A 60,948-nucleotide genomic window follows, 5' to 3' on the forward strand; every position below is an offset into this window, starting at 1 on the left:
AGAGAAAGTACCTGTATATAATATGTAAACTGCTAGGTTGTACCAGAGAAAGGTGGCATATCAAATCCATGACCTCTGTACTCTTACCCTTGCCCCCCTCCACCCCCCAAAGAAATCAAACTTTCTTTAGTTTATCAAACTAAAAACAGCCTGTTTTGGTCTCTCTCTCCCCTTTCACTTCATCCTTCTCCCCACCCCCTCCCCTTCCTGATCTGAGCTTCCAGACTTAACCTGTTCTAGCTGTTACCACCCACCTACACTGGTGCAGACAGGTAACAGGTGCAACACGTGTGTCCTCAGGGCAAGAACACGTCTGTGCTCGGGGCGAGTTCAGGATTTATTTTGGTCAAAACAGCATTTGAGATAAGGCTTATTTTGAGCTGTTCCTTATTCTGATCTATTTATTTATAGCCAGATGAGGACAAATGCTTGCTATAATTCGGAACTAACAAATCTGTAACCTTGGGGTTTCTTTGCCTTTCATATTTTATTACAGTTTGCAGTGTTTTGAATGTATTTGCAGGTAATACCTTGGATGTGTTTTATAGAGGTTAATCAGTCACTTCACCTTAGAAGTCATTAACGTAGTCATGGCAGCTCCATTTAATGACAGCACAAGAGTAGTAATCTCTTGCCCCAAATTCTGTCTAGGGTTAATAGCAGTCTCTCTGCTGGCCAGGTTCCTGCCCTCTGGAAAACTGTGCTGGTTCCTCCAATCTTGAAAAAGTCTTCATTACATCCCCGCCAATTACCGACCAGTATCTAATTTACGCTTTCTTTCAGTAGAGAGGTGTGGTAGCCATGTCAGTCCACTTTTAAAGGTAAGCAATAGAAATAAAACAAAATAAAACGTGGAAAAGAAAATAAGATGATACTTTTTTTATTGGACATAACTTAATACATTTCTTGATTAGCTTTCGAAGGTTGCCCTTCTTCATCAGATCGGAAATAAGCAAATGTTGGTAGATGACAGTATATATAAGTGAAACATCAAAGCATTTCAGTGGCAGTCTGACAGGATGGGGGTGGATAGGTGAGAGACAGGGAGATATGCATGGAGACAGGAGGGTGACAAACAAAGTAGTACATTTCTATAGTTTATAATGGGCTAGAAAACCCAGATCTTTAAGTCCTGTCTGGTGGGTGTCAAAATATTTAATCATTCTGACTTCAAAGGTCTTACGTTCCTGTATTGTTTTAAAGTTACCTTTCAGGATTCTTACTATGAAATCACTGGTACAGTGTTCTGGTTTCTTTCAAAAATCTTGGAAAAAACTGTCTTCCCCCAAATATCTTCTCTTGCTGAAAAATCTCTGGCCCTTCATCCTAAGCAGTCTGGCTTCAGGTCCCACTTTAGCACCGAGACAGTTCTGACAGCTCTTCTGAGTAAGGTGCATTTCATGCCTGGGTAAACATAATGTTGTCTTAGCTGCATCACTCCATCTTTCCCTGCCTTTGACCTGGTGGATCACCCCCTTCTGCTCTTCTGCCTTTCTTCACTTGGTATAAAGCCAAGTGTCCTATCTTGGTTAGATTCTTTTCTTTCAACCTACTCATACAAGGTTGCTACTTTGAAATCCACATCAGCACCTTGCCTCCTAGTCTGTGGTCTACCCCAGGGCTCAGTTCTCTTCCCTCTTCTTTGTAATTTATTTCATAACCCTCTAGCAACAGTCATACAATCAACGGGTATCTCCTGTTATATCTACACCGATGACATCCTATTTCTACATCCCACCAATCCGTTTTCTCCTATTATTAGTCTGCTGCAAGACGGTGTTGACTTGGTTTCTAAATGGCTCTTTGATCACAAACTCATTCTACATAAACAAAAGATGATGGCATGCCCAAATATCCCACTGACCCTTTTTGGAACTATAGTGCAACCTACAGATTCCTTTTGGTACCTTGGTCTCATTCTTGATTCTCAGCTTTCATTTGCACCCCAGATATCTAACGCCCCCACACTCTGGAATGCATTGCCTGAAAGGCTCCGCTTAACACAAGACTATCTCTACTTCAGGAAGCTGGTAAAAGCTTGGCTCTTCAACCAAGCCTTTAACGGAAGAAGTAACTAACTTGTTAGTCTCACTCACACACACACAAGGATTGACTTGGGCTGCACATACTGCAGCAGGACATGTTTATCCACTCCTACCCTAGCTGAGATATTTAACCATCTCTCTGATCTCATGTGCAACTTTCTTCAAATCAGTCACCTTACTTTCAAATTCTTCCTACTTTCTTACTCATCTATATGTTACAACTTTGCCTTACCCCTCACTACCAATTATAATGTTCTATTATGTATTGTGTAGTCATTGCAAGTAGTATACCATGCCATACTTTGTACTGTTGTTCAAATATTTTTACTGCTCTAATTGCCTATTGCTCATGTTTGAACTATTTTTACTGTGCACCGCCTTGAGTGAATTCCTTGAAAAAGGTGGTAAATAAATCCTAATAAATAAATAAAACGTGTGTAAGGCTGGCTTGTCTGTTCTCCGCCAGCTACGATCAATCAGGAGATATTTTGATCAAGATACCTTTCACTCACTTATCCTCTCCTTACTGACCACTAGGCTGGATTATTGTATCATAGTCTATTTAGGTTGTGTCCGCTCGCGTCTAAAGAAACTGCAATCCCTTCAAAATACAGCCATTAGACTTCTCTGCCATGCGACGCTATGATCATGTTTCTCCTCTGCTCCGTAAATATCACTGGCTGCCAGTCAAACAAAGAATCCTATTTAGAACCCTGTCCCGAATAGGCTTACCCCCTATCTGTCTTCACTGACGATTCCTTACTCACCAGCTCCTTCCCTTTGTTCTATCAAGGACCACTGGTTAATGCTACAGGCCCAAAACAAGCCCAGCTGGAAGCTATAGGCCATTTTGCCTTTCACTTTGCTGCCTCCAGCTTATGGAACTGTTTGTCATTATCTATTCGAGCTGAACCAGCTTTGAAAAATTTCAGAATCGCTGGCTTTTCCTTTCAGCGTTTGACTCTGCTTAGGTTAGTGCTACTCTGCTCATTTCTTGGGTCCTTCTATATTTTTCCCCTGTCCTACCCCTTGTTCTATGCCGTTGGCTTTTTCTTTTGTCGGAATCGGCCTATGTTTGATTATTCTTTCCTGTCAGCATTTGTAGTTCCCTTTCCCCCTTTATGAACTTCTACTGTTAATTTTATACATCGTAACCCACTTTGATCTGCAAGTCTTGGTATACCTTACAAAGGTCTTTCTAAAGACCACAACTTTTTAATTCTGAAGATATCATTTATAAGGATTGTTTGACACATTATCAAGACTCCTGAAGAAGGCACTTTTTAGTGCCGAAACATGGTACCATGTTGAGTCATCCCTCTTCTTCCTGAATATCACATGTAACCAGCTATGCATTACCAGCTTCACAAACCCAGAAATTCAATGCCAGTGCCTGGACATGGTCTGCATTGAATTTCCACATTTAACGCCAGCAGCGGCCAGCAAAACACCGATTGCCACCAGCTGAATATTGACACCTTAGATTGCGAGCCCTCCAGGTGACGGCAGATAAGAGCCATCCAGTCTGCCCATCCACAGCAACCACTATCTCCTCCTCTCCCTAATGCCCAGATGATCGAAAACCCCGTGCTGTTCCAAACAGTGCTCTAAAAATAGCACTGGAACAGTGCAGGGCTTTACCAGAGATAATAGCATGCAAATTTATGTGCTCTATTATTTCTGATTATAGAGTTTCTCCCTTATATGGTATGAAACCCCACCCAGCGCATCCCAGGATGCACTGGGCGGTGCTGAGCGCCGCCATTTTCAAAGCGGCACTGCTGGAAGAGGTACGGGGGTACTCCTCCAACAAAGGTACGGGGGGGGGGGGCACTAGACCACCAGGTTGGGGGGTTTGATTTGCGGCCCATTGGGCCACCAGGGCTTTACTTGGGGGATGATAGGGGGGTTAGGGGGGCTGGAAACCCACCAGATCTCCAGCCCCCCCTCCAAACTTGTGTCAGAGGGTCGGGGGGACTGCAGGTCCGCCTGGACCTCAAGACCCTATGTTACTGGGGGTGGGGTTGGGGTTCCTGTTCCTGCAGGGGGGGCTGTATTGGGGGGGAATGGGGGGGGGCTGCTAGCATGCAAATAAATGCTGGACAGGGCTCACCATTCATCTCCAATGGTCTGCAAACCCAGCATAGGCTTTGCCGTACACGCCAATGTTTGACACGCTGTTCGCTGATCATTGGGGAGGAATAGGTTTAGCATGCATTTGCATGCTAGTTGTGTTCAGAGCCCAGAAGTGCATTGTTTCACACGCTCAGGGGCTCTGATCATGGGGCAGTAGCAAATGCAGGCACTAGTATGGCTCTATTAGCCTCCAGCGCCCAGGTTTGCTTCTGATCAGCTGCCCATAAGTGATCCCACGTGCCTGTCCCACGCTTTCTTAAATTCAGACACAGTCCTGGACTCCACCACTTCCACCGGGAGGCCATTCCACGTGTCCACCACTCTTTCCTTGGAAAAGTATTTGCTTAGATTACTCCTGAGCCTCTTAATTTCACCCTATGCCCCCTCATTCCGGAGTTTTCCTTCATTTGAAAGAGGCTCACCTCCTGCACATTAATGCCACAGAGAGATTTAAACGTCACACCTTGAGCTGCCACTGAAAAAGGTGCGAGTTAAATCCAAATAACTAATAAGTATGAGTGGCAGCAGAAGTCCATTTGGGAAAAGTTACAAACCCTGATACAATTAGCTCAGAGCCACCTCCTCAGTTCTGAAAAGGGACACCAGGTGGGGTCAGGACCTGGGAAGGTAGTTGGGGCTTGGTTGGTCTACAAAGAGCCAGTCTGCTTTGGTTAAGTATTGCCACACTGGGACAGACCAAAGGTCCAACAAGCCCAGCATCTACTACTACTTATCATTTCTATAGCGCTACCGGACGTACGCAGCGCTTTACACTTGAACATGGAGAGACAGTCCTTGCTCAATAGAGCTTACAATCTAATTATGACAGACAGACAGGACAAGTAAGGGATAAGGGTTAGGACAGACAGGACATATCAGGGATAGGGGACAGTTGAAGGTTTAGGTTTAGGAGTTAAAAGCATCCTGTTTCCAACAGTGGCCAATTCAGGTCACAAGTATCTGGCAGAAACCCAAAGAGTAGCAACATTCTGTGTAGGACCTTAAAGAGTAGCAAGATTCTAGAATTCTAAAGAATAACAAGATTCCATGCAGAATTTCAAAGTGTAGCAACATTCCATGTAGAACCCCAAAGAATAGTAAGATTCTGGAATCCTAAAGAGTGACAAGATTCCATGCAGAATCTCAAAGAGTAGCAACATTCTGTGTAGAACCCCAAAGAATAGCAAGATTCTAGAATTCTAAAGAATAACAAGATTCCATGCAGAATTTCAAAGTGTAGCAACATTCCATGTAGAACCCAAAGAGTAGCAAGATTCCATTCAGAATCCCAAGTACATAAGTGTTGCCATACTGGGACAAACCGAAGGTCCATCAAGTCCAGCATCCTGTTTCCAACAGTGGCCAATCAAGGTCACAATTACCTGGCAAGATCCCAAAAAAGTACAAAACATTTTATGCTGCTTATCCCAGAAATAGTGGATTTTCCCCAAGTCCAATTTAATAATGGTCTGCCGTCCAAACTTTTTTTATAAGTACATAAGTATTGCCACACTGGGACAGACAGTTTCTGGTCTGATCTAATCAGTAGCCACCAAGTCAGCCCCAGTAATATTAAACTACTATTTGCACCTGAATCTGATTAATTCCAGTAAAAAAAAAAGGCAGCACCTGTGTCTCTGAACACCTAATATCAGCTTAGCAAAGACCAGACGTACGACTTGAAATGCTTCAGTTAGATAATATGTCAAACCGTATCCAGAAGTTATAATTCTAGTTGCTCAACACAGTCGGAGCTGGTGAAATAAGCAGTTGCTCTCTCGTGATCATGTGGGGGATGTCCTTCTGGGAAGGTTAAAAGTTCTGGGTTTTACTTGCCGGGTTTTCGGACAGTACTAGCTGGTACTAGAGGCTGGAGGATTCTGCTGGCTCTGCTGCCTCATATGGAGATTAACAAAGGGTGACACAGCAGCTAGACTTCCTCAGCACAAGGTCATTAGAGCAGCTCCTGAGGTCTCCTTAACACAAGTGTCCTGGGGTCCCTGCCCCTCCCCCATAGAGCCACTTAGCCAGCTCCCATCTCCATGCTTTTACTCAGCTATCTCCCTTTGCAAATAATAAAAATAATAAAAAAAGGTGTGAGCAAATATAAAATACAAAAATGCACATGATTAAAATGGTGGATTTAACAAAGGTTGCAGCTTTCTTTATGGTAAAAAAAAAAACAAAAAACAAACATCCCGAGCCAGGTTGAATAATTGGCATCTCTTGAGATCCAACAAACCCCACAACTTCCATTACCCAGTCCCCATTTCAGAGCCCAGAACACAACCAGCCACAAGCCAAGCAAGCAACTATTGCCTCTGTTTCTTTGAGACCACCAATGGATGGCTAACCTCACCCCCTCCCCCACCCCACACACCCCATTCTCCAGACCCTGCACTTATTTAGATCTGGAGACCATCTGGCTTCCACCAGCAACAGCTATCTCCTTAAGATCTCACTCCCCCCCCCCCCCCCCCACCCAATCCTGATGTCTTTCCTATGACTGACTTGTCATCACCCTTACCAATGCCTCAGGTACAAACTTAGATTGTGAGCCCTCCTGGGACAGAGAAATATCCAGTGTACCTGAATGTAACTCACCTTGAGCTACTACTGAAAAAGGTGTGAGCAAAATCTATCTATCTAAATAAATAAATAAATAAATTTTTTTTTAAAATGTTGCTACTCTTTGAGGTTCTACATGGAGTGGAGTGGAGGAGTGGCCTAATGGTTAGAGCACCGGTCTTGCAATCCAGAGGTGGCCGGTTCAAATCCCACTGCTGATCCTTGTGATCTTGGGCAAGTCACTTAACCCTCCATTGCCTCAGGTACAAACTTAGATTGTGAGCCCTCCTGGGACAGAGAAATATCCAGAGGACCTGAATGTAACTCACCTTGAGCTACTACTGGAAAAGGTGTGAGCAAAATCCAAATAAATACCATTGTGATGCTGTGACAAATACAACTTGTGAAATCCTGACAATACAACAAACTATTAACTCTAATAAACCCCGGAACCCTGACCATGATAATAAGGGGGAGAGGACGACAGGTGTGTGACATAACAGACTACTCTCACTTCCAGGCCAGGAAAGATTATCATTCTGTCTGGCTGGGCAATCTCAGGCCATTTATCTCCTCCCCCATCCACCGCATCCTCTCCAGCCCTGGCCGAATCCAGCTTGCACATTTAAACTGCCCTGTCGGAATGGCCCGAGACCCTCCCTTCTCCAGCCTTCTTTGCTTTCTCTCCCTTGCCTCCCCCGTCTCCCATAGGAAGGGGTAGGGGGAGGTCGTCCAAGGTCCCCAGCTGTTGTAGTAATGGCTGGCTTCTTGAACTGGCCTATCAGTCCTTCCTACTTCCATTATAGCCATCCCTACTACTACTACTTAACATTTCTAGAGCGCTACTAGGGTTACGCAGCGCTGTACAATTTAACAAAGAGAGACAGTCCCTGCTCAAAGAGCTTACAATCTAATAGACGTGAACGGTCGGTCCGATAGGGGCAGTCAAATTGGGGCAGTCTGGATTCACTGAACGGTAAGGGTTAGGTGCCGAACGCAGCATTGAAGAGGTGGGCTTTAAGCAAAGACAAATCCCTCTAACATGTCTCCATTAAACTCAGTTCAACTTTGATAAGTCAACGTCTTGCCAAATCACTGTTTCTGACAATGAGCTTAAGAGTTTGCATGTCATGCGAGGAAGCCTCTCCTTTCTGTAACCAGGAAGGTGTGTCAGGAAAACATTTCAGCTGCCCAACTGCAGCCAGCCACACCTTGTGTGCGCTGTGTGGCATGAGGCAATGGATCGTGTGTGTTCCCTTTTTAGCAACTCCAGCTCATTCATCTCCTCTTTACCACATCACCATCCATGGTTTTGGGAGGGACTGAAAAGATTTAATGAAACTGGACTGTGAAATCACTTAAACTGGAAGGAGGTGCAAGTGGTGTATAACTGAGTTTCTCTCTTACACAAAGTGCATGAATCATTTCCAGCAGAGGATAGGTAAAGAAACAGCCCTTGTATCATGCCTGACATATTAAATATTAGCTGATAAACTATGTTAGCTGATAAACTAGGAATGAATGAGGGTAAGGGTAATACATTTGATATACTGTCTTTCTGTGGCACAGCCAAATGGTTTACATATTACATGCAAGTATTTTCTCTGTCCCTAGTGGGTGTACCCAGGGTCAGGGGCGTAGCCAGACAACAATGTTCTGGGTCTGGGCAAGAAATGGGTGGACACCAAGTGTTCCCCCCTTCACCCATCACCAAAAAAAAAATCTCAGTTGGCGGGAAAACGCTTCTTTCCACCTTAGCAGTCTGCAGCAGGCACGCGCTGAAAACTGAGGTGCTGGTGTCGTGGAGAATAGCGTTTTCATTACCATCAGGGGGAAGTCTTCAGCTGGCGGAGCTTGGGATCCCCACCTGCTACCGCTAATACGTTTGCTGCTGTTGGGTGGGCCTGAGCCCTAATTGCGTGGGCCCCGGCCCACCCAGGCCCACCTGTGGCTACGCCACCGCCCAGGGTAATGGAGAGTTACGTGACTTTCCCAGTGTCACAAGGACTCGGAGTTTGCAAAATTAGGAGTTACAACCAAAGCCAGTCACTTGTTGGTGTGTATTAAAGAAAGGGGAGGCTGCAAGAGACAAGAGTAGCTACTACATACCCTCAAGCCAAATTTAGAGAAGGAGGTGCAGCCCTGGCACTGGGGAAGGGGAAACGAACATTAGAAAAAACAGAAAAATGCTTTACTCAGGGAATGAAAGGACTCATAGCTACTGAGACTGTCCAAAGGGTAGATTGAATTAGATTGTGTGTATCAATAAAGCAAAGGGCCGGAGGCAGGCCAGATGTTAAAGACAAGAATCAATTCACACAGACATGACCCCTGTACAGGAAAAGCCCTGGGATCATGACCCTAAGAGAACTGTGGAGAACGGAGAGGTTATGATAACCTGAGACATCCCCATCCCAACCGTTAAAAAGCTGGATATAGGCGTAAAAAAGAAAAACACCAGGAGTGACCCGGATCATAAAGGAGTCAGTTCCGAGTAATTATTCCATGAATCATGTGACGATCTTCAAGTATCAAGACCGAGAAAATGTGGCAGAAAGATGCAGAATTATTTCCCATGGTTTCAGGTGCCACGGGCTTGATTAAAAGGAATTTTAAGCACACCTGGCTAAGTTGCCTATACATGTAACATCTTGTGAACTCCAGGAAGTATTGATTGATCAAAATCGGAGGCATGGATGCTTAAAAAAGGTGAAGTGTGGTCAAAACTGTTCTTTATTATTGATCTCCCAGCCGGTAGCAGCTACAGTGCTCTAAAAGAAAAGCTGGGAGAATTGTATCTGCACACAATACTCAAAGTGCGGTCTCACCATGGAGTGATACATAGTAACATAGTAACATAGTAGATGACGGCAGAAAAAGACCTGCATGGTCCATCCAGTCTGCCCAAGAAGATAAATTCATATGTGCTACTTTTTTATTTGTACTGTCCTCTTCAGTGCACAGACCCTATAAGTCTGCCCAGCACTATCCCCACCTCCCAACTACCAGTCCCGCCTCCCACCACCGGCTGTGGCACAGACCGTATAAGTCTGCCCAGCACTATCCCCGCCTCCCAACCACCAGCTCTGGCACAGACCGTATAAGTCTGCCCAACACTATCCCTGCCACCCACCACCGGCTCTGGCACAGACCGTATAAGTCTGCCCAGCACTATCCCCGCCGCCCAACCACCAGCCCCGGCACAGACCGTATAAGTCTGCCCAGCACTAGTCCCGCCTCCCAACCACCAGCCCCAGCACAGAGACATTAAATACAGAGGCATTTAATATTCTTTTGTTTTCCTTTCCTAATCCTCACATTCTGTTTGCTTTTTGGCCGTCACCATACACTGAGCAGAAGATTTCAATGACACCTAGATCTGTTTTATGGGTGGCAACTTCTGAGGAACCGAGCATCACGCAGCTATAATTTGGGTTATTCTCCCCAATGACGTCTCTGTGGGGGAATACGTCTCGAGGCCAAAGCACTGTATCAACGGCCTCATGGTCAGAGTACTAAGATGAATCTTTTGAAACAATCCAGGAGCATAAGATGTTTGGAATTAAAATAAGATACTTTGAAATTAACAAGAATGAACTACAAAATACCGGGGTTTCCTATCACATTAAAAAACCCATAAAATTCTATTGATCTATCCAAGTGATCATTGAAATCTATGATACAGTCCTGGTCCGAGGAAAAGCTAATCAAAAAAATGTATTGAATTAGTGCAATAACAAGGTATCGGGTGGGGAGTTAGATAAGGGAGGGGTTAATGGAGTTTGGGGTTCAGGGTTTAGTGTAACTGGGGTAGAGGCAGGGTTGTTGGGGGAGGAGTTTAGAGGTTCTCTCTGGGCTTTATGATGTATAGTTATGATTATGCACAGAGCTGTTTTATCGTATTCCAAAATTCAATAAAAACGTATTGTTAAAAAAAATAAATAACAAACCAGCTTATAATTGAAAAAGAAAAACGTCTATATTGCGACCCAAATCGGGAGATAGACGTTTATCTCACAAAAACGAATAAAGCGGTATAATCGAAAGCCGAATTTGGACGTTTTCAACTGCACTCCGTCGCGGATGCGGACAAAGTTGATGGGGGCGTGTCGAAGGCGGAACTGGGGCGTGGTTATCGGGCGATCAGAGATGGGCGCCTTTCGCCGATAATGGAAGAAAAGTATGCGTTTTTAGCGAGAATTTAGGGCACTTTTCCTGGACCCTGTTTTTCCACGAATAAGGCCCCAAAAAGTGCCCTAAATGACCAGATGACCACTGGAGGGAATCGGGGATGACCTCCCCTGACTCCCCCAGTGGTCACTAACCCCCTCCCACCACAAAAAATGATGTTTCACAACTTTTTATTTTCACCCTCAAATGTCATACCCACCTCCCTGGCAGCAGTATGCAGGTCACTGGAGCAGTTATTATGGGGTGCAGTGGACTTCAGGCAGGTGGACCCAGGCCCATCCCCCCCCCACATGTTACACTTGTGCTGGTAAATGGGAGCCCTCCAAACCGCCCCCCAAACCCACTGTACCCACATGTAGGTGCCCCCCTTCACCCCTTAGGGCTATAGTAATGGTGTAGACTTGTGGGCAGTGGGTTTTGAGGGGGATTTGGGGGGCTCAACACACAAGGGAAGGGTGCTATGCACCTGGGAGCTCTTTTACCTTTTTTTTTGTTTTTGTAAAAGTGCCCCCTAGGGTGCCCGGTTGGTGTCCTGGCATGTGAGGAGGACCAGTGCACTACGACTCCTGGCCCCTCCCACGAACAAATGCCTTGGATTTATTCGTTTTTGACCTGGGCGCTTTCATTTTCCATTATCACTGAAAAACAAAAACGCCCAGCTCACAAATTGTCGAATAAAACATGGACGTCTATTTTTTTTCGAAAATACGGTTCGGTCCGCCCCTTCACGGACCCGTTCTTGGAGATAAACGCCCATGGAGATAGACATTTTCGTTCAATTATGCCCCTCCACGTATCGTCTTATATTCTTTTTTGTTTTATTGTTATTCACTAAGGATCTCATTGGTAACCTTCTAAGATTCCGTGATAAAATTCCCTCCACCCCTCACTCCCAACTACAGGTCCCTCACCCTCACCAACAGCGGAAGTGATTCTTGGCAGAAGGTGGTATAGGAGGCAGTGATTTGTCACCAGGGAAAGTCATGATCACAGCACTAACCAACTTTAAAAGCCAATTGGGAGCAGGAGGAGAGAGATGAGGGGTACAATACTGCAGTTCAACTATAATGAAATGGTCTGAAGCCGAGATCTAGGGTCGGAACCAGTATTTGGGTCAGGAAGAAATTTTTTTTTAGTCTGTACTCACAGTAATGAATTTATTATCTTTCTCCAGATTATGGAATGAGATTCCTCACCAGGCGCCTAGAATAATGCTGAACTCAAGTGCCCTAACAACCTAAACAGAACCTGAGATTCAACTGCACTGAAATTTTGGAGATTAGTACTACTACTACTATCTAACATTTCTAAAGCGCTACTAGGGTTACGCAGCGCTGTACAAGTTAACATAGAAGGACAGTCCCTGCTCAAAGAGCTTACAATCTAATGGACAAATGTACAGTCAGTCAAGTAGGGGCAGTCTAGATTTCCTGAAAGGTATAAAGGTTAGGTGCCGAAAGCAACATTGAAGAGGTGGGCTTTGAGCAAGGATTTGAAGATGGGTAGGGAGGGGGCTTGGCGTAAGGGCTCAGGAAGGTTGTTCCAAGCATAGGGTGAGGCGAGGCAGAATGGGCGGAGTCTGGAGTTGGCGGTGGTGGAGAAGGGTACTGAGAGGAGGGATTTGTCCTGAGAGCCCCCCCCCCTCAAAAAAGTTGCATATCAGACCTCACGGTTTTCCAAGGCAACAAAATGTTTATAACCTGAATTGTAAAGAAATAAAAACCCGAAAGAGATTGAATTAGCACAGGTTGGAAACCTGTGCACTTGTAGCAGGACTGTCAAGGATTCAACCCTGACTATTGTTCATGAAAGCAGAACACAATTTTGGGAAGTCTGTGGCTGCCACTTCCTTAGCAATTTTGATGCTTGAGGTCCTTAAAGATGTCAAAGATGAGATAAACAAAGCAGAATTGTATTGAATTCTCAATCCCTGCGTGCCCTCACCAACACTGTAATGCTGTCTCCAATTAAAACATTGTTAAAATTCAATAAATTTCATCATTCTTACAGGCTGTTTAATTAGAAAACAAATATTCACTACTGCTATTTTCATTCACACATGCAAACATATTGACAAGTGTGAAAACTCCAGCACATATTTTGCAAAACTGTAGCATTGTATTTGCATAGAAATTTGCATGAACTTTCCCCTTCCCCTCGGCCAGGAGTGCATGTAAAACCAGCAAAACCTCTTTAGTGCTGGTTTCTTGCCAGGCAGTGTCTTCAAATGCGTTAGTTTTACATATATCATGACAGTAATGAACCAAAAATCTTAACTACAAATGCCAAAAATGACCCACTAGTAAGGCAAACACATATATGTGAAGATAGAGCACGCAGTGTTTGAAGGAAGGAAAAAGCCTCAAGGAGCTCCAGACCAACCGGTCTATAGAGCTAAAAGCGATCAATGAGATCTGTTTCTCATCATTGGCTGAAAAAAACCTTCCCTCCTTTACTGTTTACTATTCAGCTTCAAGAGGTGTACAAAAACGTGCATTCAAACCCTCAGGGTAAGGTATTTAACTTAAATACAGCCCTCTGTCCTGAGGTCGCATACTCTACTCCACACAATCCCCAAGACCGATGTTGGCCAGCGTTCTGCTCCAACTCAGCAATACTGCTTCAGGGTCCAAACAATTGTGGAAAAACGACAGCGTCTCAGCTAAACTGGCCAACATCGGTCCGGGGAATTGTTTGGGACAATGAAGCTACTAAGGTAGTAAATTAAAAACAAATCGGAGAAAGGTCTGTTTTACTCTTTGGGATCTTGCCAGGTACTTGTGACCTGGGCAGGCCACTGTTGGAAACAGGATACTGGGCTTGATGGACCTTCGATCTGTCCCAGTGTGGCAACACTTATGTACTTGGGATTCTGAATGGAATCTTGCTACTCTTTGGGGTTCTACGTGGAATGTTGCTACACTTTGAAACTCTGCATGGAATCTTGTTATTCTTTAGAATTCTAGAACCTTGCTACTCTCTGTGGTCCTACATGGACTGTTGCTACTCTTTGGGTTTCTGTCAGGTAATTGTGACCTGGATTGGCCACTGTTGGAAACAGGATACTGGGCTTGATGGACCTTCAGTCTGTCCCAGTGTGGCAACACTTATGTACTTGGGATTCTGAATGGAATCTTGCTACTCTTTGGGGTTCTACGTGGAATGTTGCTACACTATGAAATTCTGCACGGAATCTTGTTATTCTTTAGAATTCTAGAATCTTGCTACTCTTTGGGGTTCTACATGGAATGTTGCTACTCTTTGGGTTTCTGTCAGGTAATTGTGACCTGGATTGGCCACTGTTGGAAACAGGATACTGGGCTTGATGGACCTTCGGTCTGTCCAAGTGTGGCAACGCTTATGTTCTTACGTTATGCTCTTATGTGCATTTGAGTCTGTTGATGCTGTTGTAAGTGTGGGGGGGGGGAGAGGGGGTTCTGTGGTAGTAGCTCTATATGTATAATCTATTTCTTTGAGGCCCATTCCTCCTTCGGCTCTAAAAATGTACAATCTCAACATACAATGATTCTTAAAAACTACTTTGTGGGCATATAGAAGTTTTCCTGTTCGTACATCCAGCATCAAACATATAAACGGCAAGTGACCGACTCAACTGCAAATGCGCAGTAGAGACTTCCCTCTCTGTTCCGCCCTCGTGTCAAGACGTGATGACGTCAGAGGGCATAACAGAAAGGGAAACGGAGTCGAAGTCACTGTCGGACGCTGCCGCCTGGAAACGAACATCGCGCGCACCAACCTCCACCCTCCCCCCCATCCCCCCGCCCTCCTCCGCATCAGGCCCCCTGCACTGACCTGACAGCGCCTCTCACCTCCGTGTGGAAGCGCTGCAGGCAGCAGCACAGCGATCTGCTGCTGCCTGCAGCACTTTCACACGGAGGTGAGAGGCGCTGTCAGGTCTGTGCAGGGGGCCCGGCACGGAGGGGGGAGGAAGCAGCGGTGAGGAGGGTAGCTGGAAATCTTGCCCGTTTGATCAAGGAATATAGTTTCAAAAAGGGCCTGCACCTTAACACGAAGAAGACAAAACTCCTGACAACTGACAAAATCAATAATTTCACACTTGAAGAAGTAATGGAAATAGTAGACAGCTGTCTCCTATTTGGATCAATAATCAATAATGAAACAAGAGTCAAGAAATCCAATAACATATCGCTCTTAACAGAACGGCTATAAAAGACCTGGACAAGATCCTCAGGAGAAGATGTATCTCTTTCTCTGCTTACAGAGACTTGACTTGTACAAGCCATACTGCACCACGAAGAAAATGTTCTACTCAATGTGGAAACTTAAACGTATAAAACCTTTTCTTCCTCGTGATGTCTTCCGCAAACTAACACAATCCTTGGTACTTAGCCACTTAGACTACTGCAGGTTGCAAAGAACAGTTAATCAAAAAACTACAGACCGCCCAGAACACTGCAGCGAGACTAATCTTTGGCATATCAAAATTTGAATCTGCCAAGCCCATTCGTGAAAAATTGCATTGGCTCCCCATTAAGGAACTCATTGCCTTTAAGGTTTGCACCTTGATCCAGAGGATAATTTATGGAGAAGTTCCTGGTTACATGCTAGATCTTATTGACCTTCCACCCAGAAACAGTTCTAGTTCCGCCCGATCATACTTAACACTACATTACCCAGATTGCAACGGCCTTAAATATAAGTCCACCTACGCATCCAGCTTCTCCTTCATAGGAACTCAATTATTGAATGCTCTACCCAGAATCTTAATAATCAACCCAGAACTATTTGAACTTCAGGAAACTATTAAAGACCACCCTGTTTAAAAGAGCTTACGTCATCGATTCAACCTAATGTTACTCTTCTTTGATTCAACCAATTCCATGGACTATACCACCTTCATATACTTTTATTCTTTTTGTCCTATTTGATTCCTTACGTTTACTATTTTCTTTGACACTGTTTAATTGTAATTACTGAACTGTAGCTTGCACTACGGTCTTGTGTAAGCCACATTGAGCCTACAACTAATGGGAAAATGTGGGGTATAAATGTGTTAAATAAATAGTATTTTCAATAGTGTCATACAAATGTGAAAGTTGGACAGTGAAGAAGTAAAACAAGAACAACATTGATGTCTTTGAATTATGGTCCTGGAGAAGAATACTGCATATATCATGGACTGCATCGGTACTGGAAGAGATCAAACCTAAGCTTTCCTTGGTTGCTCAAACGACAAAGACTTTGACTCTCATACTTAAGATATCTCATGCAAAGAGAAAAGTCATTAGAGAAAGACATCACGCTTGATAAAATTGAAGGTCAACGCAAAAGAGGAAAACTAGCAATGTGATGGATTGATACAATAACAATGGCTATGGGTGCCACTCTATCAATGATTAGCGACTGGACGGAAGACCGAGCACAGTTCAGAGCAACAATCCAGAGAGTCACCATGAGTCGACACTGACTCAACAACATGAGTCGACACTGACTCAACGGCATTCAGCAAACAAAACTGAATTATGGGAATTCACAACTGATTCATAGCTTGTATCTGATTCTGTGATGTTAAAGTATTTTTCAGCATGAATCTTAATTTTCCATATTATTCTTTACTGATCTTCTTTCTCAATAATTTATGCTGGATTGTTTCTCCGTCCTCTGCTCATAGATATTTATACACTTTCCTGTTCAAGTTCCTCTATCAACCAGAGGGATGTTTTCAGTTTTTTCCCCAACTTTCCTCTAAGAAAGTTTGCCTTAGCAAATTTGTCCAGGCCAAACTTCACGCTGGTGTTATCTGAAAGGTTGTTCTGCTAAAGTCCTTGGTAATCTGTCCCAGTCCTCACCTGTCATAGATCAGGTTTTCAGGATATCAGTAATGAAACGGATATAGAAGAATAGCCTGATAGTTATAGCAGAGGGCAAAGAAATGGGGAAGCCAGACTTCAAATCCCACTGTGGCTCCTTGTGATCTTGGGCAACTCACTTAACTCTCCATTGCCTCAGGTACAAACTTAGATTGTGAGCCCTCCTGGGACAGAGAAATATCCAGAGAACCTGAATGTAACTCACCTTGATCTACTACTGAAAAAGGTGTGAGCAAAATCTACATAAATATATGGAATATTGCTACTATTGAAGATTCCACATGGAATATTGCCACTTTTTGAGATTCTGGAATGTTGCTACTATTTGAGATTCTAGATAGAATGTTGCTAGTGGAGGAGTGGCCTAGTGGTTAGAGCACAGGTCTTGTAGAGGTGGCCAGTTCAAACCCCACTGCTGCTCCTTGTGATCTTGGGCAAAGTCACTTAACCCTCCATTGCCTCAGGTACAAACTTAGATTGTGAGCCCTCCTGGGACAGAGAAATATCCAGAGTACCTGAATGTAACTCGCCTTGAGCTACTACTGAAAAAGGTGTGAGCAAAATCTAAATAAATAAATATATAGAATGTTGCTACTATTGAAGATTCCACATGGAATGTTGCCACTTTTTGAGATTCTGGAATGTTGCTACTATTTGAGATTTTGAATGGAATGTTGCTACTCTTTGAGGTTCTACTTGGAGTGGAGGAGTGGCCTAGTGGTTAGAGCACTGGCCTTGCAATCCAGAGGTGGCCAGTTCAAATCCCACTGCTGCTCCTTGTGATCTTGGGCAACTCACTTAACCCTCCATTGCCTCAGGTACAAACCTGTGACAGAAAAATATCCACTACACCTGAATGTAACTTGCCTTGAGCTAGTACTGAAAAAAGGCATGAACTAAGTCCAAAATGAATATGCATGAGAGAGATTTGTATACAAGTGAAGTGATAGGGATTCAAACCTCCCTCGTATATATTTATTAAACTACTTAACAGAACAAGGGTAAATAAATTTCAATATAGTTGTACTTTCTTACATATGATATACTACCACAACTATGAACGTTCCAAAATCTTTATTACAAACTTCAAATTATAGATTAAAATGTTATGAAAATCACATTATTATAGTGGTGCTTTCCACATAACATATATAACCACTGTCATATAGATTGTAACAAATACTGCCCACAACCCTGCTACTAGATGGGATTGACACAAATCATCACAAAAAAATAATGTCCTTATCTCAACAGTCCTCCAAATGTTTGTGCAAAAAAAGGTGGCCATCTTGCTGCACACTGTGTTTACTCAGTGCGGGGATTGGAAATCCGGAACATCCTCCATGATCTGTATATTGAACGGTTGAGTCCACTTTCAAAATAAGACAATCCCCAAAGTGTCACAGAGGGGCATTTTCGAAAGAAACGTCTAAGTCGGAATTTGGTCGTTTTACAAAGACATCCAAATTCCGAGGCGGGGAGAAGGTAATTTCCAAAAAAGATGGACGTCCATCTTTTGTGTTCGAAAATACCATGGCCGTCCTTTGATTTGGACGTTTTGCAATTTGGCCGTCTTTGATTTTCGTCCATTTTTGAAACAAAGACGTCTAAGTTTAAAACGTCCAAAGTCAAGCCATTTGGACGTGGGAGGAGCCAACATTTTTAGTAGACTGGTTCCCCTGACATGCCAGGACAGCAATTGGGCACCCTAGGGGGGCACTGCAGTTGACTTCATAAAATGCTCCCAGGTACAAAGCTCCCTTACCTTGTGTGCTGAGCCCCCCCAAACCCACTACCCCCAACTGTACACCACTACCATAGCCCTTACGGGTGAAGGGGGCACCTATATGTGGGTACAGTGGGTTTCTGGTGGGTTTTGGAGGGCTCACAGTTTCCTGCACAAGTGTAACAGGTAGTGGGGGGATGGGCCTGGGTCTCCCTGTCTGAAGTGCACTAAAATACTCCAGGGACCTGCATACTGCTGTCATGGACCTGAATATGACACCTGAGGCTGGCAAGTAATGATCTTCAACATACGTTTTGGGGGTGGGAGAGGGTTAGTGACCACTGGGGGAGTAAGGGGAGGTCATCCTTGATTCCCTCCATCTGGTCATCTGGGGCACCTTTTTGTGCCTTATTCGTAATAGAAACAGGTCCAGCTCAAAATGTCAAAATTTTAGTGATGGATGTTTTTGCTTTGTTCCATTATGACTCAAAGTTGTCCAAGTCTTAGGAACGCCCAAGTCCCTCCTTGAACACGCTTCCAATATGCCCCCTTGAGATTTGGACGTCCTTGCGACGGACTTCTGAGAAAGACGTCCAAAATGCAGTTTCGATTATACCGATTTGGATGTATCTGTAAGATGGATGTCCAAGTGCCGATTTAGGCCACTTTTTGGACGTCCATCTCTTTCGAAAATGAGCCTGATAGGGTGTCACAACCTTGAATGTCATCAAAAAGCAAGAACAATAGTGCTGGAACTTGAGTCCGTCTCCCTATGCCTTCTTATTACCCTTCTGTTCTATTACCATGATGTTATTGGAATTTATAGGATCATATTCTGTCGGTATCTATCACAATCAACAGCTTATAGACTTCAGGTAGACAGGTTATTGGTTTGTAGTTTTTAGGAGCATCACTTGGATGGATCTCCCTTTGGAAGGAGAAGTGTTCTTCCTGTTATTAACCTTTGTGGTTTCCTGATCAATTAATTTTTGCGTTTTGCCAGGTCTTGGTGGAGAGATATTAACTCTTTGATTTGAAAATTGGGCAAGTGATCTGGGCCAGAGCATTACACAGTTAAGAAACAGATGGTTTGTCTCCATCTGGTGTCTCCTATGTCTCCTGCAGACAATACTGCCAGAAGCATCTGCTCCAACCTTCAGACAGTGCCTAGGCCAGTCCTGCACCTCCACTGTACACAGGGTCGGTATTAAGGGGGGGGGTCAAACAGGGTAATTGGCCTGGGCTCCAAACCTGCATGAAGGAGAACCAGCTTGTTGGTGGGTATTGGGGCTCCCTTCCAAATTTTTGCCATGGATCTCAGAATGTTTAATACTGGCTGTGACCATACATAGACTCCTGTACCTTTGGTTAGTAAAAGAATAATGGACCCTAAGCTCCTTCATGCAGTGAAATCAGATCTAAAAATCTGCAGGACTGTCCCGGGGGGGGGGGGGGGGGGGGTGTAGTTTGAAAATGGGCCTGGGTTTGATTCTCAGATCAGGTTTTCCACTTCCCAGATCAGCTGGGGCTGGAGTTGCTGTGGAGGCAGTGTTCACAGACCCTGGCATGGGGGGAGGGGGGAAGGGGCATGGAGGAGTTTTAGTCATTAAGCAATAGTGCCACCTAGTGTCCAAATTTCAGCTCATCATAGTTACAGTGTTCCAAGAGCCCTGGCTGAGTATTATCACTGCAATGACTGGACTACAGTTAATTAAAGGCGGGGGTAGGGGGGGGGGGGGTGGGGGGGATGAATCTTCAGGTAACTGTGAATAAAGTTTAATAACCAGATCTCAGAAGTACAAAGGAGCAGGAGGAAGCCACTGGGTCACAAAAAGGTACAAGCAAGTACCCCCCAAGTACCCCCTCAAAGAAAGCCTTGAGGTTACTGCAAAGAACTGCAGTGCGCATTGCAAATCCTGAATCATCTTGGCCTTACAATGTTCTCTTAATTTCACACTTACATTGCTGTATGACCTATAGATACTCTCAACATTTGGTAATGGTCTATTGAGCTTTGATATGCTAGACTAGGTCAAAGCGGTTTACAAATATGACAAAATATAAAAGAACGTAGTGAAAAGGAAAGAAAAGATTGCACTCTCTTCATCCAAGAGAAACCAAGGCAAATAAAACCAGAAGAAAAGGTCCAGCCAGCAGCCATCATACGACTGCTTCAATCTGATGAGACTTGAGTAAGGTTGCCAACTGGATCCAGATTTGCCCGACAGGGTTGATCTAGTCCTGAGGGCAAGATGCATCAACCAAACGTAAAAGAATCTAAAACGTAAAAGTCCTTAACGAATTTGAAAAAACGAAGAATGCACCAAGAAAACAAGTCGCACATGTTCAGTGCGGTATTGTAAAGTACAATGCATTAAACTGGTGTAATCCCCGTCGGTAATCGGCCCCTAAAGCACGTGCAGAGCAGCCAAGCGTTATGCTGGCTGCTCTGCGCATGCCACAAACGTCAAAACAACAACAAAAAAAAACAACTCAAAACACAAACATGTTGCATGAAAATAAAAGGATTAAAAAAAGGATCGGGAGGGGGCAATGGCGCTCGTCAGGAGCGTCCTGTATGGACGGCCTTGCCCGACCCCCCTGCCCGAGGTCCCCGCTGCTCCCCGCTTCCCCCTGCATGAAAAATAAAAATTTTAGCAGCCCCGACCCCCCTTCCTTCCTCTCTCTGTTTCTCCCACATCTCCGCCTCCCGCCTACGTAGGTTACTTACGTCAGGCGAGGGCGGGCCCAGATCAGGAAAGGAGAGACGTCCTGAAGACTCGGCGGCGATCAGATGTTCTTCTTGCCCGTGCAGCGCCTTCACACAGAGGTGAGAGGCGCTGCGCGGGCCCGGTAAGGTGGAGGGGGAGCCCGGTGGAGGGGGGAGCGGTGGCGACGACCTCAGGGGGGCGGGACACGGGGGCGGAGGATGGCTGGAGGCGGAGCTGTGGGAGAAAGAGAGAGAGAGAGGAAGGGAGGGGGGCTGGGGCTGCTAAAGTTTTGATTTTTTATTTAATGCAGGGGGAGCGGGAAGCAGCGGCGACCTCGGGCGTCAATAAAGGACGCTCCAGACGCGCGTTTTTGCCCCCTTCGCGATTGTTTTTTTTGTTTTTACATTTAACTTTTTAGCCGGGCAGCCCCAACGAGAGGTACAACCTCCCGTTACATTTTCTGGCGATTTCCACCATTAAGGCAAGCGGAAAACTTTAGTGCATCTCATTTCAATAGGGTTTCTACACGAATTGCTCATCTGCATCCGTTTTCGTTAGCTGCTAGCGTCTTCGGAAAATGGCCTTTAATGCATGCTGTTCACTCTTTTGCATGCAGGGATTTGTAGACTTGTTTTTCTCAGGGAATGCAAGGAAGAAATCAGAACTACAAGGTCCCTGTATGCAATAGGATAAACCAGGACTTGATCAACCCTATTGGGCAAATCTGGATTAAGCATGGATTTAAATTTTGAAAAGGATAATTAAGCGTGAATGACAGCAGGAAGAATGTTCAGGTTAGCTACAGCAATAGAAACAAACAAAAAAAAGGCATCCCATCTGGTAGATGCAGCCAAGTGCAGGATGGGGGGTGGACTGAGAGGCCCTGAGCCTGCCATAATCCTCCTAAGAGCTGCTGAGTAAACTTTACCTTCCCTGCAACAGCCACAAGCCTGCCTTAAAATAAACAAAGGCATTTGCGTCAATTGAATGTGGTAGGTGTGCTGTGAAAACCCTGAAATCCAACTCTCTCAACTAACAGAGTACATCAATGAAGACAGTGTGACCGAGAAATGACCAAAAAAAAAAAAGCCACTTCACGTATTTTCTATAGCTAATTTACTTCTCTTTCTAAGTCTGAGCTCAACATTCAGATCCTCCCGATCTCAGACAGCCTCAAAATATTGGGCGTCACAATCGACCGCAACCTCACTCTTGAGAGCCACATAAACTCCGTAACAAAGAAAATGTTCTACTCAATGTGGAAACTCAAATGCGTAAAACCTTTCTTCCCGAGGGAAAATTTAGAAACCTAATACAATCAATGATTCTAAGCCATGCAGACTATTGTAACGGAATCTACGCGGGATGCAAAGAACTCACAAAAAAAAACTCTAGACCGCCCAAAACACAGCGGCCAGACTGATATTTGGTAAAACACGTTTCGAAAGTGCCAAACCCCTTCGTGAAAAGCTACACTGGCTTCCAATCAAAGAACGGATCACCTTCAAGATCTGAACCCTTGTCCACAAAATTATCTACAGTGTAGTCCCAGGATATGTGATAGACCTCATAGACCTACCAACCAGAAACAGATCCAGATCATCTTGCACATACCTAAACTTCACTACCCAACTTGCAAAGGACTCAAATACAAAACAACCTATGCATCAAGTTTCTCCTATATAAGCGCACAAATATGGAACACACTCCCAAAAGCTGTGAAAACAATCCACGACCACCTACGCTTCAGAAAATCACTAAAAACCAACCTCTTCAAAATGGCCTACACTACAGATCCAATGTAAATCCCCACATCCGGCCACACAACTAAACCAAAGACCGTACTGGACAATATACAACCTCCCTCCTTTCGACCCTAATGGAACCTGGAATACTCCCACCTATTCGAACACAACATAACCTTGTATCTGTTCTCTACTAGATTTGGCAAACGCCTTACGGTACTGTGTAAGTCACATTGAGCCTGCAAATAGGTGGGAAAATGTGGGGTACAAATGCAATAAATAAATAAATCTCTACTCCAGAGGGCCTCCAATCATGGTTGTTCCTGAGGCAATGAGGGGGATGAAGTGACTTGCCCAAGGTCACTCTTGCCTCCCTGATGTTCAGCCCACTACTCTAACCATTAGGCCCCTCCTGCCGGTAGGAGAACGTCTCTGAGTCTTCCACACCGAATGGGACGACATCACATGCAACCAATGGGTCCGGAAAGAGTGGCGAACTTCATCCCATCCTGGACCTGAGGCCTCTGAACAGATGTGTCAAAAAAGAAGAGTAGGTTGGCGGATGAATGGCTACAATGCATATACTAACCAACCATCATGTAACCCGGTCCTGCTATCCCGGAGGCACTGCATGTTTTAGTACTTACTCGCACTGGTCCCGTCAGCTCATCCACTCAGGAACCACACAGAGGATTAAAAGAACTGGAACATTTATTAACTCACTCAACAGTAGCACACATTTAGCGGTAGCTGGTGGGGATCTCAAGCTACTACTACTACTACTACTTAACATTTCTAGAGCGCTACTAGGGTTACGCAGCGCTGTACAGTTTAACAAAGAAGGACAGCCCCTGCTCAAAGGAGCTTACAATCTAAAGGACAAAAAGTGCAGTCAATCAAGATTGACGCAGTCTAGATTTCCTGGATAGAGGTACAATGGTTAGGTGCTGAAAGCGACATTGAAGAGGTGGGCTTTGAGCAAGGATTCGAAGATGGGCAGGGAGGGGGCCTGGAGAATGGGCTCAAGTTTATTCCAAGCATGGGGTGAGGCGAGGCAGAAAGGGCGGAGCCTGGAGTTCTGGACAGAGTCAGTTTAAGTAGCTAGACAGCAAGGCCAGTCCTGGACAGACTTCTGCAGCCTGTGCCCTGATCTTAGCTGGACAGACAGGCTAGTGCCGGGCAGACTTCTACAGTCTGTGTCCTGATCATGGCTAGACAGAGTCAGCTTAAGTAGCTAGACAGCAAGGCCAGTCCTGGACAGACTTATACTACTACTACTATAACATTTCTAGAGCGATACTAGGGTTACGCAGCGCTGTACAGTTTAACAAAGAAGGACAGTCCCTGCTCAAAGGAGCTTACAATCTAAAGGACGAAATGTCAAGTTGGGGCAGTCTAGATTTCCTGAATAAAGGTATAGTGGTTAGGTGCCGAAGGCGACATTGAAGAGGTGGGCTTTGAGCAAGGATTTGAAGATGGGCAGGGAGGGGGCCTGGCGTATGATTTATTTATTTATTTATTTATTTATTTGTAGCGTTTGTATCCCACATTTTCCCACCAATTTGCAGGCTCAATGTGACTTACATTTGCCGTAATGGCGGATGCCATTTCCAGGTAATAGAATTACAGATGGTATTGCATTAATGTGCGGACATACATGTTAAGAAATATACAATGGAACATACATGGAACATAACGTAAGTGGAGTAGATCATGGTAGAGAGGAATTACATGAAGGTTTCTGAGTTATGAATTGGAATGTAACATACCATTAGGTCATCTAAAAGAGCCTATTCGACATGAGGTAGTGCTTGATCTCTGGTTATGTGAAAAAGGTTTTGGTTTTATGTAGAACGTGTATAGTGTTATTATTTAGTAAGATGGTATGAAAATCTCTGCACAATACTAACTGTATCTGATATCCTGAAATGACAATGTTAACAAAATTATGTAAGCCACATTGAGCCTGCAAATAGGCGGGAAAATGTGGGATACAAATGCAATAAAATCAATATATATAAACGGCGAGTGTCGTACTCACTCGCAAATGCGCAGTAGAGACCCTCTCTGCCCCGCCCCCGCGTCAATACGTGATGACGAGGATGGAACAGAGAGGGTCTCTACTGCGCATTTGCGAGGGACACCGTCGTCGCTAACGCTCCCCCCCACCCGGAGTCGCCACCGCCACCCACCTTCCACCCGGTCGGGCCCTCGCTCCGCTATTGAAACAGCGAGGGCACGCAGCACACAGCTCTGCTGAGCTGCCGTCGGCCTTCCTTCTTCTTCTCTGCCTGTGTCCCGCCCTCGACGACGTTACGTCACACGAGGGCAGGACACAGGCAGAGAAGAAGGAAGGCCACGGCAGCTCAGCAGTACGACCGGGTGGAAGGTGGGTGGCGACGGCTCCGGGGGGGGATGAACTCGGAGGGGGAGCGGCAGCGGCGAACTCGGCAGTGGGGTGGGGGGGCCTTTCAACCCCCCCCCCCTCCTATACTAGCCCGTTTTTACGGGCTGAACGGCTAGTAAATAAATAAAATGATACTGTCCATGATACCGGCACCTGCGCATGCTCAGCTTTCAGCGCATACCTGCTGCAGACTGCCAAGGTGGAAAGGAGCATTTTTCCACCAGCCGAGATAATTTTTTGGTGGGGGGGGGGGGGGGGGGGGGGGGGGGGGGGGGGGGGAAGGGGGAGGGAACACTTGGTGCCCACCCACTTCTTGCCTAGACCCACCCAAAATCTGTTGTCTGTCTACACCTCTGGGCAGCACAGCTCACTGTCAATGGTTTTTTTTTTTAAATTCCTGGAGGAGGTGAGATTTTGCCTTTTAAACTCAATTTTGTTTGCAGCTTCAAAGAAGAGCAGTGGCATACCAAGGGGGGGGGGGCGGTGGGGGCAGTCTGCCCCAGGTGCACGCCGCTGGGGGGGTGCCGCGCACCGGTCAGCGTCGTTCGTTTCCATGCTCCCTCTGCCCCGGAACAGGAAGTAACCTGTTCCGGGGCAGAGGGAGCATGGAAACGAATGACGCTGACCGGCATGCGGCACCCCCCCCCCCCAGCGGCGTACACCCGGGGGTGAGGGGGTTCTTTCACCGGAGTGGGGGGTGTCCTTTCACCGGGTGGGGGGGGTGCTCGGCGATCCGCCCCGGGTGTCAGCGCCCCTAGGAACGCCACTGAAGAAGAGTAGAAGCTCAAAGGAAACTTTCGGCAAATAATTGCAGAAGAGAATGTCACATGAAAGCTTCTGGTGGTGGGGGAGGGGGATGGGTTGTGCTTGTGAACTGACAATGCCTGAAACCCCCTTGCAATGAATTCATCTCCTGCATTGCATCTCTGCTCCCCCAACTTATCAAGGAGGGAGAGAGGAAGGCAAGCCAGGGCCTGTGGCTCAGTTCACCTCTAGTGTCAAGTGCTGGGAGATAAGTGGCTCTCTGTAATCCCCCACCCCAGCACTGACCACTGGAGAGGGCCTGGGGCAGTAACCAGGGTCAGAGAGAGACTTTTCTTTTCTACCTACTAGCAACCCAGAAGCTGGATGGGCCTTGCAGGGGAGGAGGAAGGGATGGTTAAAACCTTGAACGTATTTCACAAAGAGATATGTCAAAACAAGGTGACAGCAACTAGCTAACATCCCATCCAGATAATCTCCCGCCCTCAACTCAGGATTAGCTGTGTTTCCAGTGTTCAGCGCTGTGTACGTCTAGTAGCACTATAGAAATGATAAGTAGAATTATACATAAGTACTGCCATACTGGGACAGACCAAAGGTCCATCAAGCCCAGCATCCTGTTTCCAACAGTGGCCAATCCAGGTCACAAGTACCTGGCAGAAACCCAAAGAGTAGCAACATTCCATGTAGAACCCCAAAGAGTAGCAAGATTCTAGAATTCTAAAGGATAACAAGATTCCATGCAGAATTTCAAAGTGTAGCAACGTTCCATGTAGAACCCCAAAGAGTAGCAAGATTCCATTCAGAATCCTAAGTACATAAGTATTGCCATACTGGGACAGACCAAAGGTCCATCAAGCCCAGCATCCTGTTTCCAACAGTGGCCAATCCAGGTCACAAATACCTGGCAAGATCCACAAAAAAAGTGCAAAACATTTTATGCTGCTTATCCCAGAAATAGTGGATTTCCCCATGTCCAATTTAATAATGGTCTATGGACTTTTCCTTTAGGAAGCCGTCCAAACCTTTTTTAAACTCTGCTAAGCTAACTGCCTTTACCACATTTTCTGGCAACGAATTCCAGAGTTGAATTACATGTTGAGTGAAGAAATATTTTCTCCGATTCGTTTTAAATTTACTACTTTGTAGCTTCATCGCATGCCCTCTAATCCTAGTATTTTTTGGAGAGAGAGAAAACAAACGATTCACGTCTACCCGTTCCACTCCACTCATTATTTTATAGACCTCTATCATATCTCCCCTCAGCCATCTTTTCTCCAAGCTGAAGAGCCCTACACGCTTCAGCCTTTCCTCATAGGGAAGTCGTCCCATCCCCTTTACCATTTTCGTCACCCTTCTCTGTACCTTTTCTAATTCCACTGAGATGCGGCGACCAGAATCGAACACAATATTCGAGGTGCTAAAAGACGCTGAGCTAAGGACTATGCAAGGGAGTGGAAATGCACACTGCTAGGCCTAGAGCTTGGGTCCGCTTCCTGCCCATGTCTTCTATTCTCTGGCTTGACTGTGTTAGGGTTACTGCAGAAGCAGCACTCGCAGCCCCTGGTGGAGGGGTCCCAATCATCACAGAACAGAGACCACCAGTGGCCACATTAAGGAGCCACTCATTGCCTTATGTCTGTCGAGACTGGGCTGAGCTGAAGTGAAGGGAAACTGCCTGCGTCTGATTGCAGAGGTCCCAAATTGGAGAAAATGGCCTGAGCCCCCCCCCCCCCCCCCCCAATAAAAGGACCAGGAGGGAACAAATCACTTGTTTATGTTGTATCCTAGAAAAAGTTCAAATTTCAGAAATGCCAAGTTAGCCAGTTCCAGGCTTGAGATATTGGGACATCCCTTGATATCTGACTACCCCATCCTAGTGCATTATGGGATTTGCAGCGCTGATTTTAATAGGCAGGATCAGGCACTACAAATCCCACACTGCTTTGAGATGCAAGTTCAAAACCGGGACTGGCTAAAACGTCTCCAACCTGGATCTCTTAAGTTTCTGAGATGAAATATGGAAGAAAAGGGTTAATTGACATTTAAAAATCTTTTATGACCTGAGGAAGAGGGTGTTGGTTTTCAAACGGTGATCATCAAACGAATTAAAAGTCTTCTATATCTATACATTTATCTACTAGAGAGAATAAGAGGGAGATTGTTTTTATTTGCTGGCCTTAGTTTTAAACCTGACACTTGGGCTTAATTTAGACTCGCGTTTTCTTTAGTCTAACACCGGCTGCTTTATCAGAGGAATTGTACAAAGAGGCTCCCTAGAAGAACCTATAGGTGAGAAAAGCTGTAAAGTGAAATAAAGTAATCTTTTAGAGAACGTGCCAGCAAGATCAAGACTCAGTACCGTGTGTTAGTCCTTGTACAAACAAAGGCTGGACTCATTGAATACACTTGGGACTAGAGCTTTCAAGACTCGGCTTCCGTCATCAGATTTAATTGTTATTTTCTGTATTTATATATTACCTTTCCCAAATTGCAGGCAGAGTACATAATTACATACACAATATATCAACATAAAACAAAAATCAAATCTCTCATACCATCAGAACGACGAGAAGAGAAATCCGTAGTAAAAGAGGGAAAGAAAGAGAAAGTTGCATTGGAAGGTTTCAGAAAGTGAGAGTTGATGGGGGCTGGAGGGGGAAGGGGGTGATTTGTGGATTTGCATTAACACCGAGCTCAGCTGCCTGGTCTGGAGGGAAGGGGGAGGAGGTGATTTGCACATTTGCAATACCTACCGGGCAGCTCAGCCCCTCCAGGGAGGAGGAGGAGCTGAGCTGCCTCTGGGCTCTCTAATAGCAGGTGATGACGGGCAGAGGCTCCACCTCTAGGAGGGGAGGAAGGGAAGAGGTTTAGCACAGCAGAGCAGAAAAGAGAGAGCACAGATTCCCAACACTCACCAGCTCCACAAAGACGTCCAGTCCGTAGCCCTCTGCTCGCTGATCCGGGTACTGAGATCCTGCCAAGTCCAGCACGGGTGAGTCTGGGTTGACCAGTCCTGGACTGGACAATCTTCTGTCCCCTGTTTTGGGGTCGGTACCTTCTTCCCTCGTGTGCAACGGGGCTGCCAGCCATGTGTGTTTGGAAACATTTTACTTACAAAGACCTACAGTCACACCTTCAAGTAACGCAGACTTCCAAAAATAGGGCTGTTAAGATTCGAGGGTTCATTAGCAGAACTTATTGTGACTTCTGAAAAGCCGCTGCTTGGATCCAGGCTAGGGCTAGTAGTAGTCACGGTAGCCCTGGTTTTCCGAAGCAGTGAGATCTCCAGGAAGAAAAACTCCAGAGTATGCGGGTGATCACAAAATCGCTTTCACACCTTATGATCCTTAGCTAGAAATAGTTTTCTCTAGTGTACCTTTTTGAATTTCACCTGTATGGAAGAGAATTTTTTTTTAATACAATAAAGCCTGTTTCAGTACATTGGAACAAGCACTTTTTTGTTCTTAATAAAAAAAATAAAAATGTATCTTTGGTTCCTATCCAGCCCATCACTGGCTTATATGCTTTCTCCTCTCTGGTTTAGGGAGGATAGCATTCAAAAATAGTGGAAACAGCTAAATATATCTCAGAAAATCTTGTTACAAAAAATGTTTAAATCTTAAGGGAAACGTTGCTTGCTTTTGTAACATGTACACAAAGAGAATGGACTGTGTTTTGTATGCCTGGCTGACTGTGTCTTCCTGCAGTGGAACTCGGGGTCTGGCTTGCCCTGCTGTTGCCTGTGTTGTACTTGTCTTTGGTGGGGGTCTGGCATGCCCTGCCGTTGCCTGTGTTGTATCTGGGTCTGGCTTGCCCTGCTGTAGCCTGTGTTGTACCTGTCTTGCGGTGGGGGTCTGGCATGCCCTGCCGTTGCCTGTGTTGTATCTGGGTCTGGGGGTCTGGCTTGCTTGCCGTTGCCTGTGTTGTACCTGTCTTGCGGTGGGGGTCTGGCTTGCCCTGCCGTTGCCTGTGTTGTACCTGTCTTGCGATGGGGCCCTGGGTCTGTGTGTGGGGGTCTGGCGTGCACTGCTACTGTCTGTGTAGTATCTATCCTGTGGTGGGGGAGGGGTCTGACTTGCACTTCCACTGCAGTACCTGGCCTACAGTGGGTCTCTGGGTCTGTGTTGGGGGGGGGGGGGGGTCTGACTTGCACTGCCCTTGCCTGTGCTGTTCCTGCCCTTCGATGGGGCTATTTTGGACTGGAAGTTTTTACTTTTTGTCAAGACGCTGCACCTGCCTTGTATCTTTGGGATCCAGAGAAGCTAAAAAAAAATCTTTAAAATATGCTATACACATTTCATAAATTTTAAGCTGGATTTCAAGGGAAAAGGAGGAAAATGACTTAAGCTCTTAAAATGTGTTAGGAAAGAGAACTTAGAAAAAATATAAGTCAAAATAGAGACAACTTCCCTGCTAAGGGGGGAGGGGTAGGCATCCTGCCTTAGCCTCCTGCCAATGGTGGGGGGGGGGGGGGGGGGGGGGGGGGAGAGGGGTCAGCTTCAAACGCTTTCCTGAAACTATTTGTACTAGAAAGTCCAGTGAACCCAGGGTGCATGAAGACAAGAGCCTGGTTTTTGGAGAACTTGGAGAGATTCCAGAGCTTCGCAGGTGCCCCCCCCCTCCCCGCCCACGGAAAGGTCATCTCGAAAATCCAAATGAAGCCGCCATGAAGGAACACGAAATCTCTCTTAAGAGCTGCCAACCTGTGGGCCCAAGCCCTGAAAATCCCTTTTTCATCATTGACGGATCTGCCATCCAGGTTGTCGTACCGTAAGAGAACTCCTAGGCCCTGATGCTCAAAACTCTGGCGCTGTTCCGAGTAGTGCCGTAAAAATACCACCGGAACCGCGCCCTAATGCTCAATGCTAATGAGATGCAAATATAGTTGCGCTAATAATGTTGAGCATTAGGGAGTTTGGCGGAGGATTGCGCTTGACACATGCGCAGAAGAATTCGCAAAACCCAAATTTGAAGCACACATGGGCATCTGTCTTCTGTGGTATAAATATAAGCGTTTCTTAGCATGGATGCTTTAAATTTAGATGCAGGAAACAGATGCCGTGTGCTTTAGCTTGGGTCTGCTGCAGGGCCACCGAGAGACAAGCCCGGGGCAAGGCCGCCTCGCCTCTGCCCCCGCTGCCGCCGCCCCCTGTCACTTCCCCCATCGCTGCAGTCCTCGGTCTCACCTGCCTGCCTCCATGGCTCCGGGCCCCCTTCATTCAAAGCGGCAGTCGCAGATCGTGTCTGTTCTGGCCTTCCCTCCCTGTGTCCCGCTCTTGTCTGATGTAACTTCCAGTTTCCACGAGGGCGGGACACAGGGAGGGAAGGCCAGAAGAGACGCGATCTGCGACTGCCGCTTTGAATGAAGGGGGCCCGGAGCCGTGGAGGCAGGCAGGTGAGACTGGGACTGCAGCGCCGGCGGCCTGACCCCAGCACCGGCCCCCCCCCCCCCCTTGGAGGCCCGGGCCCAGGGAATTTTGCCCCTCTGCCCCTCCCCCCCTCTCGGCGGCCCTGGTCTGCTGTTTCTCATGACCAGTGTTTAAGGGCTTGCACGGGCTTCCTTTCCAAGAGCAATCAAAGCTGGCAGATTTTGCAGAAAACAATTATGGGAGAAGCATGAGAAATCCTCTCTTCCAACCTTCTAACGCTGCTCCGACCTGACTTTTTTATTTTTTGCAGCGGTAAGGCAGTTTTGTTTCGGGCGCTCTCTTCTGAGCACTGGGGAGGAATACAAAATGAGCTTCACTACGTTGTGGTGTTCATCCGCGTGCTCGTTTGTTCCCACGCTCCAGGCCTCTGACATTCTGCGCAAGTAAATGTGGGCACTAGTACAGTGCTATTAGCTTGTAGCGCCTGTGTTTACCTTTGAGCATCGGGGGCCCTAGGAAAGAATTGCACCCCTTCTCTTCTCTACTGACCTTTTTAACGACGATGAAAGTGCATAAAAGGAAAGGGCACCAGGCCGAACGCTTGATAGAGTTGAGGGCATGTGGCTGAACTGGGATCTTTATTGGGGGGGGGGGGGGGGGGAAGGTAGGTGTGGGAACTGAATACTTTTCTTTTTTTTAAAAGGGTTATCGGGTGGTTCTGAATTCAGGGGCGTAGCCAGACCTTGATGAGAGGGGGGGCCAGAGCCAAAAGTGGAGGGGCACATTTTGGTCCACCCCCCCCCCCCCCCCACACACACACACACTTAAACGAGTGTGCATGGTGTGACTGAGAAGAAAAGGGTAGACAATGCAGTGACACGAGTGCAGGACAAACACTTCAGCTGGCGAGGGTTGGGTGCCCCAGAGCCAATTTGGGGGGGCATGTGCCCCCATGGCCCCCCGTAGCTACGCCACTGGTTCTGATACCTTATTGGACTAGTGTAGAACTAAAGCAAACATTTTTTGTAAGCTCTTTCAAGCAGGGACTGCCTCTTCATGTCCAGTGTACAGCGCTGCGTACGTCTAGTAGCGCTATAGACTTAAGTAATAGTAGTAGTAGGTTTTTCTTTTTTTTAGTCCCCGTGCTTTTGAAACCCCGCAGGCCTAATGAAAAATATTTTCTAGAGGTCTCCAGCTTCGCAGGTTTGTCTGTGAGAAAATTCTGACCCTTGTTCAGAGTCTTTTGGGGACGTGGGGGTGATGGGGCGAGCAGAGCCATTTTGCCCAGGCCTCGCACAAAAAAGGTCCCTCTGGGGGGGGGGGGGGGGGGGAATGCTTTATTTAATATATATTTTTTTAACTGAGCATGAAATTTAATTCTACTACTGGGCTGTTCCTTAATTATAAACAAGTTACACACTTTTATGGCTAAAATTTTGCCTCCCCTGCTGTTTCTATAACTGGAGTGTCCTAACTTCCGCTGGCCAGGTCTCTGTTTTTGTCTAGGGCCCTGCCTGCATCAGCCTGCAGATCTGGCCAACTTTGACAGTTTTATGCATGTCGCTAAGTAGTACATGACATGATTAACCTAAAAAAGGGGAAGCATCCAGTTCTTTACTTCAGAGTACAGAATGACATGGGGACAAAGTTTATCCCCATCCCTGCCCCGTGTCCTTATCTGCAGAAGCCTCGAACAATTATGATTTTACATTTAAATCTTTATATTAAAGTATAAAAAGGAACAATATGCTGTGCAACTATTGTATATAAATTACAAATAGAAAACAATAATAACAGTAAACAGCTATAATAACCTTCCCCCCCACCACCACCCTCTACCCTTCCAACCCAACAATAGCTGACTTCTACTACCCCAAGGAATCCTAATCCACACTGTTAAAATATCCAGGGATACAAAATACAACCTGTTCTGTATGCCCTAGAGGGGAGAAATATTCCCTATGCAACACTGTTATGATTTTTTTTTATTTTATTTATTTATTTAAATTTTCCAATATATCACCACATAAAGTGAATATGCAATCGGCATTATTTAACATTAGGAAACAAAAATAAGTATATATCTTTACAGCCCATTTGTCCACAAGTTAAAGAAATTTGATTCCAAGATTAAGGAAATTAAAAAAGAAAAAAAATACAAAAATTTAATAATCAATAGATGCTTATGTTATGATTTTTTAATCTGTGGATGAATAAGAAGTCATCAACAATCTCAGGATTCAGTCTAGCTTTCCCGTCTTCCACCGTCCCTCCTGCAATAGAAGATGTCTTCTTAGATGTGTTGGTAGCAGGATGTATAGGACCCCCCCCCCCCCCCCCCCCCCCCGTGCAAATTTGCTGGTTGCTTGTTTTTCCAAAAAAATCAAAATATTGTCTGTATCACTCAAGCATAAATAACAGGCTTCAAAGTAGAAAATGACAGGTCCTGGTCCTCCTGGGCTCTGTCCCTGTCCCCATACCTGCGGTTACTGCAGGTCCCCCCCCCCCCTGTCATCCTCTACTTCAGAGCATCCCAGACCTGGCCTTGTAATCTCACAACTGTCCAGTTTTCTGGATCCACAGAATGAATATGCAGGGGAGAGGGTGGCCCTGGTGCTTAGAGCAGTCTTCACACTGGGTAAATAGCTTTGCTCTGCATTGCCTCCAGCACCTTTACTAACCTGTGTTAATGTTAGTTTTGTGCTGAAGTAATAAACAGACCCACTGACAGTAATGGGGCTCCCATGAAATATAGCAGTGATTTCCCAAATCTGTCCTAGGGGAACCCCAGCCGCTCAGGTTCTCAGGATATCCACACTCTTATCTGCACCCTTCTCCTCCACACTCTGTTCCTTTTATCTTGCTGCACCATATGCCTGGAATAGACTTCCTGAGCCGGTACGTCAAGCTCCATCTCTGGCCATCTTCAAATCTAGGCTAAAAGCCCACCTTTTTTATGCTGCTTGTAACTCCTAACCCTTATTTTATCATCCTCACTTTAATATTCCCTTTTGTCTGTCCTAAATAGATTGTAAGCTCTGTCGAGCAGGGACTGTCTCTTCATGTTCAAGTGTACAGCGCTGCATACGTCTAGTAGCGCTTTAGAAATAAGTAGTAGTAGTAGTAATATGCATGAGATTGATTTGCGTGCATTGCCTCCTTGGTATGCAAATGTATCTCATGAGTATTCACTGTGTGTATATCCTGAAAACCGGACAGGCTGGGGTTCCCTCAGGACAAGTCTGGGAATAACTGAAATATTAACATGTTACTGTGCATTAATACACATTAATGTGAGTTAACATGCCATAACACGGGTTAGTAAATGAGGTTATTGAATCAGCCAGCGAAATAACCTACTGCAGCTGAGCCACTGCTGGCCTGAGCCAAATCCAGATAAAATCAATGTACTGGATTTCCAGTCCATGCAGATTGATCTCATGCATATTCATTTTGCACAGTCTGAAAACTGGCTGACTGGAAATCATTTCTGAGCTCCTCGCTTGGGCAGGGCTGATATCTGGCTGAACTGTAACAGACTCTGGGACCGGCTTTTGTGCGACTTATTTTGTTTAGCATTTCTTGTAGAAATGTAGAAGGTCTTAATTAGCAGAGCTGTGGCTGCCTAGGGCCCAGTTCTGCAGAGCTGAAAAAGCTTTCCATGCTTATCTGAACTGATTAATGAAGGGGATGGCAGTAGATTCACTGCCTGAGTGATCCTCAAGCTGAGGAGACTGGCAGCACCTCCTCCAATTACCGCTGGCTAATAATAATCATTTGTAGCATCCTCTCACACCCTCGTGTTATCGGAAAATGACGTAACCACATAGAACTTATTGGTGTGCCCTCACTCGCTGTCTTTGGGTCTTAATTATAAAATAATGTCCACTACTACTATTTAACATTTCTAAAGCGCTACCAGGGTTGCACAGCGCTGTACAATTAACAAAGAAGGACAGTCCCTGCTCAAAGGAGCTTACAATCTAAAGGGCAAAAAAGTGCAGTCAATCAAATTACATAAGTACATAATGCCATACTGGGAAAAGACCAAGGGTCCATCGAGCCCAGCATCTTGTCCACGACAGCGGCCAATCCAGGCCAAGGGCACCTGGCAAGCTTCCCAAACGTACAAACATTCTATACATGTTATTCCTGGAATTTTGGATTTTTCCAAGTCCGTTTAGTAGCGGTTTATGGACTTGTCCTTTAGGAAACCGTCCAACCCCTTTTTAAACTCTGCTAAGCTAACCGCCTTCACCACATTTTCCGGCAATGAATTCCAGAGCTTAATTACACGTTGGGTGAGGAAAAATTTTCTCCGATTTGTTTTACATTTACTACACTGTAGTTTCATCGCATGCCCCCTAGTCCTAGTATTTTTGGAAAGCGTGAACAGACGCTTCACATCCACCTGTTCCACTCCACTCATTATTTTATACACCTCTATCATGTCTCCCGTCAGCCGGCTAGAGGTACAATGGTTAGGTGCCGAAAGTGACATTGAAGAGGTGGGCTTTGAGCAAGGATTTGAAGATGGGTAGGGAGGGGGCTTGGCGTATGGGCTCAGGGAGTTTATTCCAAGCATAGGGCGAGGTGAGGCAGAAAGGGCGGAGTCTGGAGTTGGTGGTGGAGAAGGGTACTGAGAGGAGGGATTTGTCCTGTGAGCGGAGGTTACGGGTAGGAGCTCATTATTCTGGGGGGGGGGGGGTGTAATATTGGATAGGACCAGGGACTGATGACACCCTGTGCTGGTGAGATTGTAACAGATCTTTGGCACTGTCACACTTTTTTTTTTTTTTTTTTTTTTATTTCTCAGAATTAAGTTTTATGTGTAAACATGATTTGACACGTTTTAGTGTAAGAAGAGATTGTGAATTTAAAAGCCACATCCTGTGTTTAAAAAAAAAAAATCTTCCCCTAGGTGCCTGGGTTCCTGATTACAATCAGCACAGCAACACCCCCAGTTTATTAGATTCATAATGGTAGAAGCCGCTAAGTGCATGAAGTTGTCAAAAATGTTAAACACTAATATTTTCTCAGGAATGCAATAAAAATGAACACATTTTGAAACACAAGGGTTGTGTGTGTGTAAACAGCACTGGCACCAGGATGGGTGGCTTCTGTCTGCTACCTCTTACCAATACAGTCCTTGTTTTCTGCATTTCACAGGGTTTAATGTCCTGCTTAGAGAGTTGCACGGGAACAGCAATCCAGCCTGGCCCCTCATCAAGTAATCTCCATCCTGGCCCCTGGACCACCCAGCCCCTGTCATGCTGTGCCGCACCGCACCACAGTCACTTTGACCCCTTCCTTCCCCCCCCCCCCCCCCCACACAAGAAAGGCAGTTTCTATAAGCAGTAAAAATACTGGTAAGAACATAAGCATTGTCATACTGGGACAGACCAAAGGTTCATCAAACCCAGCATCCTGTTTCCAACAGTGGCCAATCCTGAACAGTACAATACATTTTATGCTGCTTATCCTAGAAATAAGCAGTGGATTTTCCCAAGTCCATCTTAGTAACGGCTTATGGACTTTTCTTTTAGGAAGATAGCCAAACGTTTTTTTAAAGCCCGCTAAGCTAACCACCTTTACCACATTCTCTGGCAACGAATTCCAGTTTAATTACACATTTGAGTGAAGAAAATTTTCTCCAATTCATTTTAAATTTACTACTTTGTAGCTTCATCACGTGCCCCCTAGTCCTAGTATTTTTGGAAAGAGTAAAGAAGCGAAAAGTCCATAGACCATTATTAAAATGAACTTGGGGAAAATCCACTGCTTATTTCTGGGATAAGCAGCATAAAATGTGTTGTACTTTTTTGGGATCTTGCCAGGTACTTGTGACCTGGATTGGCCACTGTTGGGAACAAGATGCTGGGCTTGATGGACCTTCGGTCTGTCCCAGTGTGGCAACACTTATGTACTTATGTGCTTGGGATTCTGAATGGAATCTTACTACTCTTTGGGGTTCTATATGGAATGTTGCTACTCTGGGATTCTAGAATCTTGTTATTCTTTGAGGTTCTGGAATGTTGCTACTGTTTGGGTTTCTGCCAGGTACTTGTGACCTGGATTGGCCACTGTTGGAAACAGGATGCTGGGCTTGATGGACCTTTGGTCTGTCCCAGTATGGCAACACTTTGCCTTATATAAATATTGCCATACTTATGTAAGGCAGAGCTCAGCTTGCCTACGCTTCCACGGGAACCCCGCAGGACCTGGGTCCATCCTCGCAGACCTGGAGGGGATTCCCGCGGGAGTCCCACCGTGCAGCTCTCTAGTCCTGCTGCAGTGCATAGCGGTAAATGATGGCTCGTGTTGTACCATAGACACTTCCAAATTAATGCTGCGTTTGGACAAAGCTTTAGGTACAGGTAGATACTGTTGTGGTGAGGTGAGCTCACCTGTGTCCTATTCAAATCATGCTGCCTTGCTTTCCAAGGTTAGAAGCCACAAGGTAAAGAGTGACTTTTTTTTTTTCTCCAGCTCACTCACGTGCTTAAAGGTACAGTGTATGTGAACCAGCTACCTTCACTTGAAGTATTTACTTAAACAAAAGCAGGCACTGTGCACTTTGGGTTTTAATAGGATTAAATCCTCACATTATCTCAGAGAGGCCGTAGCCTAATTCTTAACACGCTATGATACGCTTACTAAACTCTGGTACATATCTATGGTTCACTACTCACATAGACGCACTCGAAGGGTTCGGGGGGGGGGGGGGGAGGTACTGTAAGGGGGAAGGGGAATAGGAAGTAAGGCCGCCAGGACAGGTTAGCTCAAAATAAAAATCTTTTATAAAGTTACATTGAACAGTATTAAAACAAAAAACGGGAAATTCTTAGATCTATGTTTTGTTACATTTGTACCCCGCGCTTTCCCACTCATGGCAGGCTCAATGCAGCTTACATATTGTATACAGGTACTTATTTGTACCTGGGGCAATGGAGGGTTAAGTGACTTGCCCAGAGTCACAAGGAGCTGCCTGTGCCTGAAGTGGGAATCGAACTCAGTTCCCCAGGACCAAAGTCCACCACCCTAACCACTAGGCCACTCCTCCACTGTTGCTACTATTTGAGATTCTACATGGAATGTTGCTATTCCACTAGCAACATTCTATGTAGAAGTCGGCACTTGCAGATCACCAATGTGGCCGCGCAGGCTTCTGCTTCTGTGAGTCTGACGTCCTGCACGTGCAGGACGTCAGACTCACAGAAACAGAAGCCTGCGCAGCCTTCTACATGGAATGTTGCTAGTGGAATAGCAACATTCCATGTAGAATCTCCAATAGTAGCAACATTCCATGTAGAATCTCCAATAGTATCTATTTTATTTTTGTTACATTTGTACCCTGCGCTTTCCCACTCATGGCAGGCTCAATGCGGCTTACATGGGGCAATGGAGGGTTAAGTGACTTGCCCAGAGTCACAAGGAGCTGCCTGTGCCTGAAGTGGGAATCGAACTCAGTTCCTCAGTTTCCCAGGACCAAAGTCCGCCACCCCAACCACTAGGCCACTCCTCCACTCCTATGTAATGCTTTGGGTAATATAATGTCAATGTACTGCATATGTGTTCCTGTAGTTGGCACCCATGCCGGAAAATCTTGGAAAGTATCATGGGGAGGGGGGGGGGGGGGGGGCAAAAATGTTAAAAGATTGATAACGGCAAGCAGCACATTGATGGTTTTGAGTACTATTTCTCTTTTGACTTTCTGTACATTTTGATTGTACAATGTGTTTCTATGAAAGTTCATCAATAAAAATGTTGAAACATAATAGGATTAAATCCTATTTGAATCTGGCACTCAAATAGTTTAACCACTGGTGGGGAGGTGGGGTTTGGGGATGTTTTTACAGGGGAATTAGTGCTGGCAATACTGTAGCAGAACAGACTTCCATTGTACAGAAAACGTTACCCTCTCTCAGGTATTTTATGAGCTTTCTGTTTTGCTTTAGGCTCGGTGACAAATTCAACTCAAGCCTTGGTCGAGATCCAAAATGGAAATACCAGAAATTCTGCTGCCCTGTCTCTGGCTTCTGGTAACTCTTTCAGCCTTGACTGAAGCACAGACAGACGCTGCACCTGCAGGCTGTGGCCAAGAATTGAACTCGCTCTACTATAACCTGTGCGACCTCTCGGCAGCGTGGGGAATTGTAGTGGAGGCCATTGCCTGCGCCGGCATTGTGTCGACCTTCATCCTCGTCATTGTCTTGGTTGCCAGCATACCATTCGTGCAGGACTCTAGAAAGAAGAGTCTCATTGGGACTCAGGTTTTCTTTCTGATGGCCACTTTTGGACTCTTTTGTTTGGTTTTTGACTTCGTTGTGAAAAAGAACTTTGCCACATGTGCCTCTAGGAGATTTCTTTTTGGTGTCCTGTTCGGTATTTGTTTCTCTTGCCTGTGGGCCCACACCCTAAGTTTGAATTTTCTGGTGCGAAAGAACAAGGGTCCAAGGGGTTGGTGGATCTTTGCTGTGGCCCTGGGGCTCAGCTTGGTAGAAGTCGTCATCAACACCGAGTGGTTAATAATCACCATTGTCCGGAATGGTACGTCTACTCAAGGAGATCCATGCAACATTGAGAATATGGACTTTGTTATGGCTTTGATCTACGTCTTGTGCCTCATTCTTGCAACATTTATCTCAGTTTGGCCAACCCAATGTGGAAGATACCGGCAGTGGAAGAAGCACGGTATCTTCATCTTCCTTACCATTTGCTTCTCCATAGCCATTTGGGTGGTCTGGATTGTTATATATGTTTATGGTAACCAACAAATGGGAACCTACCCACTGTGGGATGATCCAACCTTGGCCATTGCCTTGGTGTCCAATGCTTGGACCTTCATCTTCCTCTACATCATCCCTGAGATTTCACAGCTGACTAAGCCAGGTTCGGATCAGTCTTTCGAAGAAGATCTGTATCCTACCAGAGGTGTAGGCTATGAAACGATCCTGAAGGAACAGAAGTCTCAGAGCACTTTTGTAGAAAACAAGGCCTTCTCCATGGATGAGCCCTCCTCAGGTCAGTCTCTGCCTTTTTTGTTTTGCACGGTTGTCTCTGTGGGTGAGGGTGGGGCTGTGTTTGAGAGAGAGGGTCAAATGAGAGAGAATAACGTTGATTGTATTGAATACAGATTAACCACTCTATGGTAGAAAGTGCAAAGGAAGAAACTTGGGAGGAAATATTTCTACCTAGATGCAGAGTTGTCGCTAACCAAAACAGTGAAAGATTTCAAGTCTGCTTGGGACAGAGGGGGGGGGGGTGGACATTAATTTAGTGTCCAATGTTCCCGTAATAAGCCATATGGGAACAGATTGATGGGAACTTTGGACACTAAAGGGTTAAGGAAAGGAGGGGGTTAGATAGAGTTTAAGTAGGTAAAGGAAACTGGGCAGGTGGTAGGATAGGCAGTCCCCTGCCACGAAAGGTGGCTTATGTAACAGCACCCCAATGGGGCCTGGAGACTAAACATGAATCCCTCGATCCTGAGTCTCGCCTGGGCAGCAAATAGTAGTAGTAGTAGTAATGAGGGTGTCCTGGACCCTACCCACTCTGTACACATTTTCTTTGGTGGTATCTGGCTCCTTGAACAACTGTCTCCAAAAATATCAGTAAGACAAGACCTGTGTTAGTTGCTGGGGAGAACCGAGTTTCTGCTCTTCAGTAATCATCAGAAGTAAGAAAAGCACACAGTGGGTGTGCAGGGGGAGGGGCTTCTATCCCTAGAAAGGAGGAGAATACGCACAGGAGCCCAGGACCTTCTGGGGAAAGGGACAAAAAAAAAATCTGCCTTCTGATATTTAAAGACTATGCTGGGCCTTGGCTTCAAGATGCTGAATATGAACCGAGATGTCGGTGGCTGATCATTTGGGTATAAAGTGGCCGCTGTAATTTTATCTGAGGACCTCGGATATTTCCAGGGTGGCAGAAAAGACTTTCAGACCTCCAGCGGCTTTGTTGGAATATGTGGCTGAAAATCAGTGGCACAGCAGAGAATGTGATCACCTCCCCCTCCCAAAAAAAAAAAATTGGTTCCTGCACGTTTCTAGAGCTCTGGGTCATTTTATGTGGTCTATAAACTTGAATCCATATTTAAATGTGGGCACCCGTTATTGGCTTGTCTTGCCACTTTCGGCTGCTCAGGTTAGTAAGAGCGTTGCACTGCGTGTGTCTAGTAAGTAAGTAACATGTAGTCCAGCCACATGCATCAGTGCTTCTGATCTCCCCAGGAAGTTCCTACTTGCTTTTACAGAGCACCTTCTGCTTGTGCTTGGCTTATTTTCACCAGACATCATTCAGCCCTGCAGGTGGTGCTTGTATGAAATGGTAAACAGCAGTAGTTCCCAAACCAGGTCCTGAAGGCACCCCAGCCAGTCAGGCTTTCAGGATACCCACCACGAATATTCATGAGAGAGATTTCCATGCACTGCCTCCACTACGTATACATAAGAAGGATTGCCATACTGGGACAGACCAAAGGTCCATCAAGCCCAGCGTCCTGTTTCCAACAGTGGCCAATCCAGGTCACAAGTACCTGGCAGAAACCCAAACAGTAGCAACATTCCAGAACCTCAAAGAACAACAAGATTCTAGAATCCCAGAGTAGCAACATTCCATGTAGAACCCCAAAGAGTAGCAAGATTCCATTCAGAATCCCAAAGACATAAGTGTTGCCACACTGGGGCAGACCGAAGGTCCATCAAGCCCAGCGTCCTGTTTCCAACAGTGGCCAATCCAGGTCACAAATACCTGGCAAGATCATAAAGAAGTACAAAACATTTTATACTGCTTATCCCACAAACAAAAAAAGCAATTCTGGGCCTTCAAGACTGAGACAACAGGAGTATTTTTTATTGATAAATGACCCGACACTGGCCATGTTTCGGCATTAAATAATGCCTGCCTCAGGGGTCAGGGATTAAATATGAAAGGTGTATGTGTCCAATGCCTCCAGAAATGGGCGGGGAAAATCTTTAGCTCAAAGCTTCGCCCTTCGGAAACGACAGCCGCAATGTAGAGTAAAAACTCCTGTTTTAGCCTTTTCTTTTGCAAAAGCAAGTGATTTTATCATTTTAACGCCGAAACACGGCCCGTGTCGGGTCATTTATCAATAAAAATACTCCTTTTGTCTCAGTCTTGAAGGCCCAGTATTGCTTTTTTTTTTTGTTTGTGTACTTTCTATGTATGCTGTTTACCCTCTCTGTTCGGTTTATACTGCTTATCCCAGAAATAGTGGATTTTCCCTAAGTCCAATTTAATAATGGTCTATGGACTTTTCCTTTAGGAAGCCGTCCAAACCTTTTTTTTTTAAACTCTGCTAAGCTAAGATATGGGCCCCATTTTGGGAGACTTTGACTGCAAGGACAAAAAGTAGAATATTAAACTCTTGAAAGTAAGGGAAGGGAGGGATGGGGAGGGGGGGCAATAGGTCAAGGGAAGGGAGGGGAAGGCGGGATAGAGGGAGGGGGAGGGTGAAGGGGGGAAAAACAAACAAAAAAAAGGGAACTGTGTTGGTTGTAAGGAATGTTATTTAGACTGTATTTTACATGTTTGTTTTTAAGTTTCCTTGTGTACCGATGTGAATAAACAAGATTTTTATTAAAAAAAAAACTCTGCTAAGCTAACTGCCTTTACCACATTCTCTGGCAACGAATTCCAGAGTTTAATTACATTTTGAGTGAAGAAAAATTCTCTCCGATTCATTTTAAATTTACTACTTTGTAGCTTCATTGCATGCCCCCTAATCCTAGTATTTTTGGAAAGCATAAGCAGACACTTCACATGCAAATATCTCAAGAATTTTCATGGTGTGGTGGGTATCCTGAAAACCTGACTGGCTGGGGTGCCTTCAGGACCAGGTTTGGGACCCACTGTTATACAGTATAATGCCTGGCCTCCATACAGCATCCTTGTCCCAGGATGAGAGAGCTGACTGAGCTCTGGGTAAGCAGCAGTCTGAAGACCAGTGCCTGACAAAACAAAGCATTTAGACTGTTTTTGTCTCTCATATTTTAATGCTTTTGAGTTTACCTAATCGTTGTCAGCAGGCACATCTGCTCAAAGCAGAAGTACCAGCTGGATACCAGCCTGCACATTTCTGAGTCCTGTGCCTCTGTTTTATCCTACCAAACCTATTTTTTAAGCCAGTGGTTCCCCCAGCCAGTCAGGTTTTCAGGATACCCACGATGAATATTCATGAGGGAGATGCACTTCCTCCACTACATGCAAATCTATCTCATGAATATTCATTGTGGATGTACTGAAAACCTGACTGGCTGGAGTGCCACCAGGATTGGAGACCACTGTTTTTTTAAGCTAAGAAATCTGCATCTGGTTTCAGTTCTGATAAACGCCCATTGCCAACCCCGTTCTTCAATCTGTTGTGAGTCCCTGTGTTCAGCTGAACATTCAGGCTTCATATGAATCGGTTCCATAATTGAAAGGTGATGAGCAGAACTCCGTCTGGATACATTCAGAGGCCTCGCAGTGGAAGTGCTTTCAGAATCGTAGTGCATAAATAATCCCTTTTAGAGAAGGAAGGAAAGGTACTTATTTTGGAGCTGGATTTTAGTCAGATGGTCCATTAGCATGTAGAATGTCATATCAGCCACTGGACTGTTCATATAAATTTTGATATGATCCATCTGCTTTGTAGGTGTGATATTATGTACACGTCAGCCCCTGTTCTGGCCTTGGTGCTGCTTTTAAATACAGGATTTTGCTCCTCTAGGGCTCTCTGTCCTGTCTCATTTGATCCTGCACCCAACAGCTCCTATAATCCTTGCCTTTGGCACTGTATTGTCTAAGAAGAAAGTGAAGAGCAGCATTAAATGCATTGCAAGACATTTTTAACGCTTCAGTGTCAGAACACACATCAGACCCTGAGCAGCACATATTAGCTTACTTTTAATTAAATGCTAAAATGTGGTTCCCAAACCTGGTCCGGGAGGCACCCCAGCCACTCAGGTTTTCATGATATTCATGAGAGAGATTTGCATAACAAGGAGACAGTGTATGCAGATCTTTCTCATGAATATTCATTGTGGATATCATGAAAACCTGACTGGCTGGGGTGCCTCCGTGGGGGACCAGGTTTGGGAACCATTGGTGTAGTCGGGTCAAACTAGCAGTAAGATACCAGAGGATGAAAGTGTGACATCCCCACTTTCCCCAGACACAAAGCCTGACCAAGGTCTTCTCTTTACAGCCAAGAAGCCAGTCTCGCCGTACAGTGGATATAATGGGCAACTGCGTAGCAGCGTCTATCAGCCCACCGAGATGGCCATGATGAACAAAGGCCCTGTGAGTATAACCAGTCTGGGACGGAAAGGGGAAGACCACACCCCAGTCCCCTGGGCTTCTGTGTGAACTTTCCAAGCAGGGGCGTAGCTAGGTGGGGCCATGGGGGCATGGGCCCCCAAAGATTTAGTCCTGGCTCCTGCCACTTCCAACCCGACCCCCCCCCCCCCCCGGCCGCCGCCACCACAAGGTACCTTTGCTGGCAGGGGTCCCCAACCCCCGCCAGCCTTAGTCTTCAGCACCGGTCTCCTGCGTGTTCGCTGATCTGTGCTGGATGTCAGGACTCGCAGCACAGATCAGAGAACACGCCGGACACAGGCGCTGAAGAAGACTAAGGCTGGTGGGGGTTGGGGACCCCCGCCAGCAAAGGTACCTTGCGGTGGGGGGGGGGGGGGTCGGCGGCTAGGTGAGGCAGGTTAAAATGTGTCCCCCCATCTTGGGCTCTGGATGCCCCTGTTCCCAAGATGTGGGAAAGGGAGAGCATGTCCACCACAAAGTCGAAGACATCATCCTGAAAAATTCTTCTCTTTGAATTTTTGAACTGTTACTGTGAATTTGAAATCCATGGATATGAAAAGATCGCTTGGTCTAGAAGGCTTTTTAACTTTTGCTCCACTGCATTCTGGGGTATGTAGTTCTTCAGAACAGCTGGTTAAAAGCCCCTCCAACAAACAGGAGTGGAGGAAAAGTTCCACAGCCTCTGGCTTTACACAGCTGCACACATGGACCGCTGTCCTTCGGGCAGTTCTAGGAGTGGGTTTGGATTGGCATAAAAGCAAAGCTGGGTAAACAGAATCAGCTGGTGACTTGCCCTGTCATGATTGTGAAGAAGGAATTATTTCTTGTGCTTTGCTAAAGATCGAGGATGCTGTGAAGACCTGTGCCAACTAATTTCATTCTCATGCTATTTATAACCTTAACCTACTGAAATACAAGCAGAAACGGGGAGTGCAAAGGTCAAGGGGGAGGTGAAGCCGTCTCTCTCGCTTTGTCAGTGAAGCAAAGCAGTTGGGGAAAACTAGAAGAATCGCTAGGTTGGCAGCTGGATCCAGATGTGTTCAGTTGCTCTGCATCAACCCTTAGGCCCATCTGGATCCAGTTGCCAAAATGAGCATCATTAGGAGAAAGAGGGAAGTAGTATAACTTTTATTTACGTCTTCTCTGAGACCCTTTGAATGCTGTGTTTTAGCTCTCCAAAAGATAGAGGCAATTTGGAAGGGGACCCCCAAAATGGTGCATGACCTGCACTTAACAGGCAGACACAGAGTGTGAAGGACCTAATGGTGTATTAAAAGAAAGAGGTCCTGTGAAACAACCATTCAGATTCTAGCAGTCATCGAAGTCCCAGAAGGAAGGAGTTTCCACCAGTAGTGTAGCCAGAGTTTAATTTTTAGATGGGCCTGGAGGTGGACTGGGTGGGCACAGGCCTCGCATTTCCTCTCCACCCCCCTGCGAAAGCCCCCTGCACATGGTCAGTTCTGGTCATTTTTACTGACCTAAAGCTCCGTTCTCTCTCCAGCACCGGCGATTCCCATAGCCTCCCGCCTACTCTGCAACTTCCTGTTTCCGCAAAGGTTTTAGTGATTCGTGGCCCCTTTAAAATTGAATGTTGGGCTGTGTGTTCATAAGCTTGCATTCATAGTTATGCCTTAAATCAGTTTTGCCCTCAGTAAATTAAACACACATTATTCTATTCTCTGCTTTAGTCACCCATTCTTTTAACAGCTTCAAAGTGACTTAAAGAATCACCAGAAAATACAATTAAATGAGGCTTAAAAAAAAAAAAAAAGCATGATGAAAACCAAAATTGATCACTGGGTTTAATAAAATAAAAGATCTTCAGGAATCGTTGAAAAATTTGAATAGAGAAAACGTACCAAAATGCAGTTGCCTGAAACTTAAAAAAAGGAATCAAAAACATATATAGTAACATAGTAGATGATGGCAGAAAAAGACCTGCACGGTCCATCCAGTCTGCCCAACAAGACAACTCATGTGTGCTACTTTTTGTGTATACCCTACTTTGATTTGTACCTGTGCTCTTCAGGGCACAGACCGTATAAGTCTGCCCAGCACTAGCCCCGCCTCCCAACCACCAGCTCTGGCACAGACCGTATAAGTCTGCCCAGCACTAGCCCCGCCTCCCAACCACCAGCTCTGGCACAGACCGTATAAGTCTGCCCAGCACTATCCCCGCCTCCCAACCACCAGCCCCGCCTCCCACCACAGGCTCTGGCACAGACCGTATAAGTCTGCCCAGCACTATCCCCGCCTCCCAACCACCAGCCCCGCCTCCCACCACAGGCTCTGGCACAGACCATATAAGTCTGCCCAGCACTATCCCCGCCTCCCAACCACCAGCCCCGGCACAGACCGTATAAATCTGTCCAGCACTAGCCCCACCTCCCACCACCGGCTCGTTTGAATCTTATTTTTCTGATGAAGGGAAATTCAAGTGTATAATAATTCCATTTCCAGTGTAATTTCTCTATCAAAAGTGTCAATCGGATTTCTGGGCTCGAGAAATCAATCTAGCGGAAGTATTTTGTAGAAGCTGCAAAGTATTGAATAACCAGGAAGAAATCCCTAGACATGGGGAATTAAAATAACCATAGGTGGCAAAAACCATTAGTTGAACAAGCAATCTAAAATGATCCCCCAAAAATAGGACCTAATGCTTCAAAGTTGTTGCAACTTAAAATTAAAGTACTAGAAAACCTTTTCACCCGCGTCTCCGTAAACAAGGGTAATGTCCAATAGGACTCCTAAGACACTTGATGAGTTATCAGCTAGAAATGTAATTCCAGGGCTTAAAGACACATCTCTAGAAGTAAAGCTTCAAAATTGGAGTGGAGGAGTGACGTGGTGGACTTTGGTCCTGGGGAACTGAATTCGATTCCCACTGCAGGCACAGGCAGCTCCTTGTGACTCTGGGCAAGTCACTTAACCCTCCATTGCCCCATGTAAGCCGCATTGAGCCTGCCATGAGTGGGAAAGCACAGGGTACAAATGTAACAAAAATAAAATAGATACTATTGGAGATTCTACATGGAATGTTGCTACTATTGGAGATTCTAAATGGAATGTTGCTATTCCACCAGCAACATTCCATGTAGAAGGCTGCGCAGGCTTCTGTTTCTGGGAGTCTGATGTCCTGCACGTATGTGCAGGACGTCAGACTCACAGAAGCAGAAGCCTGCGCAGCCACATTGGTGATCTGCAAGGGCCGACTTCTACATGGAATGTTGCTAGTGGAATAGCAACATTCCATGTAGAATCTCAAGAGTAGCAACAGTGGAGGAGTGGCCTAGTGGTTAGGGTGGTGGACTTTGGTCCTGGGGAACTGAGGAACTGAGTTTGATTCCCACTTCAGGCACAGGCAGCTCCTTGTGACTCTGGGCAAGTCACTTAACCCTCCATTGCCCCATGTAAGCCGCATTGAGCCTGCCATGAGTGGGAAAGCGCAGGGTACAAATGTAACAACAACAAAAAAAAGTTACTGAACCACAGTTAATCAAATGACTCTTGGATGATTGTTTTAGGGTTTTACTAAATATTGTATGAAGTTTCTTTTTTTATTGTATTATTATTTGTTTTTTAGTGTTACCCATTGTGATCTGTCAGAGTTAAGCAGTATAGTAAAACATAAACAGAACATAAGAATAGCAATACGGGGTCACACCAATGGTCCGTCTAGCCCAGTATCCTGCGTCCAGCAGTGGTCAATCCAGGTCACAAGTACCTGACAGAAATCCAGTTAGTAGCAACATTCCATACTACCAATCCCGGGTCAGGCAGTGTCTTCCCCCATGTCTGTCTCAATAGCAGACTATGGACTTTTCCTCCGGAAACTTGTCCGAACCTTTTTTTTTTTTTAAACCCAGATATTCTAACCACTGTTACCACATCTGCTGGCAACAAGTTCCAGAGCTTAACTGTTCTTTGAGTGAACAAATATTTCCTCATATTTGTTTTTAAAGTATTTCTGTGAAATTTCATGGAGTGTCCCCTGATATTTGTACTTTTTCAAAGTGTGAAAAATTGATTCACTTTTACCTATTCTACACCATTAAGGATTTTATAGACCTCAATCATATCCCCCTCTCAGCCTTCTGTTTTCCAACCTTAAGAGCCCTAACCTCCAGCGGCGTACCAAGGGCGGGGCGGTGGGGGCGGTCCACCCCAGGTGCATGCCGCTGGAAGGGTGCAGAGAGCAGCCGCATGCCTGTTGGCTCCGCTGGTTCCCTGCTCCCTCTGCCCCGGAACAGGTTACTTCCTGTTCCGGGGCAGAGGGAGCAGGGAGCCAGCGGAGCAGAGACCTGTGCGGCTGCTCCATTGCACCTGGGGGGGGGGGGGGATTGAAGGGCCGGGGGGGGGGGTGCGCATCGGTGATCCGCCCCAGGTGGCAGCCGACCTAGGATTGTCACTGCTAACCTCTTTAGCCTTTCCTCATACGAGAGGAGTTCCATCCTTGTATCATTTTGGTCGCTCTTTGAACCTTTCCTAATTCCGCCATAATGTTTTTTTTGAGATACAGTGACCAGAATTGAACGCAGTACTCAAGGTGAGGTCACACCATGGAGCAATGCAGAAGCATTATAATATTTGTAGGTTGGCATCCTTCGCATGAAGGTCCTCAGGGTTCCCCATTGTTTGTTTTATTCAACCTACACGTGAGAACCCTAGAGCAGAGCTTCTCAAGCCAGTCCTTGACGCACACCTAGTCCCATCAGGTTTTCAGGATATCCACAATGAATATACATGAGAGAGATCTGCATGTACTGCTTCCTTGGTATGCAAATCTGGTCATGCATATTCAGAATATACATATCCCTGTGCATGTTCTTAATGAACAGCCTTTTAAAATGGATTCAAAGTGCTAACTAACCCCAGGTCAGGATAGACACTGGACTAGTCCTGGGTTTTCTAATCACCTTATTCTGCACACAGTGAGGGAAACAGGACACCTTCTGACAAAGATGAGAGAAGCCCTAGCAGATGCCCAGCAGTGCTATAAAAGCAACGTCCCTGCCATCGGTCACTACCGGCTTCACCCATGCAGATCTCATACCAAGATTGGTCTCCGTGTTTTCAGCGGCTAGGAATCAAGAGGCCTGGTCAGAGAAAAAAATGCAGTATTCAGGGCAGCCGCAGGATGGATTTAAATGTTTTCCCTTCAGCGTTGAAGGATTGCTAATTGGCTTGTGGCACCTTGGTAAAATAAACCCTGATTAATGACCGACACCTAACGGCAAGCTTAAAGCTATAAATATTTGAGAGCCATTCTTACTAATGTGTTCTTTATTGCAATGCCTGTGAGAGAAGCTCGGACTGGGCTGCAGGGGTTTCCAGTCTACACATTTACCCTTCAAAAGCTGGAAAACTTTATTATACAGCTGTTTGTACGGAAAGAAAACGCCATAAGGAATCCCAGATGAGCAGGGACTGGCCTCCACTTGCACCACGTGACTGTTTTGCTGGTGGAAGCAGGGGCGTAGCTACGGGGGCCTGGGCCCCTGTAGATTTTGCCCTGGACCCCCCTGCCGACGACCCTCTCAACCCCCACCCCCCTGCCGTCAACCCGCCGTCGCCTACCTTTGCCTACGTTGTACGTGCAGGACGTCCAGACTCAGAAGAACGAAGCCTTGCGAAGTTGCGAGGGAAAAGAGGACCTCAGCTGGCGGGGCCAGCAAAGGTAGGCGGTGGCGGCGGGGGATCCCCAGGTAGCAAAAAGAGGTTTCTGCCCACTTAAATGGAAAAGGGCCCCGTCACACCTGGCTCAGCATCAGATCAGTAGCCAGAGCTTCTGACAGGAAGGGAGGGTCGGAGGCAGGGGGGGGGGTGTCGGCAATGGCAGGGGGGTCGGCGGGGGGGAGGGGCTAAAATGTGCCCCCTCATCTTGGCTCTGGACCCGCCGAAGTCTGGCTACGGCCCTGGGTGGAAGCACAGTGGAATAGCCCCAAACGTGGAAAGAATGATGCAAGCCACTGCACTGCCTGGGTTACCTGGTGAAAATGCCCTGCAAACCAAAAGAACAAAATTCAGCCACCTGGAGGAATCTAGGACACCCTTATGCAGCCAAATCAAATCAGCTTAACTTGGTTTGATTACTGGTCCATTTAATTGTGCTCATGTTTCAGGGTGGTTCATTAACATAATAATTAAACTTTAAAATAAACAATCTACAAGTTACAGCAAATAAATGAGTAGAAGGTTGTTGGGCTGTATAGAGAGGGGAGTGACCAGCAGAAGAAAAGAGGTGTTAATGCCCCTTTACAAATCGTTGGTGAGGCCCCACCTGGAGTATTGTGTTCGGTTTTGGAGGCCATATCTTGCTAAGGATGTGAAAAGAATTGAAGCGGTGCAAAGAAAAGCTACGAGAATGGTAAGGGATTTACGTTACAAGAGAGACTTGATGACCTGAACATGTATACCCTGGAGGAAAGGAGAAACAGGGGTGATATGATACAGACGTTCAAATATTTGAAAGGTATTAATCCGCAAACGAACCTTTTCCGGAGATGGGAAGGCGGCAGAACTAGAGGGCATGAAATGAGATTGAAGGGGGGCAGACTCAAAAAAAAATGTCAGGAAGTATTTTTTCACTGAGAGAGTGGTGGATGCTTGGAATGCTCTCCTGCGGGAGGTGGTGGAGAGGAAAACGGTAACTGAATTCAAACATGCGTGGGATAAACATAAAGGAATCCTGTTCAGAAGAAATGGATCCTCAGGAGCTTAGCCGAGATTGGGTGGCAGAGCCGGTGGTGGGAGGCGGGGCTGGTGGTTGGGAGGCGGGGATAGTGCTGGGCAGACTTATACAGTCTGTGCCCTGAAAATGACAGTTACAAATCAAGGTAAGGTATACACAAAAAGTAGCACATATGAGTTTGTCTTGTTGGGCAGACTGGATGGACCGTGCAGGTCTTTTTCTGCCATCATCTACTATGTTACTATGATTAAAATGTAATAAATTAACACATCTAAGAGAACCAGCCTGTGACTGGGTAGAAAGACCCCTTTTTGCTTGTACTGCCTGAGGGAAGGGTCTCGGGAGCCCTGTCCACTGACATCTCTAAACATTCCCTGGCAGAGAGAGAGAGATCATTCTATAGGTTAATTAATAATACATTTAGGAGCGCAAGTTAACATTGTTATAGGAAGCTTTTGCATTTTGCTTTGATTTTCTTCAGTTGCCTGGGGCTCAATTTGTCCTCTTGCTGTATCCTGGGTGGAAGTGAAAACAGACAATGCAGATTCAGGCACAATTTTGATGCTGTCCGCGGAATGGGATAGGATACTAGTGAGGCAGAGCTGGATTTAATTTGATATTTAATTACTTTCCAAACCCTGAGCTCCAGGGGAGTTACATTCAGGTTGCCCTGGTAGTTCTTCCCCAGGCTCTGGGCAAGATGTACTAAAAGGTATAAATAACCCTGTTATGGGTTATTTATGCCATAAGACTTATTTACTGATAAACACACAATCATGGTATTAGCACACTTCGGTACATTTAACCCTGTGTGCACCAGACAGTACAGGGTGAAGAGACCTACACTCACAAAGAGCATCACTGGGATTTGAGCTTTGGTGTCCCTGGTTGTCGGGAAAGGAAAAGGGGATGGGGTTTGATATACCAGCTTTCTGTGATTACAATCAAAGTGGTTATATATTATATATGGGTACTTATTTTGTACCTGGGGCAATGGAGGGTTAAGTGACTTGCCCAGAGTCAGAAGGAGCTGCAGTGGGAATCAAACCCAGTTCCCTAGGATCAAAGTCCACTGCACTAACCACTAGGCTACTCCTCCACTCATTCCACCAATAAGAGCCAACCTCATCAGTGATGTCACAATGGCTTGATTGCCCGATACTTGGCTCACTTCTGATATTGTGATGTCATAAGGGAAAGGGAGAAAGGGAAATGGGACTTGATATACTGCCTTTCTGAGGTTTTTGCAACTACATTCAAAGCGGTTTACATATATTCAGGTACTTATTTTGTACCAGGGGCAATGGAGGGTTAAGTGACTTGCCCAGAGTCACAGGGAGCTGTAGTGGGAAGTGACTTGCCCAGAGTCACAAGGAGCTGGAGCTGCAGTGGGAATTGAACCCACTTCCCCTCGTTCTCAGGCCGCTGCAGTAACCATTAGACAGAAAATTTTCATTTTGAATCATTTCCTGTACTGTTTCTGGAAATGTTTTTTTGGCCATTTTTTATTCATGGGAGCAAAGTCAATAGGGGGATCCTTTTACTAAGGTGTGCCGAAAAGTGGCCTGCGCTGGTGTAGATGCATGTATTGGACATGTGCAGGTCCATTTTCAGCGTGCCTGCTAAAAAAGGCCTTTTTTTTTTTTTTTTTGCCGAAAATGGATGTGAGGCAAAATAAAAATTGGCACGCGTCCATTTTGGGCCTGAGACCTTAACTGCCACCCATTGATCTAGTGGTAAAGTCTTGCGCGTTAACCAGGCGGTAATGGTCTATGCGCATACAATGCCGATTACCACCTGGTTAGTGCCGCGTGCCGGAAATTTTCCGGCACACCTAGTGGACGGGCACAAAAAAATGAAATTACCACCCGGGCCTCGCAGTAGAAAAAAAGAGGTTGTACTTTGTGCGAAAAGTGCACTCTTTCTGCTCATTTTCATTTGATAAGAAACGACATGGGATTTGCCACTGACGTATCCCATATCAGTGCAAACGAACGCCTGTCCCTAATTCTCGCCCACTGTTTTAACAGCACCTTATTTAGAGAAGGGGGTGGGCTGGCTTTATCTGTACACAGTCGTATAAGAGGTGCTGAGGCATTGTAGAAACCCACTGAGAAGCAGTGGTCTTTCCTACATCCCAGGCAGAATGAGCAGGGCAGATGAGATAAACTGTGAAGTTGTCGGTATTATTCCCAATGATTTCTGCTTCTCCTGTTCTTTTCTCCAGCGGTAGTGGGATGGGATGGGCCACCTTTCTGCCCCATATGGCATTGGGAGACAGAGGTGGAGGTTGATATGTTTGCTCCATTCCACCAAACAAGCGTTCTGTTGCCTCGGCTTTTCTAAGTCCTGCTTCAGACACTGGGTCTTGATTTCATAAAGATGTTTTCAATAATCCATATTGCCCCAGGGCTAAGAAGAGCAGAGATGGATCCACTGAAGGACAACACAGCAAAAGGGGTGGGACTAGAGCAGGGCTGGGTGGGGCTAGCGACTGTCTCCATTTCTTTTTCACTGTTGGGCTGATCCATTCTTGTCTTCAAGCGGAATAGCTATGTCTGTGCATGTGTCTGGAACAAAGAGTGGGCTCAGCTGTTTATAGTGACGGACATGTTCAAAGCTACTTCTGTGTACAAATCATCTGTCCCCACATTGGCTACTTTGAATACAGCTGAAATGTTTACAGCGGTACACCACCCTTTAGAAGGTGGTGTTTCCAGGGTCTGCTGAAGGCAGGAGAGACTGTTTGAGAGAAGATGACATGGTGCTATTGTCCCTGAGGTGGTCATCATTTCACTGCAGCCTCCTAAACGTTGGTCTTTATTGGCCTTCATCCCTGAGGTCACTACATAAAAATTAATCACCCATCTGGCTTGTCCAGCCAAGGAGAAATCCCATCTGCCAGAGAAGCGTAACCACTCGTAGGCTCTCGTTTCTCAACCAGCTCTGCTTTTGTGCTGGAAACACTTTAGGAGCTCATTTCATAGAGACATAATCCTTAAACAGTAATAATTGTACTTGTTATCATGAAACGACTATGCCTATTTTCTCTTACCAATATTCGAACTATAAAAATTGTACCTGTTATCACGATATGATTATGTCATAACCACACTCTGTAAGCCACTTTGAGCCTACAAATAGGTGGCAAAAGTACATAACATAAGTAATGCCATACTGGGAAAAGACCAAGGGTCCATCAAGCCCAGCATCCTGTCCACGACAGCGGCCAATCCAGGCCAAGGGCACCTGGCAAGCTTCCCAAACGTACAAACATTCTATACATGTTATTCCTGGAATTGTGGATTTTTCCCAAGTCCATTTAGTAGAGGTTTATGGACTTGCCCTTTAGGAAACCGTCCAACCCCTTTTAAAACTCTGCTAAGCTAACCGCCTTCACCACTTTCTCCGGCAACAAATTCCAGAGTTTAATTATCCCTTATTTGTCCTGGTTGTCTGTCCTAATTAGATTGTAAGCTCTGTCAAGCAGGGACTATCTCTTCATGTCCAGTGTACAGCGCTGTGTACGTCTAGTAGCGCTATAGAAATGATGAGTAGTAGTAGTCTTTGGGATTCTAGAATCTTGCTACTCCTTTGGGATTCCGGAATCTTGCTATTCTGTGTCCTTTATCCCTTATTTGTCCTGTTTGTCCTGATTAGATTGTAATCTCTGTCGAGCAGGGACTGTCTTCAAGTTCAAGTGTACAGTGCTGCATAAGTCTAGTAGTGCTATAGAAATGCTAAGCAGTGGTTGCTGTACCCTGTACTGTATGATGTTATCTTGAAAGCAATGGGTTCTAAGACTTTTAGGGGCTCTTTTTACTAAGCTGCCAATAGTAAATGGTCTTAACATGCCCTAATGTGAGCCTTTTCCACACGCCAGGCCCATTTTCGATTGAGTTTCTGGCCCTGCGCTAATGCCAACACTTCGCTAAGGGCTCCTGCATTATGAACAGGCTAACCAGTTTGGGTACAGGTGATGCCTCTCTTCCCCTGACGTACTTCCTCCAAAACAAACAAACAAACAAAAAAACACACACACTTAGTGCACACCAGGGCCGCTGAGAGGGGGGGGGGCAGGGGGGAGGCAAAATTCCCCGGACCCAGGCCCCCAAGGGGGGCCTGGCACCGGGGTCAGGCCGCCGGCGCTGCAGTTCCCAGTCTCACCTGCCTGCCTCCTCAGCTCCGGGCCCCCTGCATTCGAAGCGGCAGTCACAGATTGCCTCCCTTCGCGCCTTCTGTCCCTGTGTCCCGCCCTCGCGGAAACCGGAAGTTACATCAGATGAGGGTGGGACACAGGGAGGGAAGGCCAGAAGAGAGGCAATCTGCGACTGCCGCTTTGAATGCAGGGGGCCCGGAGCCGTGGAGGCAGGCAGGTGAGACCGGGGACTTCAGCGGCGGGGGGGGGGGGGGGCAGGGTGGCCTTGTGGTGGGGGGGGGGGGGGGCTTGCCCCGGGCCCGGTCTCGGTCTAGTCTCTCGGCGGCCCTGGTACACACAAGTGGCAAAACTAAACGCAGACTGCTTTAGAACTTAACAGCTTAGTAAAAGGGCCCCGTAATTGAACTGAATTAAATTAACATGTGTACATTAGGTAGAAATTGTACAAAAGCCTATTTCTGCATGTAACGCAACGCTTAGGAAATGAACTAAATAGAATACGGAAAGAAAGGGTTTTTAATTTTGTAAGAACATTTTTATTTATCTCATCATTTTTGCTTTAATCCTAGCAGTCTGAAATGCCCTATGATGTCGTCATCCCACGAGCCACAGCAAACTCTCACGCTTTGAACAGCACCAACTCCACGCTCCGAGCCGAAGATGTCTTCGGTGCCCAGAACAAACACGCAGCCTATCAGGAGGCTACGAATACTCAGGTCTGGCCAGTGAGCAATCTTTAAACAGCAGGTAGCCAATAAACTAAAGAGCAGTACTGTATTAGATTTAGGGGGACTTTTACTGAGGCACCTATGGGAATACATAGGTGTCTTTTTAGCGTTTAGCGCCTGCCTATTTTTAACGCCAGCACGCCTTAGTAAAAGACCTCCTTAGTTCTCACCTTTCAGTGGTAGCTCAAGGTGAGTTACACTAGATGTTTCCCCGTTCTCGGAGGGCACCCAATATATTTGTGTCCAGCAACTTGCCCAAGATTACAAGCAACAGCAGCGGGATTTGAACCAGGCTTCTCTCGTTGTTGCCCAGTGCTTTCACCGCTAAGCTACTCTTCCACGCCACTGTCTTATTCTGAAGTAGCACAGAGGTATCGCCCACCTCTGACTGTCGGTGATAGCGTGGCACGGAACGTAACGCAGCTACTGCTGGTCAATAGCTGGTTCGTGCATTCCTCAGGGCCATTCTTCCCACCAGTACTTGCCTCCAAACATATCCACACCCCAGCCAGCCTGCTGCTGAAAACGTTAAGGGGCTTGTGGGTGGTTTCACCGTTCACCTCCCGTGCACAGGCATGCAGCAGAAAGGTAACACACAAATTTGCATTGCCTGTGCCTTCCCTTCGTATTCCGTTCTTAACCTCCTAGCGAACTAACGAGTTTTGGACTTAGCCTATTTTCACCAATTACTCTAGAATTTTGAGGATTTTATGAGCCTACAAATAGAAGCCACCCCAACCCTATTACATCCTATGCCCACTCTTCATTCCCATTACATCTGATATTACAATAGCCCCCTGTCACTGTTAGGACTAGATTTGAAACGGATACTGTCTCTTGGAAATGCATAGAAATATTTCCTTTTATAAGTGTTTATAATCTTGTCTTCATTGTTCTAGGCTCATTCTCGCTGGTAAAAGCCTGCGGCCCTCAAGGCAGGACCCTGTGCAAGTTCCTCCCTCCTCGAGGCAACTAATCCTCTCTCGCGGAGCACTTTCCTCTCTGCTGGAGCGATCCGCTCTACCTCTTGGGGCAGTTTCCTGTCTGCGAGGGCAGTCCTGCCATCCTCCTCCATCAATGGAAATCTTATCTCTCCTGCTTGATTGAATCACACTGAGAACATTTTGGAAGCTGGTCGGAGCGCCTTATCAGAATGTTACAAGGAAGAGGGCACGAGAAGGACAGGAAACGAACTGGTCCCTGACTTATCCACTGAGCCTTGGTATAGACTTCTCCCAATATATATGAAACTTCCCCAACAGTGCATCTGGTACTTAGGCAGCTGTGAAAAACATGCCCTCCCCCCCCCCCCCCCCCCCCCCCCCCCCCACATCACTTTTTTTCTCTCTCTCTCTTGAAACATTTCAGCTGCAGCAGGGACAGGAGAAAGGAGAAGGTATTTTAAATTCAGCTTCATTCTAGGACCATGTCAACAAGTGATGTGGCATGGAAAGAGTGGGGTGCTGTTCTGCCTACTTGAGACCATTCATACAGAGTGTCTTTTCCAGGTCTGATCAAAGCACTGTGAACAAGGAGTTGGATTTTTAAAAGAGCTTCCAAGTGTGCGATACCACCAAGGCACATGCTGCCACCATGAAGCTACTTTTTCCTCTGGGCTATGCACTAAAAATCCCACTTGCCACACTTAAATTATGACTTGACTGATGTGTCGATAAGCAGGTTTGATCAATTTGCTCAGCCTTTAATACAGTCAGCAGTGCCATTGCACTGGTCAGTAAGTCTTCTGCAACATCTCCTGATTACTGGATCCTTTGGTTGGTTGGTTTGTTTGTTTTTTATCCTGCTGGAAGTGGCACATTCTGTTACAGGACTGGTTCTCCTGTACCTACTGGAAGGGAAGTTTTATCCAGATGGGACAACAAGGGTTTTTTTTTTTTTTGTTAAATTCACATCGCACTCCAAGCCCTGCTAACCAGGCCTGCTAGTCCTCATCTGGTCTGTCTGAAACTGAAAGGCTGAGAAGGAATGTCACAAGCTTAAGTAAAAAAAATAATCTTCAGTAAAGCTCGGAGACATTCAACATCTGAAGCAGAAATACTGAGGATGAGGTCACCAGGGAGGATTGGGAAGGACAGAACCTCTTGCTTTTCTCTCACCCCCGTTACTCTGCAGGTGACGACAAGGAACAGAACGGGTGAGGTGGGTTTGGGACACGGAATTGAACCTGTTCGGTAGGGTAAGGAGACGGTGGTGCATTGCACTCAAGGTTACACATGGAGCCCTGACGTGAGGAAGCTGTCATTAAGGTTATCAAGTGATGTGAGGATAAGATTCCAGGAGGGGGAAGGGTGCGAAGGGAATTAAGCAGGTCTTACTGTCCCACTGACCTTTCTCTGTACAGTATGTTTGTCACATATGGAACTTTAATGCAGTGCCTTTTTTTTATATGTACATATGACAAAATATATTTATCCCATTTATATATAAATATGTTTAGGTTCTCTGACCGATGTGGCCAGTGCCCTGGTTTGTCTTTAAATTTATTTTTGTGTATATTGTATTTACATAACCCTATTCTGTATATACAAATTATTTTTACAGCAGGGAGTCTGAAGGGGCAGTTACATGTGTGTCTGTGACTGTTCTGTTTATTAAAGTGGTATTTTAAACAGCCAAAACTCAAAGCTCTGCCTGCGTTCTTTCAGTGTTACGTAGCTTCCAGCAATACATGGGGGTCCAATTACTTTTTTTTTCAAAATTCTACCCCCTCCCCCTTGACCCTAAATGTTTATCATTTTTTTAAAAACTCTAATAAAGCAGACCTCCTAACTAATATGTGAAATATAAAGTTGTCTGTGTGGTTCGGAAAAGGAGAAAGAGAAGGGTTATCGCACAGCCTCTGGCAGTCAGCCATCAGCCCTACCTGGTTTTCAGTTCAGTTTCCACTTCCTTTGTGTTGGCCGTGCAGGCGAGGGCCAGGTGCTAGGGACAGACTGACCTTGTGTGATCGGACTCTGCAGACCAAGCCTGGATGACCTGACCATCTAAACAAAGCCCTGTGCTGTGGAATTCGTTTCTAAACATGGAGCTTAGAGAAAGCAGAAATGCACCAAACAGTAAATGTGTGTCAATCTCTGTCCTTCAAGGAGATGATGAATGAGAGAAACAGGAAAGACAGGATGAGAAAGAGGAAAGGCTTTGGCCTATTGAATGAGAAGAAGACTTACTGGAATACTTCTTTGGGACTCGGGGCTAGTGCTGCGGAGAAAGCTTATTTTCAGAAATGCCCCCAGGACTCTTTCATCATACAGCAGAGTGGAAGAGACTAAAAGCAAATAATACGTCATCCTGCCATATGATACTAATGAGGCTTTTATGGGTCTATCAGGTGCACTTTAGCCCAAGAACAAAGTGTACTGGTAACCAGGTTTTAATGAGGAACAAGAGGCTGGCTGCTTTGGGGTTGCATTTAATAAACAGCTGTGAGTGTTAAAAACAAACCTGGGAGGCACCTTTCAACCTTTGGTAAAACAGATTCTTTGGGAAATCCAGACTAAACAGTATTAGGAAAAGGTTGCATTGGGAAGTGTGTATTTATTAAACACCTTCTCCAATCCAAACGGTCTGCTCAATGTGACGTAGAAGCTACAGAAACAGCAGCTAAAGGTCCTAGGCTTACCCAGCGGCGTAGCCAGACACCCAATTTTGGGTGGGCCTGGGCCCAGGATGGGTGGGCAGAAGAACTTTGCCCTGTCCCACAAGTGATTTGGTCTCTCCCTCTCTCGCCTGCATGCCATTTGGTCTCTTAAACATCCTCCCTCCCTCACATGCAGCAACTAATACACACTGCTCATGTTGGCTCCACAGCCTTCCCTCTGATGCAACTTCCTGTTTCCGCATAGGTGGGAATACATCAGAGGGAAGGCTGTGGGGCTGGTGCGAATAGTATGTATCAGTCGCTGTTCGCTGCAGGCGAAGATCTGCTGTTTACAAGGTATGCAGGAGGGACAGTTGTTGGGAGTTTTTGGCTGGTGAGGCTTAGGGATCCCTGCCTGCCACATCATAGGTGTACTGCTACTGGGTGGGCCTGGGCCCATCCAGGCCCACCCTTGGCTACACCACTGGGCTTACCCATCCCAACTCACCCTCACCTGCCCACAAGAACCAGACTGTGCTAAAGGTCCCTTTTTAAAGAAATGCTCAATAATACAACTCCAAGAATCAAAATCTTGCAACAGAAAAAGAAACAGAGTATTTTTTTACTTAGTATAAAGAAAGAGTTATTTAACAAAAGGGGAACAATTAACCTATCCTCTTCATCTTACAGTCCTCAAATAATGAGATCCAGTACCAAGACAATTTTAACAGTATTAGGTAAAAGGAGGAAGAAATGGTGGTGATGGGGGGGGGGGGGGGGGGAAGGAACCAGGCTATTAAATGTTACAGAGTTGAAGAAGATGGAACCAGTATGGGGAAGGAGAAATCACAGATTTGGAATCCAGAAAAGTACTGAGGTATGGAGGATCAAAGAAAACATACTTAGGGCCCCTTTTACTAAGCCACGTAGGCGCCTA

The 60,948-nt window shown here is 45.9% G+C and overlaps 1 protein-coding gene across 4 annotated transcripts; it reads left to right on the forward strand.

The window, feature by feature from the left end:
* The first annotated feature begins 28,995 nt into the window (after positions 1–28,995).
* On the forward strand, positions 28,996–58,465 carry GPRC5C (G protein-coupled receptor class C group 5 member C). 4 transcript variants are annotated; one of them, XM_030208555.1, is made up of 5 exons: positions 28,996–29,138; positions 39,474–40,539; positions 44,726–44,820; positions 56,255–56,401; positions 57,313–58,465. In XM_030208555.1, the coding sequence occupies exons 2-5, from the start codon at positions 39,516–39,518 to the stop codon at positions 57,328–57,330; spliced, it is 1,284 nt and encodes a 427-aa protein (XP_030064415.1). In that variant the 5' UTR covers positions 28,996–29,138; positions 39,474–39,515; the 3' UTR covers positions 57,331–58,465. The 4 variants fall into 4 exon arrangements, with proteins under 4 accessions (XP_030064415.1, XP_030064418.1, XP_030064416.1 ...); XM_030208558.1 differs by having other exon boundaries at positions 56,258–56,401; XM_030208556.1 differs by lacking the exon at positions 28,996–29,138 and adding an exon at positions 29,177–29,285.
* Positions 58,466–60,948: the final 2,483 nt, after the last annotated feature.

The sequence above is a fragment of the Microcaecilia unicolor genome, chromosome 6 (assembly GCF_901765095.1).
Source record: "Microcaecilia unicolor chromosome 6, aMicUni1.1, whole genome shotgun sequence".
In the NCBI taxonomy this organism is placed as follows: Eukaryota; Metazoa; Chordata; class Amphibia; order Gymnophiona; family Siphonopidae; genus Microcaecilia; species Microcaecilia unicolor.

What these genes read in the sequence shown, in the direction of transcription:
- GPRC5C (XM_030208555.1), top strand. Translation starts at nt 39,516, where the DNA reads ATGGAAATACCAGAAATTCTGCTGCCCTGTCTCTGGCTTCTGGTAACT. An exon ending in CATGGATGAGCCCTCCTCAG is followed by an intron (nt 40,540 to 44,725) that starts GTCAGTCTCTGC and finishes TTCTCTTTACAG; the next exon opens with CCAAGAAGCCAGTCTCGCCG. An exon ending in CCATGATGAACAAAGGCCCT is followed by an intron (nt 44,821 to 56,254) that starts GTGAGTATAACC and finishes CTTTAATCCTAG; the next exon opens with CAGTCTGAAATGCCCTATGA.